Here is a 72,089-nt window from a genome sequence, read left to right as displayed (position 1 = left end):
TCTCAGTCCGGTCTGGATTCGGGGTGTTCGTTTTGTTTTTTTGCCAAGACACTTACCTGGACTACGTCGCGCTGGGACAGGTGAGTATGGTTTCCTTCCACAGCTTCCCAAATGGATTTCGTCGGATCCGGACGGCGACAGCGACGGTCGACATGGAGGAAGAAGACGACACAGGACCAGAAGACGCCGACACAGGACATCAGGGCTACCTACAGAAAGAAGATAGGTAAGTATTAGTATGTGTGGGCTTTGTATGTAATAAAGTTTTATTTTTAAAGTGTATCAGTGTGTTTTGTGCACTATTTTTTTAACTGTAGAACTACAAGTGCCAGCGGGCCCTTTAATGCCCAGCAGGCTGGGACTTGTGGTTCTCCAAGTCCCAGCTTGCTGGGGAGGCTTGCTGGCACTTGTAGTGCCACAGTAAAAAACAATAGTTTAACCTTATTTTTACACCATTTATCAGCTCGATGCCCACCGCCCAGGGGCATCGAGGACAGTACCAGGCTGCAGCCTGGTCAGGTAAGTCCTGGAGGGGGGGACCCCTTTATTGGGGGGGTCCCCACTCCCCCAGGGCCCCTGGCCAGGCTGACTGGTCGGTAGGGTTAATGCTTTGGCCGGGGGGACTTGTATAAAAAGTCTCCCCCCGGCTGTGGCATTACCCTGCCGGCTGGTTGTGCCTGGGACTGGTTCTTGAAATACGGGGGACCCCTAGTCATTTTGTCCCCCGTATTTTGGGAACCAGCCCCGGACCTGGAGCCTGGGGCTGGTTGTTAAAAATCGGGGAGCCCCTATTTGTCGGGTTCCCTGATTTTTAATTACCGGCCCCGGCTCCTTCAGCCTGGTGCTGGTTACAGCTGTGGGGGGGACCCCACGCCGTTTTTTTTTTTTTATTTATTTATTTTTCTATTTTTTTACACTGCAGCCTGCACGGATCTGACTGATCCGTGCAGGCTAAAATGCAAATAGAACAGGAAAATGGTGTTCTATTTTCCTGTCGTATTTGCGTGGGTGTTTCACACCACTAAGCAGCCGTATTGTCAGTACGGCTGCTTAGTAAATCAGAAACCACCATTCTTTTGAATGGTGATTTCTGTCGTATCCTATCGATGGTGTAGACATTCGTATTTGTAAATACAAATACGAATGTTCCATCTTTAGGACTACGAATTGTTGTATTTTTGGGATTGTAAATCCCAAAAATACAAATTCGTAAAAAAAAGGTGTATTTCTGCCTACGAATACACCTTTTTTCTACGAATCCATTTTGGTAAATGTCCCCCTAAGTATCTGAGGGTGCCAAAACCTAAAATAATAGTACTGTGTTATCAACTACCTTGGTTGTCATTATCTAGAATAAATACTCTAGTAAACAAAATACATAATTGCCTGATAGGTGTGGGAGCAAAGCTTCCATCCATTCATTATGACAGGAAAAGTAGAAATTATGGGGGAAATTTACCAAAATGGATTCTTAGAAAAAAGGTGTATTCGTAGGGAGAAATACACCTTTTTTTTACGAATTTGTATTTTCGGGATTTTCTATCCCCAAAATACAACAATTTGTAGTCCTAGGGATGGAACATTCGTATTTGTATTTACAAATACGAATGTCTACACCATCGTTAGGATACGACAGAAATCACCATTCAAAAGAATGGTGGTTCCTGATTTACTAAGCAGCCGTATAGAAAATACGGCTGCTTTTGTCCACGAAAATACGGCAGAAAAATAGAACACCATTTTCCTGTCGTATTCTCGTTTTAGCCTGCACGGATCAGTCAGATCCCTGCAGGCTGCGGTGTAAAAATAAATAAAATAAAATAAATAAATAAAAAAACGGCGTGGGGTCCCCGAAACAGCCGAAAGCAGCACCAGGCTGACAGAGCCTGGAGCCGGTAATTAAAAATCAGGGAACCCGACAAATAGGGGTTCCCTGATTTTTAACAACCAACCCCAGGCTCCTGCTCTGGGGCTGGTTCCCAAAATACGGGGGACAAAATGAGTAGGGGTCCCCCGTATTTTAAGAACCAGCCCCAGGCAAAACCAGCCAGCAGGGTAATGCCACAGCCGGGGGGAGACTTTTTATGCAAGTCCCCCCGGCCAAAGCATTCATCCCTACCGACTAGTCAGCCTGGCCAGGGGCCCTGGGGGAGTGGGGACCCCCCCAATAAAGGGGTCCCCCCCCCTCCAGGACTTACCTGACCAGGCTGAAGCCTGGTACTGTCCCCGATGCCCCTGGGCGGTGGGCATCGGGCTGATTCAAGTGTAAAAAAAGATTAAACTATTGTTTTTTACTGTGGCACTACAAGTGCCAGCAAGCCTCCCCAGCAAGCTGGGACTTGGAGAACCACAAGTACCAGCCTGCTGGGCATTAAAGGGCCCGCTGGCACTTGTAGTTCCACAGTTAAAAAAATAGTACACAAAACACACTGACACAAATTTTAAATAAAAGTTTAATACACACATCACACACACACTGATACTTACCTATCTTGATCCCGTCGGTAGGTCGCTGGCTCCGGTGTCGGCGGCTCCGGTGTCGGCGGCTCCGGGGTCGGCGTCCTGTCTGCAGAAAATCCATGGTGGACCTGTGGAAGGAAATCCTACTCACCAGGTCCTCCATGGATGGTCTTGTGTCTTCTGTCTTCTTTTCTAGGGCTTATTTCTTTATCTTCTTTCTTCTTCTTTACGCTGCCGGCTCCCGGGACTTTCAGAGCTTCAGAGATGTTTCCTCCTCGACGTCTGGACTAAGAATGAATTCTAGCCAATCAGGAGCCGACTTTACTGGCTCCTGATTGGCCGCTAGGCGGCTCCTGATTGGCTAGAATTCATTCTTAGTCCAGACGTCGAGGAGGAACATCTCTGAAGCTCTGAAAGTCCCGAGAGCCCGGCAGCGTAAAGAAGAAGAAAGAAGAAAGAAGATAAAGAAATAAGCCCTGGAAAAGAAGACAGAAGAAACAAGACCATCCATGGAGGACCTGGTGAGTAGGATTTACTTCCACAGGTCCACCATGGATTTTCTTCAGACAGGACGCCGACCCCGGAGCCGTCGACACCGGAGCCGCCGACACCGGAGCCAGCGACCTACCGACGGGATCAAGATAGGCAAGTATCAGTGTGTGTGTGATGTGTGTATTAAACTTTTATTTAAAATTTGTGTCAGTGTGTTTTGTGTACTATTTTTTTAACTGTGGAACTACAAGTGCCAGCGGGCCCTTTAATGCCCAGCAGGCTGGGACTTGTGGTTCTCCAAGTCCCAGCTTGCTGGCACTTGTAATGCCACAGTAAAAAACAATAGTTTAATCTTTTTTTTTGCACTTGAATCAGCCCGATGCCCACCGCCCAGGGGCATCGGGGACAGTACCAGGCTTCAGCCTGGTCAGGTAAGTCCTGGAGGGGGGGGACCCCTTTATTGGGGGGGTCCCCACTCCCCCAGGGCCCCTGGCCAGGCTGACTAGTCGGTAGGGATGAATGCTTTGGCCGGGGGGACTTGCATATAAAGTCTCCCCCCGGCTGTGGCCCTGCTAGCTGGTTTTGCCTGGGGCTGGTTCTTAAAATACGGGGGACCCCTACTCATTTTGTCCCCCGTATTTTGGGAACCAGCCCCAGAGCAGGAGCCTGGGGCTGGTTGTTAAAAATCGGGGAACCCCTATTTGTCGGGTTCCCTGATTTTTAATTACCGGCCCGGCTCCTTCAGCCTGGTGCTGGTTACAGCTGTGGGGGGCACCCCACGCTGGTTTTTAAAAAAAATGTATTTAATCTTTCTATTTTTTTTACACCTTGCAGCCTGCACGGATCTGACTGATCCGTGCAGACTGCCTGTACGAATTCGTATTAGCGGCCGTATATATGGAGGGTTACAAAGCAGTCGTATATGACTGCTTTGTACATTCCCCTCCGGAACACGACTTTGCATACGACTGAAACAGTCGTATGCAGTCGTAGGGGAAATACCAATACGAAAAACTAGGTTTTTCATATTGGTAAATTTCCCCCTATATTTGAAAGGTCACATACCTACCTCTAAATACAAAAATGTTATTATAAATGTATTTTTTCACCAATGTAGGGGGTGGGTGCTACTAACATAAATATATAACTTATCATAGGGATGGTCAGAAGACCAAGAGCGGCATCCCGATGCTCAGGATCACAACATCTTTTACGTATGTATGCTATCCGCCCTAACCCTCCATACCTTCAGCCTAATCCTAGCCCTACAACTCCGAATTCTAACCATACCCATACTCCCCCCCCCCAAACAGCCTAACCCAACGGTACCCCCTTAGTGGCTTACTCTACGCATGTTTTTTAATTACCTAACACTAATTCTCCTCCCACCGCAGCCATACCCTAACTCCCTACAACCTAACCCTAATGCTCCCCCTAACAATGAAGAAAATGCTTGGCCGAAATGTTATAATGCAGATACCTTGGCAAAGGCCCAGAACAGGGACTGAAATGTTGTCTTAAACGGTGATACTATGGAAAATATGTGAAAGTGAGGTTCCACAGATGAGTTACTTATATACATCAATAGTGACCTGCGGTGAGGTCAAGGGTTAGGGAGGTAGTCTCACTATTGCAGCCAGGAGCCAGTGAGCCACACACGCTGTGAGGCATGCCTCACTTGGCTCACATTCTTTGCAATGTTATTGGTGGCCCCAATGTGGCCCCATCCCACCATAAAGGCACTAACTATCTACAGTATATGCACGCATCCCATTATATTTTAAAATCCAAATCCAGTCACAGTGATTTGGCAAATCCAAATTGAAATCCAAAGCTGGACGATAAATCAGAGTGAAATCCAGCAAAAATGGTAAGCGCTAATATATATAGGGATGAGCGAGTTTGGATCTTCAAGATCCAAGCCCTCCGCCAATTCCCGATCCAAGGCGGTATCCGAATACATATCGGGTTTTCCCCGCCAGATCCATGATCGAGGCAAAATGTCATAATCATGCAACCAATGTGAACCATCTTCTCTCCAGCATTGGAGGGTAGAGGACAGACCTCTGGCTGTCTGTCTTTAGGTGGTGTGGGGTGGGTGCTCTCTTGGAGTGCTGTATTGGGGTGCAGTCTTGGGCTGTACAATGTGCTGCTATCCTCCAGTCTGGGTCTCTGCTGTGTGTAGGGGTCTTGTGCTGTGCTGTACACAGTGCTGCTGTCCTCCAGTTTTGGCCTGTGCTGTGTATAGGCAGAGCCGGCCCTAGGCAGTGGCGGAACTCCCGGAGGCAATGGAGTCATCTGCCGCCGGGCGACAGCCTCAAAGGGGGCACTGTCTCCATTGCCTTCTGTTGTTCCGCTCAGTAATGCTTTATTTAGAAGTGCTTCCCGCAGCCAGGCGGTACTATTCTATGCAGCAGCGGGGCCCGGGCCAGTACCGTTATTATATTCAGCAGCCACGGCCGCAGCACCCCCGTTCAGTCTCCCTTCCCTGTCACCTGGCTGCTCACTGCTCTGCGGAAGTCGCCTCGCTGACATCCGCCCACAGCCTGAGAGCAAGTGAGAGCCAGGCCAGCAAACAGTGACGAGGAGCCAGGAGTCCGGCGTGAGAGTAGCCACTGTCTCCACTCCACACACAGCCAGTGCGGGTGAGACTGCAGTGTAGTCTGAAGAAGCTTTGAACCGGGAGCCGGGTGGAAGACGCTGCAGCAGCAGCCTGTGTGGGTGAGAGACAGTCCCGGGATTCCGCTTCCAGCGCAAGTGACGGCAGCATACTCGGCTACATAGCCGGGCCACGCTGTAAATAAATACAAATATGTACATGTGAGCAGATTTATAAATCTGTAAGCTGCTTTGACAGAATAGTTTTTGCCCAGACAGTGCGCATTTCTAACTGTAGTGTGTTTTAGATATTTGCTTCACATATGCTTACCTGCATCTTTTATGTCAGGTTCTTAAAACTTTTTTCACTGCTCATATGTACATGTTTGTTTTTGTTTACAGCGTTGCCACGGCTATGTGCGGGGGGGGGGGGGGCAACAACATGTATCTTGCCTCCGGGCAATTGGGATGAACTTACGCCACTGGCCCTAGGCATAGGCATACTAGGCCATTGCCTAGGGCATTGGCCTGTGCCTAGGGGCGGCAGCCTCCTTTACCATTCATGATCATTGAGGGCCGAGAGCGCATTGCGCATATCTCCTTCCCTCACTGTGTCCCTGTGACAGAGCTCGTGGGCCAGCTCCTGATTGGCTGCCAGCCCATGAGCCAATCAGATCTCATAGGCGGCCCACGAGATATGATTGGCTGACTTCCCAGTCACAGGGATACAGTAAGGGGAAGAAGATACTCACAATGCACTGAGCGCTATCCTCTTCTCTACTCTCCTCCCCTCTCCTCTTCTCTCCTCTGAAGGGAAGTGGCAGCAGGGTCAGCGGCGGTGGGGGAGACAGACAGCAGGACTGGGGTGAGGGCAGGAGAGGCACGTGCTGCGCCCCCCCCCCCCCCCCCCAACAACAGGTGGGTGTTGCTGACTGCTTCTGGGATCTGTGCTGCTGAGTTATGTGTGCTTTGCTGAGTTATGTGTGCTTTGCTGGGTGATGGATGCTGGGTTATAAGTGAAGCTGGCGGCAGTGCTATTGGGCACCAGCCAAAATTTTGCCTAGGGCATCAAATTGCCCAGTGTGTGTAGGGGTGTTGTGCTGCGCTGTACAGGGAGCTGCTGTCCTCCTGTGCTGTACTGGGATGCTGTCCTGTGTGCTGTAAAAATAAAGGGACACTGTCCTGTGTGATGAATATATAAAGGGGTGCTGCTCTGTGCGCTGAGTAAATAAAGGGACGCTGTCCTTTGTGCTGTAAAAATAAAGTGGCGCTGCCCTGTCCTGAAAAAAATAAAGTGGCGCTGCCCTGTGTGGTGAATAAATAAAGGGGTGCTGTCCTGTGCTCTGTAAAAATAAATGGTCGCTGCCCTGTGTTCTGAGTAAATGGAACACTTTCCTGTGTGCGCCGTAGAAATAATAATACAGGATTGCTGTCCTGTGTGCTGTTCTTGTAATGGGGCGCTGCCCTGAGTGCTGTAAAAATAAAGTGGTGCTGCCCTATGTACTAAGCAAATAAATGAGTGGTGTCTTTTGCTGTAAAGGGGTGCTGGTCTGTGCTGTAAAGGGGTGCTCCTGTCATGTTCTATTAGTTGTGCTTCTGTCCTGTGCTGTTATGGGAGCATTACATCTGGGCAAACTCCAAAACATCCCATGTTTTGGTCACACAACTAATTTGGTGTTTGCAGTATTTTTTATTTAAATGACAGGGCCATGCAGGAGATACTGTTGGTGGCATGAAAAAATTCAGGCCACTTTCGACATTCAGCGACTGCATGTTGAAGACTGGAGCACCCTGCCATCACCTGAACCATGAAGTAGTAACGAGGTGGTATTCTACCCTCTACTGTACATGCTTAAGAGGATGGAGGAGCAGCAAAACGACATTCAAGTGTACACAGCCACCTATGACATAGGAGGGGGAATGCACCTGAGAAGGATCTCCATGTTGTACAAGGTTCTCCAACCCTTTGAACTTTCCACACATGAAGTCGTGACTGCCAGATTAAATCAGGTCATGCCATTCATCAGACTTTTGTAGAAGCAGCTGGAGAGAGAAGTAAGTGAAGGAGGAGCTAAAACAGAGCGATTCTGCTAAGTATGTGGGATTTGTAGATGTGCCCTTCATTCCCTTTGCCATTATTCAAGGGTGATCACTCTGTTGAAATCAGAACACTACATTTAGGTCACCGTGCTTGATCTTAGGTTTAAGGCCTACATTATTTCTCGCTTTCCGGCGGACACAAATCTGCAGAGGTGCATAGACCTGCTAGTTAGAAAATTATTAGATGAAGCGGAACATGATCTGACAACAGCTCCTCCTTAAATTCTTGCACAACTGGGGCTGCGAGGAAAAACTGCCTTTACATAGGAGTACCGCTGGTGTTGATGCAGGGCTGTCAGGAGCAAGTTTGGACATCTGGCTCGGACTGAAGGAGCTGTCTACAATTACTGACATGTTTACTGTCACTGCATATGATGATGTCACCATTGAAAGAAAGGTGGAGGATTACATCAGTGATAGCATCCAAGTAGGCATGTCAGACAGTCCATATCTATATATGGGCAATTTGGAGGCCCTTGTACACAGGGCCGTCTTTTCGTATGGGCTTAATGGGCACTTGCCCAGGGCCCAAGGTGTATAAGCTGAGGATGATAGCTGAGGATCCCCTTTTTCCAGGGATACCAGAATTTTGGAAATCGGCCCTGGGAAACTGGAGATATCCAACTTCAAAGCAGCAGTCCACATTTGACCTGTTAATATTCCCAGTAATATTTCTCAGGTTCTCTCTGACTTAGTGTTTTTCTGAGAGTATATTCCAAAAGTTAGAACTCTCCCCTTTCTGCCAACATAAGTGGCTTGTGTCTATCATGCCCAGAACCAGAGATATCAGCCATGTTAGTGTTCTCCCTCCCACCACCTGTGCAGTAAAGGAGTAATTAGCAGAAGTTACTGCTCCAGGTCCTACATGTTGAGTGGAATATAGAGCCCCCAATGCCACCCGTGGGACATCAAAGCTGCTGCTGATAGCACCCCCACCCTTAGGAGGGGAGAATGGGTAAGCGCCCCAGTGCATTGCTTTGCCCAGGAGCCCACACTGCTGTTAAGATGGCCCTGCTTGTACTAACTGATTTTATATTACCTAAGATGTCCCTCATCCAGTGTGTACTTTGAAAGAGATATCATTGCAACCGGGAACCTTGTCAGCTATCGGCGTATAAGGTTACTTCCACACAATGTGGAGAAAATGATGTCCATCAAAATGAATTATAAATTCCTCCAGAAAGAATAGCAATTGCCTCCAAAAAGGGACCTGTGATGGTGAATTCTAGCAGGAACTAATTAATACTCTGTGAGGATGTACACACTAAAGGGGTGAGGAATCAGAGGATGAGGAGGACATCTTGCCTCTGTAGAGCCAGTTTGTGCAAGAAGAGATAGATTACTTGCTTATTTTTTTATTCAACATTTTTGTTAATCAAGTGTGCTTGTCCTATTTATACAACATAGAGGTAGGTAGGAGAGCCCAAGGAAAATTCCATCTTGCACCTCTTTGGGTTGTACCACCCACTTGTGTCACAGCTTAGTCATCAAACTACATCGGTGTTTTGTCCCTAGAGTAATATTAACCTCAATAACATTAATTTCCAGCCCTTTCCAGACAATTTTGTCCACTTTAGACCTTACAATATTGTTTTTAGGGCAAAAGGTGGCACCGAGGTAGCTGGATAACTATGCTAAGCTACACAAGTGTGCGGCACAAACACGTGGCTCATCTAGGAGTGGCACTGCAGCAGCAGACAGGATAACAGTTTGAAAAACTAGTCCCCAATAAGACCCCTATCTGGCTTGATCGTGTTTACGATGTGCAGCTGAGGAGCAGTGGGCATTTCGTGCAGCACTGACTTGTTCTGCAAGTGTGTAACTGTTTTTATCAGTTTAATACCCAAAAAGCCGCCTAAAAAAAATAAACTAGGCCCCAAAAAGCACATAATGGCAAAAGAGGTGCAAGATGGAATTGCCACTAAGCCCATGCACAATAATAGAAGCAATGATCCAAAAAAATAGTGCATCATTCATATAATAATTTAATTTCATAACGAAAAGTCATATAATAATCTCATTGCTCAGCTCTGTGAGTAGCAGACAGGATGGCAGTTTGAAAAAGTAGGCCTCAAAAAGCACATAATGGCAAAAAAAGAGGTGCAAGATGGAATTGTCCCTGGAACTGCCCACCCACCCTTAGGTTGTAATAGGACATTGCGCACTTGACAAACCATTCATTTCAGCCAGTGGGACTGCCATACCTGTGACTGAAATGACTGGTTCGTTTGGGCCCCCACAATAACAGAAGCAATGCTCAAAATAGCGCATCATTTAATAAGAAGAATCTCAAGAAAAAGAAGAGGTGCAAGATGGAATTGTCCCTGGGCCCGCAGCCGCCCACCCACTGTTAGGTTTTAATAGGACATTGCGCACATGACAAACCAGTTATTTCAGCCAAAGGGACTGCCAAACCTCTGACTGAAACGCAAGAAAAGATACCTAGGTATTTGTAAGGGGCACCAATATGTGTATGCTCTGTCAAGCTGCAACCCGAAAAAGGGATGTCACACCCTTACAGAGAAAAGAGAAATGTTGGGTGGTTGCGCTAAGCAATTAAATTCAATAATACATGGATTAAAACATGGGTATTTATTACAATAAAAAGAGAAAAAATAAATAAAAAATTAATTAAAAATATACAATTTTCACAAGATAATGTTAGTGCACACTTATTTAGCCTACGGCTTTAAGAATAGCATTAAAGAGTATAATTGCATACTAATAGAAACTACAAGAGATTGGTTCTGCTCTATTCTGTAAGTGGGGATGAAAGTCCCAAAAAGGTCACCTCAATTCAGCTGTGTCTTGTCCTCTTTTGGGCCCAAAAGGAAATTGTACCTTAGTGATGGGTTGGCAGTGGAATCGGATTGGTGTGCCACTGTATTATCTCCGTGATGGTTTTAAATCGGAGTCTCCCCAAAGGTGGTTATGGATGTGGGGTCCTGGTTCGGCAGTATTAGAGAGGTGGCGTTCCTCCACAAAGATGTTGTTGCCCGTCCTAGGGTCCCGCACTCCAGAGGTTTTTTTTTTTTGGGTAATCCCAATGGGGATAGAGTTTTGAAATCTCTGCTGGTCGACACAGACTGAGGGTGACGGTTGAGTTGGAAAGCAGCTGAATGGGTGTACCAAATTTCCAACGCGTTTCGCTGCCCCTGCAGCTTTTTCAAGGTGTTTGCTAGGTACAGAGTCTGGGTATAAATACCCTCAGTGATTGGGGAATTGTGCACATCTGTGTTAATTCAATTAAATTATTGGTTTCACAAAACATATTAAAAATTAAGGCAGCATGAGTAGGAGACAGCTCTAGACATTTAGATAATTACAAAGTTAAAAAACGAGTATTCCAAGCAGTATAAAACTCACTTTTTGTCTAATATTGAAATGAGGTATTGTAGTGGCGTTTCCGGACTTCCGGTGACGCACTTCCGGCTCAGGTGGAACGCAGGTGACCCGCATAATTGCGTTCTGATATTTAAGAAAACGGAGTGTTACACACTCATTTGCAGCTGATTGTTGTATGCTGCGGCGTCTGTGGCTTGTGTGTATTTCTTCTGTGCCACATTAGCGCAATTGCTATTTCTCTGTGTATTAGCACAGGGTAAAGCTCCGTAGTTACTTCCTGGGTCACGTGACCAAGAAGGAAATATGTACAACCCTGCGTTCCATTGAGCAGGAAGCTCTGCTCATTCTCTAATGTTTTGTAATGACTGAAACGACTGGTTTGTTTGAGCCCCCACAATAAGGTACAGACTGACTGATGTCATCATTCGCCATCCTTATCTTCACTCTCATCAGTCTGTACATCGTTGGAGTCCTCATCATCAGACAAAATCAGTTCATCACTGCTGGAATCCTCCACGAGCAATATCTGTGTTTTGCAATGTAATTGGTGGGAAAGGTCTTCCTTGTGAAAGTTGTAGTTCATTTTTATGAACATCATTTTTTCACCATTGGAAAGACAAAAGGAAATGTCTTTGGCGCTAGGGACTATAGTGGTGTATTGTGTCACCCTGCAGCCACCACGCTGGAGGATTGCCGACCTCCAATTGTTAGCACAAAAAAAGAAGAAAGAAGCGTGGGGCGCTCAAAAGGTACACAACTCCCAGAATTAGATCCCATCCACTCAGGAGATGCCTCATATATGCACTAAGCTTCAAAAGTAATAAAATGGAGAGTGATAAACAACCAACCAACCAATCAGCTTGTACCTGACATTTTTTAAACACAGTCTGTGACATGGCAGAAGCTGATTGGCCTGCTGTTTATCACTAGGAATGTGTGCCTATTCCCTGTTCCGAAAGCCCTAATAACAATATACAGTAGAACTGTGGTATGAAAGGCCCACAGGGGAATATTGTATTAGGGAGCCATTCTTGTGACCAGATACAGAGGGGGTGTATCCAGTCACCAGAGAGGGTTAGACAACCATTACAGACAGGGAAGGCGACAGGGGGGGTCAAGGGGGACACATGTACTGGGCCCCAAGCTTGTGAGGGGCCCAAGGTTCTGAGGGGCTCAGGGTCTGTAAGCCTGGTTGTGTCAGTGCAGTGCCTAGCAATGGTTTAAAAAGCACCTGCCTGGATTCCTGGGTACTTGACTGGATCCCCCCCCCCCGGTATTAGTAAATATTAATTCTATTTCTTTTGTAACAATAAAAAAACACATTTAATATGCAGTGTACTAACAATGTTTTTCTCAAGGGGGCGGGGTATTGGGCCCCCTAGATATATCAGTGTACTAGGCCCTAAGATTTCTGTTGCCAGTCCTGATTACAGAGGATATTGCATGCTGAGAACATGGATACTAAAGTGCATGGTCTGAGACTATTTATACATTTATATATTCAGCAGCCAAATCTGATATTTCATGCAGTAATCTACCAGATTATGCACATTAGTGAATACACCATAGTCCTGGGAATGCAGTAAAAATAAAAATAAAAATAAAGGGTACTTCTTTACTTTCACGGCGCCAGCATGGCGCCGCGCGTACTTCCGGGTTACGCTCGCCACAAACTAAGTAAAATAAACGAAGTTAACGCCATGCCAACATGGATAGTTCATACCTCCACTATCCATGTTGGCATGGAGTTGATTTTAATTAGCGTGGCGAGCGTAGCGAGCCACCGAGCCCGCAGCGTGGGCGAGCGAAGCGAGCCCCGTAAGGGGACTCTGACGCGCGGCGCCATGCTGGCACCGTGAAAGTAAAGAAGTACCAAATAAAGTAATAATATTATAATATTAATAAGTTGCAATATGCTATTATTTTAGATGTTACTTTCACACAATACATTAGATCTGTTAACCCAACCACTGATTTTGATTGGTAGGCAGGACATATCTTGGGGTAGTTTCTATAGAAACAAGCAAAGCACCCTTGTTCACCGCTCTACCAGGTAACTGACCCTCTGGACAATCAGGATCCCGACAGTCAGTATACTGACATTAGAATCCTGATTGCCGGTGCCCCAACAGGGGGGCGAGTGCAAAAAAGCCCCTTGCGGGCTCGGTGGCTCGCTTCGCTCACCACAGATTCTGTTCTCCCTATGTGGGGGTTGTGGATCCCCAGAAGGGAGAATATCCCTTGTAAGTTGGGATCCCCCTGTCGGAGCACCGGCAGTCGGGATTCCGATGTCGGTATAATGACTGCCTGGATCCCAATTGTTGGGCAGCCATCCGGCAGAATCTGATTCTGTAAATCTGTAAAATTATATAATTAAGCTGGCTACATGGTAAAATGGCTATCTGAAGATAAAGTTACAAATGCCAAATAATAGGAAATACCAGCTAAGGAAGTTCAATGAGGAAATGCATCTCTGTAAGGACGGCCCATAGAATGTGATGAATAAACCAGAGAATAATCCTGAGCAGTGGGATGAAAGAAACCCATCGTCTAAAGCAGTAGACAGGTTACAGGTGGGGAATTATTTACAGATTTAAGAAATAAAACACATGAAAATGTTTGTAGAAAAATTCTGCATAAAATGTCACATCCAAATAGTGAACTGTACCTGCTATGCAAATGAGGCAGCGTGAGCCTTCATAAGCGCCAGGAGATGCCAGAGCACACAGATGCCATGCTGCAGACTGGACAGCAGCTGAGAAGAATCGGAGAGACATCAAAGACACCAATATCCAAGCTCTATGCACACATGGAATTTTAAATAAGGCCACTGCAGCTAAAACAGAATCATAACTCACTATATCAAAGATCAATTGATGAATATAATCATATGAGAAGAAAATAACTCCTAAAGATGGTGGAAATATAGAAGCCACATCATATTTCAAAGTATGTTTTAATTATAAACTAAACTAGGCCATTCAGAGAAAGTCTATTTTATTTGAAAAACGGAGCAGGCCGTTACTGTCAGGAAAACTAGCTAATTGTGACAGCATACCCTCCGACATGACCCATTCCATTAGGTATAAAATGCTCTGTTCCTGGACTTCCCTGCCAGTCGCAGTTACAGAGGTTGGACTCCAGCACAATCCAAAATTCAAAGAGGTGGGTCACATCCACTGTCAGTGAATCCAGGACAGTGATGCTTGGGGTGGCATTAGGTGTGGCTCCCCTTTTTGAATATTGGACTGTGCTGCAGCCTCACATCTGCAACTGCCACTGGCAGGGAAGTCCAGGAACAGAGCATTTTGTACCTAATGGAATGGGCCATGTTGGAGGGTATGTGAAAGTGAAGAGCGCCCCTGCTCAGACTCCATATTGGTTCTCCAGTGAGGCTACATTTCCAGACCAGTGGCAAATGCAGGATTTCTAGAGGGGGATTTCCAGATACAGTCCACAATCTCCCACACTGCAGTTTATTGGAGCACTATGTACCATTGCTAGTTTTGTTATCATAATGTGAGCCACATACCAAGAGAAGTGGGGTTTCTAGGCAACTGGGAACACTCCCCCCCCCCTTCTCTGCATTTGCCGATGAAGTTGGACACTGATTTAGAAAGCAGACATGCGCTGCACCATCCTGTCCCTGTGCCAAAGCATCCCACTGTATAACAGCAATAAACAACTCCACTGCATAAGTACCTGGGCTTTTCATAGTGAAAAAGCATCCTTTGGTGAGAGCAGGAACTCTGCCACTTTATCACACAAATTTCCAACACCAATAACAGGAGCTGATCACCAAACACTGCTTGAGGTGTGACAACTTAAGTCACGTGACCGAAGGGAAAAGGGTTTTCCATTAAGTAATATGTGATTTGAATGGACAAAATGTTCCTCGCAAATAGGTAAAGTGGAGCTGTGAAATTAGTTCTGAAAAAAAGACAAAAACATAAGAGAAGATTGTCCCATGCATGGGTTCAAACACAGACAAGCTAAAGTTGTCTCGCAATAGTAGAACATTTATATTTGCAGGCAGGTTCTGGCACTCAAGGTGTGGTCAATGGTGGTTGGGTTGTGTGGCCATAACTGCCTCAGTATCTTCTACACTGGTATAAATGTGTCCACCACGCAGACTGGTCCAGGCTTGGTTAACCTGTACCATCACCTCTCAGCATTCCTGTTGGTATGTTCCTGTGTCACACAAAACATGGCTAATAGATTAGCTATATATTTATGGCATTTAAATGTACAGGATTACTAAGCTATGTAGAGGGAAAAAAACACACATTTATTGACTTGGATCCATAGTGATGTTATCGGTTCAACTGGCACAGGAACTCCATATAGAAAAACATCATTCTTAGGAAGCTAAGAAACTGGTAGTAGCAGCTTACTTCCAAGTGGAGTACAGTAAGCAGGGCTAAATGATAAGTGGGGTGTCCTACTGCTGGGAGTGTCGCAATGTAGTGCATTGTAGCAGAGTTGTGTACCTGATGTACAGTACTACAATGCAACACTGCCAGTAAGAGGGTGTGATTGCACAGGGGCCACTGCTGGCCGAGTTGCAGCACTCTGCTGTGACACTGCAGGTAAGAGGGTGGGATTGCGCAGGGGCCACTGCTGGCCGTGTTGCAGCACTCTGCTGTGACACCGCCAGTAAGTGAATAAGGGTGGTGGCAACTAGTTCCTGCACAATTTCGGAGCTTTGAGGCCCCCACAAGCCTTAATCCAGCTCTGACCGTATGGTGAAAATTCACTAAAGCTTCTAAAAATCAAGAGGTGATGTTGCCCACAGCAATTCTGTCTATCATTTCTCTGTTGCAACCTAGAAAATGCTAGTAAGATTCTGATTGGTTGCCATGGCAACATCATTTTTAGAAGCTTTAGTAAATGTACCCCTAAGGGTGCGCAGATGTAAATTAAGCATGTCACTTTCAGAAACATCTTATCTTAGGCTAAGCATAGCCTTTAAATCCATTTCTTACCAAACCTAAATTTCGCCCGACAAGATGGTGACATTTCAAGCATGAATCATGAAAGTGCGAAAAATCACTTTTATCCGATTTTCACACTAAATGATGCAGTCGCAGTTTGTGTGATAGCGGATTGTGGTGATAACAACAATGTGGCATTAGGGGGGACAACACAATTTGTGGGACTGTGATGTCACACGTAGGGGGCTACCTTAGCGATGCAATTGCATTACATTCTGTGATCGCATTTACAGTAGTCAACAGTTGGAATTCCAATGGATCGCAGTGTTTTTACCGCAATCCTAAACCTTACCTCACTCTCCTGCAACCTTAACCTTTCCCACCATCGTAGCCGAGCCCTAAGCCTCTACCTAGTGCCTAACCCTAGCAGAAGAGGCAGTTCTTCCCTTATGTCAGGATTCTGACTGCATTCCATACACGTTACACTCTTCAGTGTTTACTGACAGAAGACAATTTAAATATGCATTAATAATTGCCCAATAGAATAAACAATGCAGTCCGCTTAACAATAGTATAAACTGTTGGAAGGACACATAATAGTTTGTTTATTTATGCAATGGAAAACACTCTTCTAAGATCAATTTCATGTAACATTATAAAGAGCAACACAGATCTCGGATTAAACCTTCTGACAGGGAACAGAGTATCTGGCAACTCATTTGTAGCATATTGCTCCATACGGACTCATAAAAGTTTCAATTTAAAGTTTATCTGCTGTGATGCCAAACACTTTTCTGGCGAATATACTTACAGGCATAGCTAAGATAAACAGCTTATAAAGGCAGCAAACAGAAGAAGAACTCCATTTTTTTCAGGTGTGGATTTAAAGGTCCATTCTGTCTAGGTCATACACATAACACAGTGAAAATTTGATGTCACTGCCAACACTTGTCAACATGGACCCACATAATTGTAGTGCGTACAGGCATGGTACCCCACTGCATCAGCACACTTTACCATTCCCATTCGGAGTCCATGTCGATGTTAAGGTATGATAAAAACTTAAAAATATGAAAGAAAAAATATAAAAAAGCTCACAACAACCTTTTTGAGTGCTGACCTTTTGTCAATGTCGACCTAGTGCATTTTGACCTAGTGCATCAACCTAAACACTGTAGACCTATCCCTTTTTTTCATCACAGCAGCCTATATTGGAGAATTTTCATGTTCATTAAAAATGCATGGAGAGTGAAAATAAGGACTGGTAGCAGAAGTAGTACTCTCCTGTTCTTGGCTGTTAACCCCCATCCCAGTTGCCACTTTCCTCTTTTTACTGGGAGCGTGAAGATTGATTAACTCATCATAGCCAGGTGTCACACTTCAGTTCCAGCATAATGCTGACATGTTGGAAGGTGCAGTAGCCTTAAGCAGGGGCGGATTGGCCCCCGGGAAGCCGGGCCATTTCCCGGTGGGCCGGCCCAAAACTCATTAAAACCGGGCAGGCCGCGCTCCCCTCCTGCGGCCAAAATGGCCGCGCTCCCATCCTGTGGCCGCGCTCCCCTCCTGGCCGCAGGAGGGCGCAAAGCACCTCCCATGGGCCTTCAAGTGGGGTGGCAGCGAGCTCCCAGACGCCGTTCCCCCTCCGCTCGGCTGCAGAAGCTCCGCCCCCTCCACTCGGCATCTGTAGCCAGCAGAAAGCAGCAGGTGAGCCCCCCCTGCATTACATACAACGCCGCCACCCACCTATTTACATACACTGTCGCACCCCTCCCCCCCAGGCTGCTGCAAGATTTTTCCCGGGCTGGATTCAAGTCCCAATCCGCCCCTGGCCTTAAGTATTGCATGGCTGATTCTCATTAATATGAGATGCCATTGTTCATGCTCTATGGCTCCTAGTTTTGCATAATGATAGTGCCATACCTGTCAACCGTTTATTCAAGAAGGTTGATATGTGAGAGAGAGAGAGAGAGAGAGAGAGAGAGAGAGAGAGAGAGAGAGAGAGAGAGAGAGAGAGAGAAAGAGAGAGAGAGAGAGAGAAAGAGAGAACGAGAGGGGGATAAAAAGATATATGTATCAAGCTTCAAAAAGTGATAAAGTGGAGAGTGATAACCAGCCAATCAGCTCCTACCTGTAATTTTTAAATCCCAGCCTGTAACATATCAGTCAATTTTTTTAAATTTGATATACCTGGCCCAAAAAGAATGAGAGAAAGAGAAAGAGAGATAGAGAGAAAGAGAGAGAGAGAAAGAGATAGAGAGAGAGAAAGTGAATATAGAACACAGACATATTAATTATTAGGGATGTGCACCGGCCACTTTTTGTTTTGGGTTTTGGGTTCTGATTACCTTGAGGTTTTGGGTTCTAATGGGTTTTGCCAAAACACCTCCTAAGTGTTTTGTGTTTGATTTCGGGTTCTGATTTTTTTGTTAAAAAAGCATAAAAACTGCTAAAATCGCAGAATTTGGTTTTTGTTTTTTTTGCTCCTACGCTATATTAACCTCAATAGCATTCATTTCCACTCATTTTCAGTCTATTCTGAACACCTCACACCTCACAATATTGTTTTTAGGGCAAAAGGGTTGCACCGAGGTAGCTGGATAACTATGCTAAGCCACACAAGAGTGCATGGCTCGTGTAAGAGTGGCACTGCAATGGTAGATACGGCAGTACTAGGCACCAGACAGGTAGATACAGCAGTACTAGGCACCAGACAGGTAGATAAGACAGTACTAGGCACAAGACAGGTAGATACGTCAGCAATAATAGTATTGTGCACCAGCAGAATTTATAATAATTAATTTTATTATTAGGTACTGCTTGGCAGTGGCACTCAGTGGCACACGTCAGTGCACCAGCAGCATGGAATTATTTTTTACAGTCCCACGCAGCACAAGTATTATTTTTTAATTAAATTATATATAGCAGCCTAGTATGTACTAGGTAGGTAAACTAGGTAGGCAGTAGCACTGCCAGTGGCAACAGTGGACTGAGTAACTAAATAATACTGGCAGATTCAGTGCAGGCAGCACCAGTGGACTATATATATAATATCATTAATTATTCATATAATATATATTACAGCACAGCACCAGAGGTAGGCCCCAGCACAGAGGAGACAGTAGTACTACAAGTATGCAGTTAGTCTGTCCTCCTTGCTAGGTAGAGCCCACCCTAAGCAGAGGGGAGAACAGAGTGCACAGCAGCACTGAGGGAGACAGCCCCAGTGAATAAAATAATTACAGCACAGCACACCAGAGGTAGACTGCACAGAGGAGACAGTAGTACTACAAGTACAAAAAAAAATATTGTGTTCAAGGTCAAGCTCAAGTTTAAGCCCCAGCAGCAGCACCAACACACTCTCTCCCAACCCACTACTAGACTGGAGTGAAGATGGCGGGCACAGCAGCCGCTATTTAAAGCCTCGCGAAATCCGGCGCCGGGAGATGACGTTCTGACCACGCGGACGGACCAGAGTCAGGCGGGAATCTCCGAGCGCTGCTCGGAACCAGGCTCGGAATGATGACTTCCGTGGGGGCTCGGATCTCTGAAATCCGAGTCTGCACATCTCTATTAATTATAGAACAGTGCCCCCCTCCCGCATTCTGTCTACTTCCAAGAGAAGTGGGAAGAATGAGGAGATAAAGGGCCAGATGCATCAAGGCTCAGAAAGTGATAAAATGCTGAATAATAAAGAATCAGCTCCTACCTTAGTGTAAGTAACCTATTATTTTACAAATATACATTATTTGTATAGTGACATAACAACTACGGCTATTGGGAATTATAGTGTTCTAGATGCAATCATTTTATAAAGTAATCGGTTTGGTAATGTCAATCATTTTTTGGGGGATAAGTAATCTTCAAACAAAAGTGATCTTATATAAAATAAATAACAAACACTGACTTAGCTTTAATGAGTTATTTGTAATGACAGTCACTTGTTACATATCAGAGAACAGAAAAACAGGATGTTAAATAATACACAGGAAATTTACACAAATTATGTAAATTGTTATGATGTTGAAAATAACCCTTGGTCCAGATATGTTCCTGGGAGATTGATGGTTTACTAGTTCATAATAAAAATGAAGAAACCTAAATAAAGCAAATGGGGGCTTATGAGGAGTTAGGTGGGATTCGCATCAGAATTTTACAATGCTCCCTGGCAAAAGGCGCATTTGCTTATAGTGCAGAACTGGCTTGATACCCTGATGTATCCAGATGGTAGCATACAGTATGCGTGTCAAGAGACCAGTAGTACATTGTACAGTATAAGGGCCTAGAGTGTGGCTTCACAGTGATAGTAGTAACTACTAAAAGTTCAGTCTATACTATAGTACATATCTGGAAGTCTTATCATTCACTGATTAGGCTGCAATTTACCATGTAAAAGTAATTAGCACAAGACACAAAGACAGAATTAAAATATTACATTTAAATTCCATTTACAAATTCATAGTCTACCCCTTTAAGAGATATAAAAGCAACTTTATTGCTGTGCACTTATTACAAAAAAAGCACTGTATTAATGTGACTACAGCAGCCAATTACTATAGGATTTATATAAGTGGGAGGGATTCAGACACATTCAGCCAATCAGCACTGCACTAGGGGTTGAGCACCTAATGCTATTGATTTGCCTCCAAACAGGCACATATGCCTCTGCATTTACTCTACTTTGGGCACACTTGTCTTCTTCAAGCCCCATTCTGATTTCCTAAGTACAAATTGCATTGTGCAAGGACATGTAAAAATTGTTGGTGCGTATGTGCAGTTGGAAAAGGGCTCAAAGTTCATTTATGTCCAACTGTACATAACTCATTTTGTAGATGTTGTCTTTTGGTTATCAGTAGTATATAAACATGAAAACAAGATCACTCACAGAAACATACATACACCCATATCTACGAAAAGACGCACAAGCATACATGCAGTTACAACAGGAAACAAACAGACTTGGTGATACAAGGATGGGAAGTCTCAATGCTAATTTCCTGACACACGTTTCTTCACATCAATTCTGTTCTTGGCCTTCACTTCCCTTTGGAGAATTCTCATCTGTAGCTTCTCCAGACTCCTAGAGAAATACATCATGTGGAAACAGTAATGTTATCACACAGGATACAAATAAAACAAAAGCTTAAAATGATCATTAAGCAATCACAGTATCTTTGTGTCCTAGCATTGTACAGATGGAGCAGCCTCATCTAGCCATCTCTGGATAGCCATGGGGAGCCACGCTGAGCCAAGGGCTTGAGACACAAGTGACGTCACTAGTGGGCGTGAGATGCGGAAGTGTCGCGTTCGCGCCTTACCCGTACATCCACCAGCCAGCAAATGAAAAGGAGGCTTGAGATGCAAGGGACGTCATCAGTGGGCGCGAGATGCGGAAGTGTCCCTCTCACGCTATTAACCAAGATATGTGGGCCTACTTAAAGGCGTTAAGCTCATCTATTGATCATACTGTCTCTGAGGAAGCCGCTGATTGTCTACCAGGTGGAGAAACGCATTAGTCCCTGTTCTCTGGTAACAGTTTTTCCTACTTGGCGATTTGACTGTGGACGGACCCTGATATGGTGAAGTGGGAGTGCTAACCCATCAAGTAACCGGGAGCCAGGAGCCTTCTATCTCATCTTGTCCATCTACCAATGTCTACTATTCTCTGGATAACCCCCCCCCCCCCCCCCCCTGGGGTTATAGGATCAAGCATTGCCTCAAGAATGTGGTATTTATACCTCTTTAAACTGCTTGCACATACGAACTGTGCTCTCTTGCTAAAAACTACTCTAATACATCTCTACAATTGCTTGCATTTAAAAAGACTGTGCTTTTTTGCTATCATCTACAAACTAAGGAACTCCCCTTTCCCTGATTACTAACAAGCCTCATTAATATTCAAAGTTGCACAAGAGATAAGCATCTTCTAACAAGTTTACTAACCTCATTTGAGATAATCTATTAACAAATCTCTCAACAGTATACCTGGATAAGCTCGGTCTCTTATTTTTATTGGTTATAAACTTTTTGATTATGTGTATGTTTTCTGTCAGCGTTAGATTTTAATGCCTATAAATATTGATCTATAGGGGGAAATTTACTAAAGGAAATTTGTAAAAAATAGGTGTATTTGTGTCCAGAAATACACTTATTTTTGACATTTACTATCCCGAAAATACGGCAATTCGTATTCGTATTGATAGCACATCAATACGAATACGAATTGCCGTATTTTGGGGTTAGTAAATGTAAAACATAAGTGTATTTCTGGATACAAATACACCTATTTTTTTACAAATTTCCTTTAGTAAATTTCCCCCATAGATTAGGTATTTTGCATGTGCTTGATTTTATTTTATACATTGGTTTATATATGTTTTTTAAGTCATATTAATTTTATTAAAAAATAGTAATTCCTTTATAGCGCAGTGTGCATTGTGTTCTTTTCTGTTTTTCATCTGAATGTGGGTTGGGAGCCACATCTCACTGCAGCTTTAAGAGGAATTATCTAATGCATTATTTACACACATTGATTTTTCTAGCACACAGCCTTCTATCTTTTTTCATGCTGAGCCCAAGGCCTATTGTTCTCAGCTGCAATGCAATACATAGAACAATACAGTAGGGCTATATTGTTCATGAGCCAATGTGAATCGCCCCCCTAAGTGGGATTGTTAGATACATTAAAACTCAATGTTTTGTTTTATAACCAGGTCATTTATAAAAAACTGTTCCATGTTTTGGGTTTTGCGAATGGATCTGCATTGCTATTTGAACTCATTTTATGAGGAAGCCACTGACACCTTAAAAAAAGGCGGAGAAACGCGTCATTTGATTTATCATACTGAGCAACCATCTTCTTTGCAGCACAGGGGATCTCCTTCATGCCTGCACCTTCTTTAATAGCAAGAACTGTCACCTTACTGCCGATACAATAAGAGGGCTGCCGGCAGGCAATGGGATGTGTTTCCCCTATATTTTACCTTTACTTCTTATTCTGTCTAGCCAGACAGGGGACAAGATAACTTTATTTTCTTTCACCAAGTGGACCTAACATCAGCTATCCACTCCCTAACAGGACCAAACAGATTTCTGGACATCTATGTTCCCCTACACAGGTTCCTTTAACTACTAAACCAGTTGGAGCATTAATTACCACAGCAATTAGCAGCTCACTTAAGAATATGAATTCAATAGAAATATTATCTGTTGTGGCTATTTTAATTTCATTGTGAATTGTTTGCATCACTGGCCAATGAATTGCAGCAGTTTAATACATTTTATTGATTTTTTTATATACATTGTTTCTAGCACGGTATTGTATATACTTTCGGTACTATTTTCTTTATTTCTGAGCATTTACCTATCTAATTGCATTTATACGCAGCTGGGTGTATATTCTAAATCCAAATAATTGAAATTGAATTAAATAATTGAAATGAATAGGATCATTTTGTTGATTGGACCAAGTGTATTTCTGTTCCTTGTACCTATTTGGGATGCATTTGCAATTTTGCAAGGCCGGCAAATTTTTGATCATAGACAACTACCGTATATACTCGAGTATAAGTCGACCCGAATATAAGCCGAGGCACCTAATTTTACAACAAAAAACTGGGAAAACTTATTGACTCAAGTGGGACCCTCACTCGAGTATAAGCCGAGGGGGGCTTTTTCAGCAAAATGGTCTGAAAAAGTAGGCTTATACTCGAGTATATATGGTACTCTTTTCCATAGTGCTCAACAGGGCTTTCCTACTGTGGGAAAAGCATGGGTGGACTTATTTTGCAAGTTTGCTGTAGGGTGAGCTCCCTGCAGCTCCAAACTTCATTGGGAACCAGGTACAATATTAATCTAAAAATGTTCATGGGCTTTAAGATATCAAAATAGGATCTGTCCATGATAGAATATGGGGAATATGTATGAAATCGTATAGAGGAGAAGTGGAGAAGTTGCCAACTATCTAGCTACTATTCATCAAGCACATTTTCTAAAATGATAGGGGGAAGCTGACAGAGGGTAGGGCCCGGGCAACTCTATCCCCGCAGCACGCAAGGCCGCCAGCACCCCCTTTTACTAACAGCTGAGCCCGGCCCCCTTCCCCCACTTAACTGCAGCGGGCCGCGGGTCATCCGCAGCCCTCCTGCTATCTTTAATAGTGAGAGGCTGCTGCCTAGGGAAAGACCCCCCCACCTTGCGACAGGCCCCTCAAAGTGACGTACTGACGTCATCTCACCGCGGTGCCAGTCGGAGGAGGATGAGGAGCCATCCCGAATATCAGAGAAGGGAGAGCTGCATGTGGCCCTCTGTCTTCCCGCCTGTCTGTGTGTGATGGTAATTCATGATTTTAATACTCACAGCAGGGAGAGGGGGGTGGGGCTGCCTGCAAACACTTGTAAAGTCCCAAACACACTGCATGATATTGGTCACAATGTCTATCAGAAAGGGCTCACTGACATTGTGAACAATATCGTCCAGTGTGTACACTGTGCATCTTTAACAGTGCTCACACAGGCACCTCGATAACGACCCCCTCCCTCGTCCAGCATATTAGGATGAGGGAGTACATTGTGAACAATGGCCATGATCGTTGTTCTGCTGCCGCTGTCTACCCACTCGTATGCGGCATGGACAAGAGTGTATGCACTTGCTGATGCCGCCTAATCTCCCCCCCCCCTGACGGGATCGCTGTAGCATGTATGGCCCTTAATGCTGGGAGACCCTGCCTATTTTGTCAGTCCTGGGCCCCACAGTTTCTGATGGCAGCCCTGCTTCCCAAGCAGTTTTTAATACTTTATATAGTTTATTTTATCCATTGTTTTCCTACAGTAGCATTATTCTGCTGACATATAAGTATCTTGTACCTGTATCCCAAATTCAAAGTTGAATTTTCTTTTCAGACCAAAGCCATTATTTTATCTTATCATGAGGTTAAGTTTTTGTACATTAATGTTCCAACCACAGCCAGAGTGGCCATTTTTCATGCCTGACAAATGCAAGATGGCTTGACTCTGTAGCTCCGCCCACCTGCGATCTGCTTGGCTGGCTTACTGTGACAGGGTGTAGCATGTGTTAGTAAATGATTCTTACCTGCACATTACTTTCCTCTCCTGTGCCTGGCAGGGACTTCTGTGTGGTATGGAATGCCTAAGAATGAACATAATGAAATATGTAAAGCACATGATATTATTTATATTACCTAGGGGCCATGTCCAAAGTTTTGAAGGCCACACAATGCCCTCTTCCACCATACATGTTAATCTTATTACTCATGCTGTATAAAAGATTTCATAAAAATACAACCTCTAACCTCTAAAATAAAGGATATCACATTTTAGTGGAATAGTGTTATTAAGCTGTTTTGATGTGTGCACTGATAATGCTTACAGGTAATTCCTCACTACATCTTGAAATGTATCCAATTGTACAGTATAACTAAAGTTGCTAAAAATCAGTTCAACAAATTGCATAGAGTGTTCTAAGAACTGACGCATACACCCTAACAGTCCTGAATTTTATAGGACAGTGCTGTATTTTTGTGTCAAACAGGCAGGACTATATTAGAACACAGCAGCTCATGAGTAGCAATCAGAGCCGGCCTTAGGCATTTTGGAATGCCTAGGGGCATCAGCCACTTCTGCTGATTAAAATGATATGTAGCATGCCTATATTCTGTGTGTGAGTGAGGCTGCATATGAAATAGCGTATTCATGGAAATCACTGTAACATAGCATTCCGTATGCATGTACAATTACAGTCGCACACAGAATAGAGGCATGCCGCATATCATTTTAATCATTGGAAGCTCCTTGTGTGTGCTGGTCATAACAATGCAAATAAGATGAATTTTCATCAAAAAAGGCACCCAACGTTAGCAGAACTGGCCAGGAGCTGCATGGCTTATTGAGTCAAGATGTATGAGGAAACATCTGTATCCAAGCAGAGGCAGAAGTCACAGTGTTAGCGGCTGTGCGAGTGCTGTCTGTGGGTGGGTTGCTTGTGCAATAATGTTCGGCATATGTGTAAGGGGCATTATGTGTGTCATGTATAAATGCATTAATAATGTGCAACATATGTGTAGTAGGCATTATGTGTGTCATGTGTATAAATGCATTAATAATGTGCAACATATGTGTAGTGGGCATTATGTGTGTCATTATGTGTATGAAGGGCTTTAATAAAGGTTGGCATAATGTGTAAGGGGCATTATGGTTATAAGGACATTAATACTGTGTGTCATGTGTAAGGGGCATTACTGTGTGGTATTATCAGGGGTACAGAGAGAAAGGGGTAGGGGGTACAAATTACGCAGGCCAAAGTCTAATGGAAGGGCCCAGTGGGGGCCCTGGGCCCCCTCTCCTTAAGTGACAGCAGCAGCTGCAGCTCTTCTCCTCTGCCCAGCACACACTGCTTTGTGCTGGGTTGCAGTGTGGCCATGGAGGTGCTTAAAATACAATATTTTATCAGGATTTTTTTCTAAGGGTATAATGTGAATAATGTGAGGAGTAATGTATATAAGGTAAAGTGGTACTACTGTGTGATGTAATGTGAATAAGGGACATCATCGTATGATATAATGTGAATAAAGTTGCACTACTGTGTGGCATAATTTGAACTGGGGGTACTATTGTGTGGCCATGCCCCTTCCCAGCAAGAACATACCCCTGTTTGGGCTGAGCACCAAATGTGTGCACTGTTTCTATTAAAAATATTGCGGGTAGGAGCACCAAAATGATTACTGCTATGATGAGGGTTAATGGTGCTGGGAAAGGGGAGCAGGGTCAGAGGCGGAACTAGTGGCGGTGCTAGGGGGCACCAGACAAAATCTTGCCTAGGGTGTCCTTTATGCTAGGGCCGGCTCTGGTAGCAATCTGCAACCATCCACTTCCACATTTTGTACGCCAGTTGTACAGTGGGGATGCAGTTAAAATCCCGGCGGTCGGGATCCCGGCATTCAGAATCCCGACGCCAGAATCCCGACCGCCGAAATCCCGACACATTCTCCCTCCGTGGGTGTCCACGACACCCCTGGAGGGAGAATAAATTAGTGTGCCGAGCGTAGCGAGGCACCGGGCCCGCTGCGTGGCGAGCGCAGCGAGCCCGCAAGGGGGGGCGATCCACGTCCCCCCCTTGTCGGGATTTTGGCTGTCGGGATTCCGGCGTCGGGATTCTGAACGCCGGGATCCCGACCGCTGGGATTCAGTACTGAATCCGTATAGTGACCTTAACACTAGTCTTAACGTACGCTACCGCTCAAAAGTTTGGGGTCTCCCAGACAATTTTGTATCTTACATGAAAACTGACTTTTATTTATGGAATGAGTTGCAAAATTATTATAACATATAGTCAACATTGGCAAATTAAGAAATAATGATTTTTATTTGAAATAATAATTTTGTCCTTCAATCTTTGCTTTCGTCAAAGAATGCTCCTTTTGCAGCAATTACAGCATTGTAGACCTTTGGCATTCCTGCTGTTAATTTGTTGAGGTAATCTAAAGAAATTTCACCCCACACTTCCTGAAGCACATCCCAAAAGTTGGATTGGCTTGATGGGCACTTCTTGTTGTGCTCCTACAACAGCTCAATGGGGTTGAGATATGGTGACTGCGCTGTCCACTCCAGCTGCCTGCTTCTTCCCTACCTAGTTCTTGCATAAATTGGAGGTGTGCTTTGGGTTATTGAGGAATCCTGTTGGAGGAGGAATCAAATGCTGTCCACAAGGTATGGAATGGCATTGCAAAATGGAGTGATTGCCTTCCTTATTAAAAATCCTTTTTATCTTGTACAAATCACCCACTTTACCAGCACCAAAGCAGCCCCAGACCATCACATTACCTCCACCATGCTTGACAGATTGCATCAGGCCATCTTCCAGCATTATTCCTTGCATTTAACAAATGTTCTTCTGTGAGATCCAAACACCTCAAACTTCGATTCGTCTGTCGATAACACATTTTTCCCACTCTTTCTCTGTCCATGCCTTTTACTGCCCAGTCTCAGATATGGCTTTCTTTGCTACTCTGCCTAGAAGGTAGCATCCGGAGTCGCCTCTTCACTGTAGACATTGACACTGGCATTTTGCGTGTACCATTTATTGAAGCTGCCAGTTGAGGACCTGTGAGGCATCTATTTCTTAAACTAGAGACTCTAATGTCTTCTTGCTAAGTTGTGCATCAGGGCCTCCCACTTCTCTTCATACTCTGGTAAGAGCCTGTTTGTGCTGTTTTCTGAAGGGAATAGTATGCACCGTTTTATAAACATTTCTTGACAATTTCTAACATGGAATAGTCCTAATTGTGAAGAACAAGAATAGACTGTCGAGTTTGACATGAAAGTTCTCTTTTTTTAGCCATTTTGAGAGTATAATAAAATCCACAAATGTGATGTTCCAGATACTCAACTAGATCAAAGGATGGCCAAGTATATAGCTTCTTTAACGAGCAAACCCATTTTCAGCTGTGCTAACATATTTGCACAAGGGTTTTCAACAGTTTCTTAATCACCCATTAGTTCTCTAACACGAATGGCAACAAAAAATACCATAAGAACAATGGAGTGATGGCTGCTGGAAATAGGCCTCTATACACCAACATTCCTTTAAAAACAGATGTTTGCAGCTAGCATAGTCATTTACCACATTAACAATGTATGAAGTGTATTTCTGATTATGTTATATTCATTAAAAAAAACCTGTACATTTGTAAGTGACCCCAAACTTTTTTAAATGGTAGTGTACAAGTACACTAAGCAGCTGCCCAAGGTCCAGGGCTTAAAGTGGTCATGCAGAGGTGGGGGAACTCATTTCTCTATGTCACCCAATTAACCCCCCCTCCCCTAGGCAGAGACAGGGCCAGTGGTAGAGTTTTTTGCACCCCCCTGCAAACTAGAATGCTTTTATGTGAGAATTACTGTTCAGGGCCAATGTGGAGGTTAAAATGTTCCACCTCACAATTAGAGGTGGTGGAACTCAGTTCTACCCCGTTCCCCCTCACTTTAACCCCTGAGGTCCCACAATTCTAGCAGCCTTTTAGCAGGGATGGGTGGTGGGTACACATTCAAAGCAATGAGGCAGCATTCTCTACCTGCATCCCAGCCTGCAGCCAAATAATGAATGGACCATGCCTGAAGTATGGTGTCCTTGTTGACATGTTTTGACATAGACACCAAAACCCGTAAGAAACTCATTCCGACCTTATTCATGTCAATGACGACAATAAGCTTGTGTCAATGTTGACCTTGGGTATGTTGACCGTTTCAAGGTGTCGATCTAGTCACTGTTGACCTTTTATACATTGACTACCATTTATACTATAACCACTGAAATGCTGGTAAGGCTGCTAAGACTGCCCTGTCACAGGTTATTTCCCTAGGATTTGGGAAATATGCCCAATATTAATTTATAGTAATAAGTTGGACTGTATCCATACAAGCTGCGATGGCATTTAATTGTAACATGCCTATATTATACATTTAGGAGTCTATTTTGAAAAATATCAGAAATGTGAAAATAACATTTTATTTTATTATATTTATTTATTTGTGGAGAAAAAAAGTGATATTTTCACCTTTTTTGCTTGCTGTATCTCTTCTGTGGATTTTGAGCGCCCCTTCACAGCATGCTTCTGCGGAGATGAAGCCTGTGTAGAAAATTAAATGTTATATGCATGAAACAGCATGCACACATTGGTCTAAAATCTAGGTTACGTTGATAAATGCTGTTAAGTGCTGTTATGTATTTTAGCCTGTATGTTAAATACACTTCATAGCCTGTGTGATGTTTATGCCAAACGATCCAGGGTCCCTTCCAGCAGTCAGTTAGCAATCACCCAGAAAGAAAATCCTGCCAACTCTCCTTGGATTTCTGTGTCTCATTTATTTGGACTCAGAGTCCTCGATGTCTTCAGCGGCTTCCCAGATATTAATGGAGTATTATTGCTGTTAAAATGTACTTTCCCATTGAAATTACATTTTTTTATGTCTAGTTTTCCCAAATGTAACCAGCAAACATCCCTTGTTTATCTGTTGTAAAACATTATTAAACTGAACTAATAAAAAATGTAATGTTTTATGTAACACAAGGAAATTAAGTGCTATTTGCAAAAACTTACCAAAACAAAAAAGGGTACTTGTGTATTAGCAGGGTGCCCGACTATGCTACGCTGACAACGTACCTTAGGCAACGTTGTCAGCGTAGCCAAGCCAGGCGCCCTGCTAATATGTTCCTTTATACTTACAGCGGCGGGGCTTGAGCTGTGGACTCGGCGGGCTGAAGGGCAGGCGGCGAGGCTTGAGCAGCGGGCAGGCGGAGGGGGAAGATACCGCCAGCACCCGGCGGACACCAACACCCGGCGGGTGGAGACGTGTCCTGGGGCAGCAGCAATGTACCTAATTCAGCGTACTGGGGGGCACTACACTAATTGTGTACATTGTTGCCACCGGGGACTGTCATGGAGGAAGCAAGTGCGGGGAGCCGAGTGCCGGAGGAGGGGAACGCTGGCACCGGGGACATCGTTGAGGGTAAGTATAATGCACTACACACACATACACAACACCCACTAACACAATCATATCCCCACTATCCACGTCATACCCCAGTGTCCACGTGGGCGTGGAGGTAATAAAGTGTGGCGAGCGCACACAAATACCAGAAAGTCCAGTGGCTTGATGGTCCGGTCCAGCCATACATAGAGAACAGGACTCTACCTACAGCTCTACCTCCTGATGCACTACTCTAACGTACAGTATACAGAGACTTGGGTGCATGCACACAGTACCAGGGCTGTCAGACCATCTATGGTTTAATTTAGGAAGATTATTAGTTTAGTTGTAGCATGTGATCCGTAATCCCTGTACAGATATATCTTGAGGAAACTTGGGGGGGGGGGGGGGGGGGATTTACTAAGGGAGCTATAGTTCAGACTGGATGTTATTAAGGGGAACCAATGAGACACTACCTGTATCTATTATCTTCTAGAAGGTGCTAAATAAATGAGAAGTATATTCTGATTGTTTGCCTATAGAAACATTCCTTGTGAAATAGAACTGCCATATAAGTAAATTCCCCCCTTGGAGTTGCCCCAGTAAACTCGGAAAATCATAGCAATAATTTGTGCCATGCGATGTTTTAGGAAGCAAGTACAACATGGGTTATTTATTCCTTATATGGATTCAAACTAGAATCTCACACTTTACCGCAGATCTGTCCTCATGAACAATATGCTTTCCTCAGGGTCACTGTGAATGCTGTTTGTCAGTAAGTAGTGGAGAGCGCACACTGCAGCTCTGCACACCGCGTCCTTCATATTCTGCATGTACAGCAGGAAGATGAGAAGAGGAACAATTATGCCTCTCTGGCAATCATTTACTTGTAATAGACTACAAGCTGATGTGAAAAATAGAAAGCCAGGATTATTCCAACTGAAAATGAGAAAACGATGAATTATTATACTCTTGAATATACTGTGTAATGTTTTTATTATTATATTTTGCTTAGAAAGCCCTAACATTTATTTTAATTACCTGAGAATTACTTGTTAGACAGAAAACCACCTACAATGATTGAACAGAATCCTGAAAAGCAGTTCCACAGCAATTTATACTGTATATGTACACACGTATTTATGGGGTGACTCTAATTTCCTTGGAATGGGTCAAATTTGGCCCCATCCGATGGTCGGGGGCCGTGCATGTGCATGGTCTTTTATGCGGATGTGCAGGTCCCCTTTGTGAATGGCTTTGACCAATTGCCAAGACGTTTGAAGGGATGGGGGTGGGCCTGTGACCGATGGTGGCGGGGTCAGTTGTCACCCATGGGAACGCACAGCATTTCACAGGTGTTCCCATAAATTAACTTTTGGGGTCTTTTCTTAGATGTAAGACCCCGCAATTGGAGGTAAGAAACAGACTAGGTCCCCCTGGTTCTAGTACCCTCGGCTGTGGGACCTGGATCGGGTACATTATAGTTACTGTGGGGCTGAGTTATTAGCATCTGCATCCTCAGATGTGGATGTGCTGTTACAATACTGTCAGTGTGATAATTGATTCCATCACACGGATTTATCAATTATAGCATGCTCCTAACTGTCATTTTCAAGCACCGCCTGTAAAGTGACAGAAGCTGTTAGGTACTTTGGTGTTTATGGGAATGATTCAGACCTGTTCGCAGTCTGGGGCAGGCAGGGGGCGTTCGCTGGGGTCCATCAACTTTATCTCTCTCCAATGCTTAGTAAATAGACCCTTAAGTACCAGACAACTGTCTCATAACGGACATTTTTCAAACCCAGCCCCTAACATGGTAGTTAGAAGCTGATTGGTTGGCAGGTTATTTATCTCCAAGGCTTAGTGCATCTCCCCCTGTGTTGCTTCCTGTGCAGGTACATATTACAAACATGCAAGACACAATCTGCAAAAAGGTCTGTGTTCAACTCTATACTGTATGTTTTACTAGGCATGTACAGTACAGTATATCTGACTGTACATTTCATAGTGACTGTTAAAAAAAATATTCCATATTTGTGTATACCATAATACTCAAGATAATGTAGTTTATTAAAATGTTCATGCAAATAAAAGCAATATGCTATATGAAGAAAAAATATTTATATAGTATTTACCATGGCACAGAGGGTCTGATTGCATGGGAGCAAATTCTAGCATTCAGATAAGCCGCCGCCCTGCTAGAGTGAAATCCTGCCTTGCAAATTAATGTTCTCACTGTGCTAATGGCATAGTTACCTACCCTCCTACATTCTGCAGGAGACTCCCTGAAACAGCAGCAATCTCCCTCTCTCCCTCATTAGTCTACAAATCTCCCTCATTTCACCTAGCCCACATTACACTGTCACATTTTCGGGGAAAAAAGGAATGAGAGACAGATACATTTACATTGAATAATCAGCGCCATTTCCCAGCACTTTACCAAGTATAGTAGCTCTTACTAACTGCTTTGGGGCTCATCTACATTTGTATATAAGTCATTTTAAAAGATTCCTCTCAGATGTAGCAGTACACACCCACGCTTCTAGGTGCCACGTTCACAATCTCTTTTCACAATCTCTCCATAATATGGAACTAGTCATGCCCTTTGGCCAGTTTCCACCCACAGACACCTACTTCCTGTCAATCACCTTGCGACCAGCATGTGTACAGAATTTCTTGCAGTATTTCATCCCAGGGCGGCCTCGCGTATGACTACTGAGATCCATGCGTGCCTACTGCGAACCGTACGCATGCGCAGTGTATTAATAATTGTCCGCCGTCGGAATTTGCTGCCGCACATTGAGGTCAGAATTGGGCCAAGAATGAGCAGCATATAGGGCAAGTGTTTACACTATTGCCATTTTCTACAGTATATGCAGCCCAACACTGGGAGTGTTCCAGTTTTAGAGTTTGAAGATAATTGAGCTGCCTGCATTATTATTCTGCTGCTCCGTATCTTAAAGAATAAATGAGCAAACACAGAAGTAGGGCTCCTGCTGCAATTCCATTCATGACAAATGAGCAATACTAATGACTGCAATTACCAGCTCAGCAACCAGGAAAGTGTATCATCTTCCATATTCCATCTGCCAAGCTTTCAGTGTATGATAAATGGCTTATTTTTTAAAAGATGAAACATATGAAAGGTGTACAGCCATCTCTTAGCCTATTAAACATATTGGTTAAACGTTACATTCCAAATCACCTCATACAACAATATAGAACATTACTTACCAGTGGCGTAACTAAAACTTTTGCGGGTCCGTGCGGCGCGGAGGTACCTGTATTAAAGGAGAGCCTGGAGGTCCCTGCGCCGCCTAGTATGATGCTGCCGGGGTCCCTGCGCCTACGGCGCTGAGTATGATGCTGCCGGGGTCCCTGCAGTGAAGTGGAAATAACGCGCTATCTCCGGAGATAGCGCGTTATTTCCACTTCACTGCAGGGACCCCGGCAGCATCATACTCAGCGCCGCAGGCGCAGGGACCTCCAGGCTCTCCCTTAAACAGGTACCTCCGCGCCGCACAGACCCCCCTGCCAGCTCCCGCTGCACCCACATGCAGTGGGGAGCTGGCGGAGATCCACCAGCGCCCGCAGCCCCCCGGCGCCTCCCCGCCACCGCGGGGGCTGCGGCCTAATTGTTACGCCACTGTTACTTACTTAATATGCGCAAATGTGCAGTAAGTAACCAATAATTGTCAATAGACCAGTAAATCCATCAACAGACCATTGCTGATTGGAAGCCACAGATTATTAAACCATTTAGTCCAGCAGATGTTGCAGATTACAGTTTGAAGGCCATCAATTTAAACACATGTATGGGCAAATGCAGTAGCCCCTGCATTGCAGGCACGTGAAAGTTTTGAGTGATTTAGACACTAGACTTAAAGCAGCAATAATTTAAAAAGCAAAACCAAAATGGATTTCTATTTTAAATGAATGCTACTTTAACTCTACTGCATACCTCCCAACTTGTCAAACGTGCAAAATGGAACTCTGAAATTGCCTGAAATTGGGGGAGTGGCCTAGCAGTAAGGGTGTGTGGCTTATGCTTGCGGAACCCCTGCAAGGCCACACCCCATTTTTGCCGCTGTGGGGGGCATGGCTAGCAGCTTTCAGAGCTGCTAGCCATGCTCCCAGCGCCTCTGTTTCTGGAAATAGACAGCAGAGCAGTGCCGGGCTGGCGTTCTCCCATCTGCCACCCCCCTACTACAACTGCCAGACACTGCAGTTGTAGTTTTGGGAAGATTTGCAAAACTACAACTGCTCTCTGTAACATGGTGGGGCCATCCAGCACTGGGCAAGTTCGCCCCGGGACCAACAATTTGTAATTACATCGCTGTTATGCAAGTGCTTCTCTATACAGCCAAGCACTTGCATGCTAATTGTAGCCCCCTAGCTGTGAAGTCACACAGCTGCCAAGGCTTGCTGTGCAAATGATCCTGACATGCCAGCATTGAATAGAATGTGCCCCTGCAATGCTGTGTAGACGCCCCCACAATATTGTGCCACTCCCCCTCCCCCTCAACCTTTAGACGGAGACCACAATTTAAGGGGTCATGCATGCAATGAATTAGGCCCATTATCCTAACTGTATGTGCATCAGTAAAACACATTGTTGACATACAGTTGGCACATGGGGGCAAAGGCAATTTGAGTGCAATTTGTGCAGTGCACATAGCCCTCTGGATCCAAGGGGCCCAAATACACACCCTGCAGCCGTTTAATTACTTACCTCTTATCAGTCCCAAGTTGGTGGAGTTGGACATGATTTGTCTTTGGGAACATGATGGGTGCCATGTTTTTGTAGACCTGCACATACGCAATACATTCGTCATCAGTAACATGGCAGGCACTATGTTTCCAGGGACCTACAGTGGTGCATACTGGAGTGGAACTGCATGGGGGTTTTAAAATTTGTATACCTTATGTTACCTCAGTGTCACATTTTGTTACTACAATAGCTGCTTCTCTATTAAGCAGTGAAAAGAGTGGATAAATGGACCAGTGGAAAATGTGCCCATAGCCACTAATTAGATTTTTCCTAAAGAATGCACTTCATAAAGGCTACCTCAAAGCTTATGGGATGCTATGGGAAACTTTTCCACTTATCTGTTTCTTTACCCTTTTCACTGCTTGATACATCAACCCATGGTTATGGAAGCTTTGTGGTGTATGCACATATACCCTCCACACCTGATTTTCTAGTTCTCGAACTGACTGACAGATGTATATAAAAACACACAGAATGTACAGTCATTAAATATTTAAAGCAAATTAGCTGAAGAATCAGCTGGAATTGAATTCCTTCATTAAAGCTCATTAGCCGTAGAATTATGCAGAGATGATGATTCCCTGTAAAAGATTACTGTAGGTAAAGCCTTTTTAGCATTCTGCCAATGTATAATACATGTGCGGATGTTGGCTCCTTTGTTACGGGAATAATAGCTGTGACCTATCTCACCTTTGGATCCATTTTCTAGCCGTCAGTCTCACAATGGAGGCAATTATGTGACCGGTTTGACTTTTCTTGTCCAGACGAGGACCTTTTCCTTTCAATAGGAAAAAAAAAACAGAATAAAAACAAAAACAAGATTTAATTGCAATGACACTATGAGGTGGATTCTATATATCATGCTAAATAACAGCAATGGAAATAAGGGGGTTATTTTGGTTCATTCTTTCTGACAAATTCCTTCTTAGATGGACAAAACCATGTGCACTGCAGGGGGGCAGATGTAAAATGTGCAGAGAGATTTCGATTTGGGTGATTTATTTTGTTTCTGTACAGGGTAAATACTGACTGCTTTATTCTACACTGCAATATAGATCTCACTTTGAAGTAACACCCCACCCAAATCTAACTCTCTCCACACAAGTTACATGTGCCCCACCTGCAGTGCACATGGTTTTGTCCATTTAAGAAGGAATTTGTCAGAAAGAGTGAACCAAAATAACCCCCTAAGTCATTATTAATAATAGTCTTGACCATTTAGAGACTGTGATCATTGACTTCTGTGCACTATTATTTAATTTATGCTATAATTTACACTTACAGAACTTAACAATTTTGTAACGAAAATACTAATGCATCTTACAAAACTAAAATTTCAGCTACATCCCTTTGTAATGTACATGGGCTGATGGTGTGGTGAGGGGAAGAAAGAGCGGGAGCTAGCGGTGTCTCCTGTCAGGCTGGCGGAGGATGTTGCTGATGACACGTGGGTGCACGATTCATCAACAACAAGTGCACACTGGATGATATTTATATCTTCAGAATCTGCAAATTCCTTAGGAATATTGTCTAATGTTTACATAACTAAAGCTTATTTCTGACCTAGTCACTTAAATCCTGTTACACTACACATTAGGGGCGGGATACACTAACGAGAAAATGCGGTAAAATCACCATTATTGCATGTTTACTGCATTTTCACATACACTAAAGCCTGTATGAGCAGCAGCGCTGTGGGGGTATCATCAGAAAAAGATGGCGATACCCTATAGAAGCCCCAGGGCCAGCACTGTCACTCAGATCCAGAAGTCCAGGGACGGCGCCGCATTGCAAAGGACAGCTCTTTTCGCAAGAGCTGTCGTTTGTTTTAATAATCGCATATGTCAGTGCATATGTAATTATTATGGATGCCTAAGCCAGCGGATGTCAGCTGAGTGGGGACACAAATGTTAGCAAATCCCACCCTAAGCCCTATAGGGTGCACTTAACACCTTCAGTGGCTGTCCCCGAAATTTTCCGGGCCAAGGTGCGGTGCCGCAGCAGGCAGTCCCGGAATATTTCCTGTCATGCCACAAATCTACAGGTGTGCGCCAGTGGTGCCTGCAGGTGTGCATCACTTCACCAGCGACCCCCACTAGGCCTCCCTCCCCACCTCCACTGTTGTGCAACCCCCCCCTCACCTTCGCTCCAGTGATCGCATGCCAGAGCTCGGCTCGGGGGACTCGGGATCGCTCGGGTGTTCGGGCGCCCGAGTCCTCCTAAGCCGCCCTGAACATCCCCGAGCCTGCCGCCTGCTGCCGGTCAGTGTGCTGTTATGATCGGCAGCTGCCGCAGAGGTCTTTCAGTGGTCAGCCTTTGTGTAGGACAAGAGACCAGTAACAGCATGTCTCGCAGTTATTTTGGGGACTCTATTCTATTTGACAAGTTCCCAGAATGTATTGTATAGTATTATTCACTGTACAATACACACAAACACACACACATACACACACAGTGTTTGGTGATGAAGCACAAAATTGGGCACAAAAATGAGTTCTTTCTATCTGTGGCCTCTACTGTTATGGCAGAAATGAATCCTGCAAGGTGTCATGGAGCTCAGAAACATCCACAGATGGGTATGCGGTCATTAGGTTATAGTCTATAGGTATTAGTGTATAGGTGGACAGTCAAAAGGTCGACCACTATTGGTCGACAGGTAAAAGGTTGACACATGAAAAAGTCGACATGCGTTGGGTCGCCGTGGTCAAAAGGTCGACATGAAAAAAGGTCATTATAGAAAAGTTTTTCATGATTAAAAAAAAACGACTTGTTCACACTTACTGTCCCCATGTTGACCTGTGTCGACATAGACACCAAAAACTGTGAAAAACTCACATTTAACTTTTTCCATATCAACCTTTTGACCACATCAACCTAATGCATGTCAAACTTTTTCATGTGTCGACCTTTTGCCTTTTGACCAAAAGTGGTCAACTTTCTGATGCTACACCTAGACACTATGGACCAAATGACCCATAACCCACAGATGTTGCACTTGTTCATTAGCCAGTAATGATTGACAAGTGGCTTAGAATTGAGCAACATACACACTAGGCGATATTGTAAGCAATATCGCTCGGAAAGGGGCATCTGAGTGATATTGTTCACAATGGGCGGTATTCAATGAGCCTGATTCGCCATGTTTTTATGGCGAATTTGTGCTGTTTGGCGAATTTTTGACAAAAACGGTGAATCACCCTATTCAATGAGCAGATGGCGAATACATTTCAAGGTTTTTTTCGCCATGATTCACCGAGTAGCAATCGCTATCTTTTTATGGTGAAGTGGAATGTGAACTTTTAAAATAAAGTGTTTTGTTTTTTACATTTGGTGTAAAAAAATCAGGAATTTTATTCTGAGGAGGGGCATGCTATTTTTATTCATGTGCTGTAAGCACATGAATATATATTTAATAAAAAATTTTTTTTTTTACACAGCAGCCAGCAGGGGGCGCCAGAGCCGAGCCGCTCATTAGATATTCATATATTCACTGCACCCGATCGTTATCGGGTGTCGTGAATATACCCGGTCCCCTGCTGGCACCCCCGGGGGGCAGCCTGTGCTGCCTGGCACCCGGGGAGCCCACCTCCCCCCCACATACATTCTGGGGCAGGCAGAGAGACTTCCATCTCCCTGCCTGCCACCGTCCTAAGGCTCCCTGCGGCATCGCCCCAGGAGCACAAATTCGCCAGTCAGGGGCAGTGAGCCCCTGACTCGTTGAATACCGGAGCCGTCGAGGCTCCGGAACATGGCGGGCAGTGGCGAATGTGCAGCGAATCCTAAACAGGATTCGCTGCACGTCGCCGGTATTCACATTGATAACCGCCCAATATGGTCTAGTGTGGACACTCAATATCGGATCCTGCGGTCCGTTAACAATGAGTGATACCTGCTGAATATATGCAGGTCAATTTGTCAATATAGCCAGATGACCTGCATGTTTAGCAGGTCCCGGCTGATACCATTCGATGTGTATGGGCAATATTGTCCGCCCATGGTTAACTATATCACCCACGGCCACGGCCGTGTAGTGTGTATGATGCTTAAGCCTCAATCCCGCGGATGTTTTTTATATGCGTATGAACACTTTGTCCATTTGTTATTAGCATTTGGAGATCATATCTCCCCAACCTGTCGTTATACAAAACCAGGGCAAGCTGTGTTCATAAAACCAGACAGCTATACTAATAAGAACAGCAGAAGGTATTTTTACAGTAAAAAAAAAGAAAGTTCATAATTCTAATAATCTCCACTGCATACCTCCCAACTGTCACGATTCCGTCGGGACAGTCCCGATTTTCGGGTCCTGTCCCGACGTCCCACCCGCGGCAGGCATTGTCCCGCTGCGGGGGGTGACAGTTGGGAGACCCCCCAATCTAGTAGAATAGACGCTGTGCGCATGCGCACAGCGTCTATTCTCGTATGAAAATGAGGTCGCGGCTAATTAGCATAAGCCGCGCCCTCATTTGCATACGCCCCGCCCCCTTTTCGGGCGCTCGCGCGGCTTCGCCGCGCGAGTGTCCCTACTTCCTCCGGCCAGAAGTTGGGAGGTATGCCACTGTGATCTTTCAGATCTGCTCAATGATCAAGTCACTCCCAGCTCATTGTGCTGTCAGAATAATTATGATTGCTGTTATTTTATAATCACATTGACTACACATTTATTACAAATAAACTATTTAAAATCCTATAAAGAGTTCATCAAATCAAAAGGACATTTTATTCCAAAGTGTCCTCCTCTGCAAACCTCTACAGAAAACCACAGGCTTGCACTGAGTTGTTACATTATTCATTACATCAAGCCATGGATGCGTACTTGTCTTACATGTCTGTGTTTTTTTAACCAAGACAGGGCTGTGGGCATGAAATTCAGATGTTTCCACAGAGAATTTATTCCTTAGCATTCATCAGCATCTCAGCTGTAACCTTGCTAGACTTCTGAATGTTAAATCTGGCAGCTGAATGCATCGTATATGCATGCAGATGGAGTGTGTTTAATTCTCACAGTGTGATATAGCATTATTTCTCCAGCATGTCATCAGATGCACTTCACTTACATAGGTATTAGCCTAATACACTTGTGTATTAGCAGGGCCGTTTTAGTGTCGTGCCATGTGATGCGATTTTCCTCGCTGCGCTCGCCACACTATATAAAATCAACTCCACGCCGACGTGGATAGTGGGGGTATGAAAAGGTCGGGAGGACGCGTTTCGCCGCCGCTCGCCGTGCTTCGGGGTGGCGTGGATAGTGGGGGGGGGGTTGCCTAAAACCTCATTGCATGTCATACAAGTGTATAGCTAATGTAATGGCATTGCACCCTATAATATCGCATATGATTGCATGCGATTTGTGGGAGATGTGATGTGATCCACCTGGGCCAAGAGAGCAGTGAATAAATTACATAGGAAAATCGCATTGCATCGCATTGCATGGCACTAAAACAGCTTATGCAATGCGATTTCCTACGCTAGCGTACGTATGCTAAATGGGGGGCCTGCTAATACACAAGTACCCTGACATATACCCCATGGGCCAGATTTTGAGGGAGAAGAAAGTATTCTTGAAATAGAAGATTTGTTTAGATCGTGCTTGGAAGAAAACACGACCACCAGAAGAAGCAATACCACACAACAAAACAGAGAGTCACAAACACCCAAACAAAAGAGGCAAGGGCGTACCTACCATAGGTGCAAGGGGTGCAGCTGCTATGGGGCCCATAGCTGAAGGGGGCCCATCTTTGCTGTCTAAGTATATGTTTTACATACATTTATCACCATCAGTTGCTAAATAGAGGGCCCTTACAAACTTTTGCTATGGTGCCCACGATTATCTAGGTACGCCTCTGAAAAGAGGCAAAAGAGGCGGAAGAAAAATAAAGAAACAGACATCTAAAGAAAACCATCTAGACATCCCCAGGGAAGAAGAGAAACAAACTATCTTCAACCTCAGCAAGAGGGAACTCAATCAAGACGAAATCAATTTATTGAAAAAAGGTCTAAAATTTGCACCACATTCAACATAAACAAATTTGACACATTCTTCGACACAGAAAAGTTTGTTCGAAAACTACAGTATGTATAAAGAAATTCTTTGAAAAAAATCCCACCAAAGAATCCACACAACCACCACAAGAATACCAACATACAGATCTAAAACCATCATCTACCTTCTACCCTGCATACATAAAGGGACCACACATACAGGAAGAACACTGAGACAATTGCCAGACAGAGGAAAAATTCAATACAATTTATCCAATGAAGAAAACAAAGCCTTGAAGATATTGAAGGAAGAAAAATCAATAATCATCAAACCAGCTGACAAGGGGGGAGGTTTGGTAATTCTGGACAAAGAACAATATGAGAAAGAAGCAAACTCCCTCCTAGCCGATGTAGACACATACAAGAAAATAAAATCTGACCTCACTCAAGATTTCAAAAACAAACTACAGATACCTCTAGATGAAGGACTATGGGAATCCTGACTAAAAATGAACATCACATCACATCACAGTCATACACCCTATCATACAAACCTTTTATCAACTACCAAAAATCCACAAGGATCTCCAAAACCCACCCGGACGTCCCATAATTTCAGGAATTGGATCACTAATGGCAAATTTATCAAGATATATTGATCAATTTATCCAACCAACAGTCAAACAACAGAAAAGCTATTTAAAAGACACTCTACATATTCTCCAAATTCTTAACGGAATTCAATGGAACCAGGAATACACACTATGCACTAGTGACGTCAAGTCACTATATACCTGTATACCTCATTCATGAGGATGCACTGCTGTAAGAAATTCACTAATATTCCAAAACAATATACCCAACCAATAAATCAACTTCATTATGGAACAAATAGAATTTATCTTAGAAAACAATTACTTGTGGTATGACGGAAAATTCTACATACAAACCAAAGGAACAGCAATGGGGACATCATTTGCACCCTCTTATGCAAATATCTTTGTCACAGAGTGGGAGGAGTCATGTATCTGGAACAATAATTGTGGATTGACACTTAAACATCAGCTATCAGCCACAATCAAATCCTCATTCTTTCATCTGAGGAACATAGCCAGAATCAAACAGTTAATCCCATCTGAAGATCTGCCAAAAGTCATACATGCATTTGTATCATCTCGTTTGGATTACTGCAATGCCCTTTACCTTGGTCTACCAGCAATCGAACTGCACCGATTACAGCTGGTACAAAACACAGCTGCCAGGCTGTTAACTAACCAGCCCCGTTCTAGCCACATTACTCCCATTCTCTACTCCCTTCACTAGCTGCCAATAAAAGGGTGAATCATTTTCAAGACCAATCTACTGAGTTTCAAAGCCCTACATGACCAAGGACCAAGGTACCTGAAGCAGCTTCTGATTCCATACTGTCCCACCCGATTACTGCGGTCTGTAGATTAAGGACTTTTAGCAGTACCTAGGATCTCCCGTAATTCATCTGGGGGTCGAGCTTTTAGCCATTCAGCCCTGACTTTATAGAACTCACTTCGCCGCACTGTTCGAGAGACCCCTACTCTAGAATGCTTCAAAAACAGACTCAAGACTTTTCTATTTACTCAAGCATTTCCTTCAGTCCCTTAAATATTGTTTATGAAAAGCTTTTCTGTACTGTATTACATTCATTCTATCTGTTAAGTACCTTGAGTAATATTGGAGAAAGAGCGCTATATAAATAAAATTATTATTATTATTATAATTATTATTAATTATTATAATCGATTTTTGGAGAACATTGTTTGTTGGCATAGATATATCAACAATCTATTCTTTATATGGAAGGGCACATCACCAGACCTCGACAAATTCATAGAACATATGAACGCTAACCAAAGCGGACTGGAATTCACCACAACAATAGACAAGCAGAAAGTAGCATTCTTAGATTTAGAGATCTACATAAAAGACAATAGCCTCATGACATACATCAAAGAAGTTGATGGCAACAACTTCCTACCGTATATAAGAAACAATCATAAAAATTGGAAGAAAAACATCCCTTGGGGCCAAGCAAGAAACCGCACAGAAGAAGACAGCTATAAAGAACAAAGTTCAGAATTGAACTCTAAATTTCTAAAGAAAGGATACCCTGAACAACAAATTGATGATGAACTCCACAAGGTACAAACGTTAGAAAGAACAAACCAACTACAATACAAGGACAGAAACCAAACAGAATCTGGAAACAACGTAACATTCATCATCACCCAATACAATTCGAACCATAGACAATTTGAACAGATCTTACAGAAACACTGGAATATACTCATGCTTGACACAGATCTAAAGAATATCTTACCACCAAAACCTAAAATCATTTACAAATGAGCAAAAACCCTGAGACAAGAACTGACAAGCAGCTACATACTGATAACAGAAGAAAAGAAAGAACAAACAAAAGGCTTTTTTCCATGCTTAAAATGTATAAGCTGCAAAAAAACTGGAACACAAAGCACAAAACAATTAATAACATTCCGCTCAAGCCAAAATTCAAAAGAATATAAAAAAAAAAAAAACTCCTGCGCAACTAAGGAAATGATCTATCTACCTGAATGCCCCTGTCTGGTCTGCAGTATGTGGGCCAAACAAAAAGATGCTTGAAGACCCATACAGAATATATAACATAAAAAAGGACTGCAGACACACAGCCTATCCCTACACTTTGCTGAATGCCACAATAAAGATCCAAGTCTACTGAAAATAAATGCAATCGAAAGAATCACACCAAATCGGAGAGGAGAACTCAAAAAAAGAGAATCCAAATGGATATGTATGAACTGAGGACCCTACAGCCCTCAGGACTGAACATAGACTTTGAACTATCCGTATTCTTAAAATAATAGAGAATTAACATATCATTAGAAAAACAGACGTTATTTAAAATACACATACCGCCCTCTTTTATTTTATTTTAAACAATATATTTATATAATTTTTTTATATATATATTTTTCTATTTTTACTTACAAAAAAAACCCCTCAAATATCTTAAAGAAACCAATACACAGAATAGTAACATGTGCATGCCGCCAAAAATGTGCTCAACTTCCGTTTTTTGAATAAAGTTTTTTAAAGAAAAAAATTCCTAATCAGTATAAAGGTATAATTGAAGACTCTGGAAGTAACCACCCATCCTTGACAAAGATGCTTTGAGCTTCGAAACGCGTTGAATGAAACAGGGGACAGAACAGAGAATGCCGCCATAAAGCCGACAACACGCTGAAGCCGCTGACCGGAAGCACCAACCCGAACTTCCGGTATCGAGCGAGGGAGCCAGTCGCGCTGACAAGAAAACTGCAAATGAAGGTAACAGTTAGGGACAGTTAGGGATTATACCTCCAAGCAGCAACACTGTCAGTGACAAAAAACCCCAATAACATCCCGGCCACAGAAACTCATCTAACCCCACCAAATACTCCACAAAGGAGCTGTAAACATTTCATGGTACTTGTGTATTATCACGGCGCCCCCGATTTCCATCGCAGGGCATTGTACGATGAAAAATAGCGTTGCATCGCATGCGTATACCTGTGAAGTAATGCGCGTCCCCTCGCGGAGCTCGCCACGCTTCGGGCTCGGTGGCAAGCTGCGCTCGCCACACTTTATAAAATCAACTCCACGCCAACGTGGATAGTGGGGGTATGAAAAGGTCGGAGGATGCGTACCGCCGCCCCTCGGGGGCTCGCTGCGCTCGCCATGCTTCGGGTTGGCGTTGATAGTGGGGGGCCGTTAACAATGTGGGGGCATTTTACATATTTATTACCCATCAGGGTGGGTATACAATTAAAAATTGGGTCTGGGGGTGCCATTTAACATGGGACTGAATGGGAAATCGTGTTGCATCGCATCGCATGCCATTGTAATGACATGCAATGTGACACAATTTTAAAATTGTATACTCAGCCCGGGAAAAGGCTGAAATCGGGTCCATCGCATGCCATCGCATACTTTAATTAGTGGTATGCGATGCGATGCGATGGGCGCCGTGATAATACACAAGTACCCATTTCATTCAAGGTGATATGTTTTTTTTTATATTTCTTTTCATAAATGTTAATGGCATGCTACATGTTGCATTTTATATTTTAAACTTTATACACACATATACAAGCGCTCATTTCTCTTTTTACTTGATGCAGCTGAGACGGCCTTTTTGCTACAGTAGCATCTTCTACTTTTTCTAATGCATACTTGCGTACTGTCCCGGATTGGCCAGTAGGCACCCGAAATTCAGCGGTCCTCTCGTCCCCTGAAAATGTAGGCAAGTCTCCCTAAGCCAGTCTAAACCCTTGTTAAACTGGGTACACACCCACAGATTTATCTGCCCAATCTGTCTGGGGTATGGGTCATTAAGTCGACCAAATTAAGGTCGACATACATTGGATCGACTACTGAAGGTCAACAGGCCTTAGATTAACACAGACAAAGGGTAGATTTGTTTAAGTTCTACAGGGTCAAAAGGACGACATTGGCAAGGTCGACATACGAAAGGTTATCATGGGTTCTGCTTTTTTGTCTCAAATGTCGACGTGGACACCATATTGGTATCGACCTAATGCATGTGTCAACCTTTTGACCCTCTCAACCTTTTGTCTGTGTCGACTTTCAGTGGTCGACCCAATGTATGTCTACCTTAATTGTGTGGAACTAACGACCGTGTCCCTATGTTCGGTGGGAACAAAAACCTGCTAATGTATGGGGAGCATAGGATGATCAACCATTTGCTCAAAATTTTTTGAAAAATAGATAAAAACAATTGTTCTGATAAATTTGTTAATTCAAATGGATTTAATCAATTTGTCTGAACGACCATTGTCTGTTTTCCAGTGTTTGGGAGCAAATGTTCGAATCTCATATGCTCTCATACTTTACCAAATTTTCTAAGAGTCATGTTTCATTATTAGCAGCAGGAGCCAGCGCTACGGGACCGTGACGGCATGGCAGGCAGGTACCGCAGACAGCAGCGGGTGGGCAGGTATGGGCATGTGGGAGGGGGGGCTGCCAAGGGGAGGGGGAGTGGGGGTGAATTTTTTTTAGCGGCGGGGGGGCGCATAATAAGTAGCTACGCCACTGACAAACAAAATTAGAGACCGTGTGGTGCTTAAAAATAGGCACTCCACTGGCAGCATTGTTGTCCCAGCTCCAACTGCCAACTGCCACCGAATGCTCTCACCGTGAGCACATCTGGTGCCGTGTGAGGATGGTAGTATTATAGGAGCGGCTACCTTGCTTCTGCTCTGGAGCACCAGATGTGCCCACGGTGAGAGCATTCAGGGCAGGGTTAGGGGGATGCAAGTGGGGTGGGGGCAACCGACAGGGAGCTCTGTTGGAACTAGGGGCGCGAGCGGGCCCCTTCCAATGGCTGGCGGGGCATGGCGGCTGGCGTGAGAGGGGCTCCATCTGTATAACACCTGCTCTGCCAGACATCCCCTATTACAAGGCAGTGCTATATGAGCTCAACACATAACCTATGTGAACATTAATTGATACCCCTTTTACACCGCCGAAAAATCCGGGTCAGCGGCGGGTCAGACCCGGATCATCGGCGGCGTAAATGGGGTATATCCGTGTCCATTTACACGGGTCCTCTACCCAGGTCCTGACCTGGGTAGAACCCGGATAGGACCCGTGTAAATGCCGGTGTAAATGGTCCCGCTGCGGGTCCAGGCACCCGCAGCGGGTCCACAGCGTGCAGCGCTGGGGAAGCTGTGCCCAGCTGCTGACTGTACATTCGCAGCAGGAACTTTGCGGCTGGGGGGGGAGGTACAGCAGCGGCGCACATCATCACCTCCGCTCTGACCTCAGGCTGACAGGTATCCCCCCCTCCCCTCAGCAGCCACAGGGACAGGTACCCCCCCTGCTTTCTTTCATAACATTATCATTTTTTGTGGTCTAGCAAACTCACAAGAAACTCCCAAACTCCTCCCAGCACCCAGGAACAGCACCCCCCATCTACCCCCACAAAAATGTTATTCCAGCAGTAGTAATTATATATATATATATATATATATATATATATATATATATATAATATTTAAGACAGGGATGACCCAGGTTCAGTGTAAATGGTGCAGACCCAGGTCCGACCCAGGTCAAAGTGCTGTGTAAATGGGGTATAAAGCAGGGTCAGACCCTGGAAACTCCAGCGTTCAAAGACCAGGGTCCGACCAGGGTTTTTGGTGTAAAAGGGGTATAACTCAGAACTTTGCAAATTATCACACTTATACCCCTTTTACACCAAAACGCCGGGTCTCACCCGGCTTTTTTAGACCCAGGTTCAAGCCGGGTGCGTCCCGGCGTTTTGGTGTAAAAGGGGTATAAGTGTGATAATTTGCAAAGTCCGCAGGTTGTACGGTCCGCAGGTTGTACGTTCCCCATTCATGTAAATGGGAGCCGGGTCATCCGACCCGGCGTTCCCATTTACACCGCCCTCTACCCAGGTCCTAGCCGTGTTCTACCCAGGTCAGGACCTGGGTAGAAGTCCCGTGTAAAGGGACACGGCGTTAGGGATTTACACCGCCGAAGATCCGGGTCTGACCCGCCGCTGACCCTGATTTTTCGACGGTGTAAAAGGGGTATAAAGGAGCCCATACACGCTCCGTTGTGTACGGCTCCGTTCTGTACTATGCGATGCGCTCTCCCGCGCATCACATAGTACGGTACAAAAAGTATGTGCTGCACATTTTTTTTGTTCTAGGTACACATCGTATCGGATCGCAGTGCATGCACACTGCATGCACTAGGGATGCGATCCAACACAATGTGTGCTGCTTCAGCACAGAACGGATCCGTTAAACGGACCGTGTATGGGGGGCTTAAGGCCTTTTTTCAGATCTGATCGCAGAGAGAGTTACATTTGTGTGAGTAATTTTGTTTCTGTGCAGGGTAAATACTGGCTGCATTATTTTTACACAGCAATTTAGATTTCAGTTTCAACACACCCCACCCAAATTTAACTCTCTCTGCACATGTTACATCTGCCCCACCTGCAGTGCACATGGTTTTGCCCATTTTCCAAACAAATTTGTACTGTAATCAGATCTGAATAAGGGCCTAATTGGTCTTTATTGGGGTTTCCCCCTGGCATATCCGTATCTCCTGCACCACATGTTGCATGGAGATAATCTTCACGGGACTTGAATGTTAAAAGCTATCTGTGGGCACCATACTGCTATTTTGACTTAATAATCCTATATCAATCAAGAGCAACTAATACTTCGCTACCAATATAACAAATTTTCATAAACTGGAACACCAATAAGCAAATGCTATTAAGCAAATGAAGTATGCATTTTAATTGATACCCCCGGGTGGTTATTTACTTTTATATTGATTTGTTGTGCCTTTTAGTACTGTATCTTACACATTTGTATCTAATCTTTTTATTTTATTTTTTTAATTGTTATTGTTATTTGGTTTTTACTTTATTTGGTACTTATATGTTAGTTGGGCGCCCACTAAGCTATTTGCTTAGTTTTACACGTCCCCTCGCGGGGCTCGCCTCGCTTCGGGCACGGTGGCTCGCTGCGCTCGCCACACTATGTAAAATCAACTCCATGCCGACATGTATAGTGGGGGTATGAGCGTACCCTTTAATTATTCATTTTCTTTTACCGTTATTGGTCATTTAATAAAGTAATTATTTTTACTGAGATTGTTTAATATGTATTTTTAAGCGCCACACGGTCGCTCTTTTTCACTTATTATAAATAAATGTATTGTTCTTTAACATGTAAAGGCATGTACTGTAAGTGCATAATCCTTAATCATGTTTATTGCTTAGTTTGTGGCTCGTAGCTAGCCATAAAGCTATGCCCCCAAAAGGTAGTCTTACAAGTGTATAAGTGTGCTCAAGATATGCTAAGGGCAATTATGTGTCAGTCACTGTGTCAGTCATTGTCATCAAACTGACCTACATGCACAATCCTTCCATCTCCATCGTCCTCATCCTTCTTGCAATCACTGTAAGGGTTCAGTGTATGCAGGGGCGTAGCTAAGGGTTCATGGGCCCTGGTGCGAAAGGTCAGCTTGGGGCCCCCCTACATACAACAAAATTAAAATCTCGGTCTGTTTATATTTTAATACATCAAGTATATTATGTTAATAATAGAACTAACATTTAAACAAAGGATAGTAGTTTATTTAAATAAAATATTAAAAGAACAAAGATGATAAAACTGGAGAGGCCCAGGTTACTGGAAGCTATGGTGTGCTAGGTATTAATCTACAAGGCCCAAAGGATTATATTATGATACTAGTGGCCATGATATCTAGATGTGGCACTACAAATCCCAGCACATCCTCTATCGGCAGAGCATGCCGATGCCCACATCGGCACAGCAAGCTGGCAGGGAAGGGATATCCCCAGCACGGCTGTCTGTAATCCCCATGGCATCTCCTTCCTATGAGTCACCCAGGATGAGCCCCCCACCTTCCCTCTCCCCACTGCTTTTTGGAGATCCCCCCACCCCTCCACTCCCCACCACCAGGGTTTCAGGTTTCCATGCTGCAGCTTCATAAAAATTGATCCTCTCCCCCTGCTTCATTATTGTTAATTTTCCCCCCTCCTCACTGCTTCCCAAAAAATATATGAAGCAGTGAGGAGAGGAACCATTTTTATGAAGCAGAATCGTGGGCAGCCATGGGGAGAATTTTTATAAAGCTGAACTGCTGGGGCAGTGTGGAGGCCTGAATGAGGAAGCTTTTTAAATCAGCGAGGAGCGGAGGGAGTAAAGGCATTTTTAATAATCAATGAAGCACAAGCTTAGAATCCAGTCTCCACGACCATCCACCAATAAATAAACCTCACCTGCTGCCGCTGCTTCCGCTCCCTGTGCTGCGCTGCCTGTCACTGTATAGTGCAGCTATTTCCTACTGTACTATACGCTGCAGTACAGTCACCACGGCACTCACCAACAAATGTCTCCCGCAGAGTCGCAGATGTTCCCGCTGGCTGTACTGCGCTGCCTGCCTCGCCCTGTGTAGCTGTTGTCGACAGCGCTCCCCACAGAGCCCCGCGGCGGCCGGCATTTAATTGGACAGCCGCGATGTCATGACGGGGTACGTCATGATGTCGCGCTTACAGAATCCACCGTCCCCGGTACTTTGGGACTTCTTGCGCATGCGCATTGTGCGTTTCTCGGTAGATCTTTAAAAAAAAACGGGAGGATCAGGCCAATTTCCGTGAGACGGGGAGAAATCATCAGCAAGCGGGAGACTGCCGCAAAATGCGGGAGGGTAGGCAACTATGGGTTACAGTGGCGGGGGTTGGGCCCCCCTGGCTCAGGGGCCCGGTCGCAGGTGCGACCGCTGCGACCCCTGTAGCTACGCCACTGAGTGTATGTCACCCTCATTCATAAGGCTGACAGTCAGGAAGGGGCAGTCACGTGTGGTTTATCTAATTGAGGTTCTGTTTAAAGTTTATAAAAAATATCTGAAAAATCATTATATCTAAGAACTATAGTCAAATTCACATACCTTCCAGCCTGACAAGCCCAAACTATTCTTGTGAATGATATAAAATACAGGGAGCAATATACAATTAACCAAATTATAGCACCTCACCCAGCACCTTTAATGTCCACTTCTCAAAGAACCCCCTCCCTTCATTTTACATTGGGCGACAGTGCCCACCTGTAAGTAGCCTCTACTGTGGGCAGCCATATTTGTTAGCGCCCCGCTGCTCAGCTAGATCGCTCCTCTCCTAACACAGACAGGGGGTTACCCATGTTACAGCATAGAGCGGCCAGGGAGCACTTTGTCCCTTGATCATAAAAATGTTAATAGCCCAGGAGTAAGGTGGCACCATGCCCCCTGTCCCAACCCACTGCAAATGCAATTTGCAGCAGTGTACCAATGCTGGCTTGCCATAATGTTTAAAATTGTGAAGCAGACATTGGGCCTTATTTTGGTTCATTCTTTCTGACAAAATCCTTCTTAGATGGACAAAACCATGTGCACTGCAGGGGGGCAGATGTAACATGTGCAGAGAGAATTAGATTTGGGTGGGGTTTTACTTCAAAGTGAGATCTATATTGCAGTGTAAAAATAAAGCAGTCAGTATTTTCCCTGCACAGAAACAAAATTACTCACCCAAATCTAATTCTCTATGCACATGTTACATCTGCCCCCCCTGCAGTGCACATGGTTTTGTCCATCTAAGAAGGATTTTGTCAGAAAGAATGAACCAAAATAAGGCCCATTGTAACAATATTGGAGATCACATTATTGACATGACATCGTGCAGGATTTGGCAACTTTGTGAATATCAATAATATACCGTAACTATATCTCTGCTGAAAGCTTGGAATCCCCATCCAATCTCAGGCCAGGAGACTGACAAATGAAAGGTTTGGGCATCCATATCACTGCATCTTCTTGGTCATTTTGCCTCTCTCTTCTTTTACTCCATTGGAATTGCAGTCATCTATCATTCTCCTTATCCTGTCTTCCAATTGTTTAATATATTTGCAGCATGGCTCCTCTGTTTTTATTCCCTCCCCTTCACTCAAATGTATAGTGATCTCAATATCCATACTGATAAATCACCCAACTCCGTCACTGTCAGACTTCTCTTCTTCTCACCATCTTCTGGCATCTACCAATGGGATTTCTGCTCCACCCACTTCCATAATCCTTCTTCAAACTTTGTACTATCTCCGGCTTCTACAATTAAACCTTCCCTTTCTTGCTCCTGGAACAACATGTTGCTCTCAACACCCGAATCACCTGAACACAACTCAATCTATTGGTCTTTGTGGCCCAGTTGGCTCCTGGCTCACTAGGAACCTCTCCGTCAGCTCCTTCTCTGGCCTACCTCCTGCTTCCCCTCCACTTCCCCCGCCTTTTTAGTGCCATAAGTCTCTGTCCTCCATTGTTTTAACTGCACATTTCTTACCTTACTGAACTAATCATATACTTTGGCCTCTGCTATAATGATACTGAAATCTACCTCTCCTTCCCAAATCTCTCCCATTCTCTCCTTTATCCTGTAACCAGCTGTATACAGTATCATCCATTATGTCTGAAGGCAAAAGCTCAACATGGCGAAAACAGCTTATTATATTGCCCGCACGCAGTTTAAAATCTTTTCACATCTGTCTTAATTTTTCTACGGCCTACTGTATGCTCTGCTTTGATATTATCCCTTTAATTTCCAACATCAATACTCTCTCCAAAGATGGTTCGTTTTAGGATTGGGACTTTACCAGGATTAAACCCTTCCTGACCTGAATGTCATCCAATCTCTCACCATCTCCTACCTTGATTATAGTAACATCCTCACTGCCTGGCTTCCCTCTCACTTGACTCTACACAATTGCAACCATCCCCAATGTCACAGATTGATTTTCTGCCACTATGCTGTTGCCACCAAGATCTGCTATATAACATTTTCGTGTTACAGAATCCACTTTAACCTATGTATGTATAGTCTCCCTCATCTACTGTGCAATGTCCTTAGTTATTATTACTCCCACCACTCTCAAACTCTAATTTCATATATCTCAACTCCCACAGGTTCTGTATGACACATCTTCTGTACAGTAGTATGCTTTTGAAAAGCCCAGTACATTGCCTTTTGGTTCCCTACATCTCTGTAATATAAGGTCTGATTAAGACCTGACCTCACAACTGTGAATTTGCAGAGCGCATGATTATCGATGAATTACGCATGCGCGTTAGAAGGATGAAGTCCTGCTACTAAAGCATTTCTATTCACAAGCCATTTGCTAGGGCATTGAAAGGAAGTAGGTGTCTGTGGGTGGGAACCAACCGTTTCAGGGGAGTGCCCAAGACTGGGAGTGTCAGGGAAAACGCAGGCATCAAGAAGCATTTTAGGAGTGATGTCAGCAGCAGGCCGGATATGCCTGTATTCCTCGCAGCCGCTGGGTAAGTCTCTGGCTACTCTGAGCCTGCAATGAGTGGCGCACCGTAGAAAAATCATTCGATGGTGATGGTGAGCCTCTTTTGAAGAATTTGGGACATACTCGCTAGACTGCAAAGTCTTCACACTGTGTACACATCCATTCGCACATTAATATGCAAGGTGGGATTTCACTAAAGCAGGGCGGCGTCTACCTGATTGCTGGCCGCTGCACATGCGGCCATGCGATCAGGTCTGAATTACCCCTATGATACTAAGCGGTTGTATGGTGCAGCAGATTTTTGTGACACATCTATATAAATAAAAGGCTAACTACTCCTCAGCTCTATGAGTTGAAGTACCACGAAATGCCGCTCAATGGACCAAATTACTCCATTTTGTAAAAGTGAAAGCAATTTTTGCAGGGACACTGATCTGTTCCAAACTTGCTGGATATGGAAAGTGGGAGCTGTGGAGACAGAGATTACAGGTAGGAGCAGATAGGGACTGGGGTTGGGGTGGAGAGCTTGTGTGCTAAAAACTGTCACCGCTCAAAATGAAAGTAAAAACAGTCACAGTTTAAAGTGAAAGTAAATCCCATTTTGACAGGCTTTTAACTAATTATAAGTAAATAGTAAAGAACAACTATCTTGCACGTGATAATTTCAAGAAGTAAAACATTTCTCAATCCAATACAGATTAGCCTTACCTAGGGTTTATATTAATTTGGGCTGCTCCTAATACACATGCTGCTTTTCTCTGTTTGGAGATTGATTTTATATAGGAAGAGTACACCAAAGCTCGTGCTTTTCCGCCATGCAGCTGGACATGTACTTTTTTTGGTGCCAATTTTTAGATGCCAGCACATGGACCCCAAATTAGTGTACCATGCTTGTGTCACTCGCCATGATTTGCGCAATATGCCTCAAGGTGCCCATACACGTTACAATTATTGTATACAATATTGTATACAATATCGCATCTCATCGCATCTCGGGTTTGTGATGAGAACAGATAAAATGAGATCTAGTACAAAAAGTATGTGCTGCACATACTTTTTGTACTAGATCTCATCTCATCTGATCTCATCTCAAAACAGAGATCGGATGAGATGCAATATTGTATACAATATTGTATACAATAATTGTAACGTGTATGGGCACCTTCAATCATGTCGTTTTCAACAGAACTTGGCAAAGTTTACCATTCTCAATCGGAACGGTAAAGTATGCCAAAGTTAAAAAAATTATAAACTTAATTTTGATATTTCCATTGCCATGTTGACCATTTTACCATGTCAACCTTTTGTCTACAGTATGTAGATTTTGTGCATGTCAACCACATGGTGTCCACCTATCATCCGGATCCCCATCTGGACATTGCGTGCTGCATCCCAAATCCCAGTCTGCTCAGATGTCGTGTAAAATCCCTTTGTGAAGTGGAAACGGATAATAACATTTTGTGTTATGTATTTATACCAATCACATATTGGGGGTTATTCTAGTTCATTCTTTCTGACAAAATCCTTCTTAGATGGACAAAACCATGTGCACTGCGGGTGGGGCAGATGTAACTTGTGCAGAGAGAATTAGATTTGGGTGGGGTTTTTCTTCAAAGTGAGATCTATATTGCAGTGTAAAATAAAGCAGTCAGTATTTTCCCTGCACAGAAACAAAATAACTCACCCAAATCTAATTCTATCTGCACATGTTACATCTGCCCCCCTGCAGTGCACATGGTTTTGTCCATCTAAGAAGGATTTTGTCAGAAAGAATGAACTAGAATAAACCCCATTGTGAGGACATAGTATATGGCTTGGACATGCCATGTTTTACATTTTAATCATTTTAAAAACCTGAACTCTCAGACACCTACAGCATTCTTACCTATACAGCACCACATGCTACTATACAAGCAATGCAAATACTGCACTACGGACCTGATTCAGGGATGCCACTAATACATTCACATCTGTGATCCTGTACACAGCTCATGTGCAAAAATATGCTAATGCTGTAAGTGCCTGGAAATACAATGAAAAGCCCACAATCAGCTTAGCAAATCCAAGTGACTGCTTATAAACAGTCGAATTCCCTTCAATAATTGACTTTGTGAGTAACCATATGGCCATTCAGAATGGGCGGGGGGGGGGGGGGGGGGGTCAGAGATGCTGGCACCATGTTTTCTGTATACAGGATCACAGTTGTAGGCAGAGAAAAGCCGACACACCCACCACTCCCGTTATCTCCCCCAAATGCTTCCTGACTGTCAATCACTTTGTGAAGAAATCTACTCTGTGAGCAGGGCCATCTTAACAGTAGTGTAGGTCCTGGGCAATCCAATGTACTGGGGCTCCTACCCACCCATCAATAGTAATTTTGCTTCAAAACAAATCAAAACATGCCCCTCCTGCAGTCCTGCACATACCTCCCAACCGTCCCGGATTCGGCGGGACATTCACGATTTACGGCCGATGTCCCGTCGTCCCGGTACTGCTTACCGCAGTCCCGGCTTCCCGAGACAGTTGGGAGATATAAACCACGCCCCCACGCTCTCTAGGACGTCACTGTGCCTCCAGCGTATGTGCGCAAGCTGCTGGGCGGTCACAGTGACGTCCTCTTCCTATCCAGCAGCTGCCATCTCTGCGCGTCTGAGTGGAGCATCCGAGCATGAAGTCCTGCAGAGCCAGCGAGCGGTAAGTACGGACAGACGGGCGGGCGGGGGGGGGGGGGGGGGTTGGTTGGTGTGTGTGTGTGGGGGAATTGCCAGTGCCTCCTAAGAAGCGACGAGGCTGAAGTTATATTACGACGAGCGGCGAAAACAGGGGCGTGGCCGGATTTCGCGTCACCCCGTGAGGCCACGCCCCATTTTCTCGAGGCCACGCCCCCTTTTCGGATAGCCATTCACCATCAGGCTGCAGGAAGAGATTGCTAATTGGCCACTCTGATATTCTCTTCTGCCTCCCAAGATTCTCAGGGGGCCGATCCGCACAGCCCAGTCTGCCTTTGCTCTAAGGCCACTAGAATTGGGAGTCCTTTGGGCTGCTGTCCATTAAGCCTATACACTAAGATAGCCCTGTGGCTAGGGTGCCTTGGCACTTGTGCAGTGCAAACATGACACATGCACAGTGGAACCATAATCAATCAACTCCATAAATATCGGCATGGTGTACAGTACATCTCTGAATCAAGCCCTATATCAGCCATCATAGCCCTGGGCACGTTACATCAGTCTGTTGGGGCATCTACAAGCACCACATCCCCTTTGGATCTTCCGTAATTCCTAATTTAAGCATTTACAGTTATGATTTTGGCAAAACCAGTTGTAGTTGATTGGCTAAATCCTACTGCTTTCATAATCTCTGTACCTGTAACAAAACTTCCTAAAGCACCTTTGGACTTGTCTCAAAATGTTTAGGTAAACTTACATAGATACATGCCTAGGTGCATAAGATACAATTATTTGCAAAGTAGTATCGACAATGTAGGGTTGTAGAGTTTGGAGCGCAGATTTGTTTATGGGTCTTCCATGATATTCAGAGGGGTGTACAGCCATTCCAAATCATATACAAGGTAACCATCAGACCTATCAGAGACCAGGTCTTATCCTATACTTTTAAACTCTGTAAACATTTGCTTAAAAGCGCATTTTCACGCTAAAGCAGATGATTTAAAAAAATAATAATATTATTTATTTCGGCCCTTCTGACCAGTAGCGTTAAAAAATCATTTATTGATGATGATGATGAGGCATGTCCCCACAAATCAGTAATGCCTCCCCGTCGTCTGCTGCATGACTATATCGTCAAGACATTCAGAAGTGGGGGCGGGTGCTGTCACTGATGATATTGTTTAATAATATTGTTTAGTGCGTACACACAATATCGTTCGCACAGGTCTAGTGTGTAGGGGGCTTTACTCTCAGCATGCATAAACAACACAACACACACACACACACACACACACACACGGTTATCTGTAATGAAGAATGCCCTGATATTTCCTCATTCTCATGATCATTGATTGAGGCACACTGGTGCAGAAGACTTCTTCTGGCTATAATTGGCGTGTGCTTTGTAAATGACGTAATATGAAATGCCATGTTCATATGAGCAAGTGATGCTACTAGGGATGGTACTACTCAGTAACCAAAGTGGGGGGAGGACTGTAATTAGCTCCTACACCTGGAGATTCATTCAATATGCCATCAAAATGTTGGGGCTTGGCCTTGATTTCTCAACCCCCTTAGAAATATCTAGGGCTAGAACATGTGCTGAGCATGAAAGCAAATCAGATTTTACACTGTACTGCAACAGCCTCTTTTACTCTGCAATTATAGTGAATTCTACAACAATGAAAATGAATCATTTTGAATCCTGAATTTACCTTCAGACACAAACCCACCTTTACTGTAGATAAAAGACATAATGAAGATTGCTATAGAATTCTTTACACTGAAGAACAAACTAGATTCTGGCTTTTCGCTCATTATGAAGGTACAGTAGTATGCTTTTACATACAGTGTAAAGCCAAACAAACTGCTTTACATTACATTAGCATGGACGTGTCGCTTAAAAAATAATCTCACTTTAAAAGTAGAATTAGACGGAACCTTCCAGAATATTAATGGAGGTTTTGTTCTTTGATTCTGACCAAGTACACATACAGCAGCAGCAGCAGCAGCAGCAGCAGCGCTATCACTTGTACTAATGGATTGGCTGCTTGTTCTACATAAAGACCAGATGCTTTCTGTGCTAATATATCACAAGGGGAACAGTCTGAGAGACTCAAACAGGGCTTTGCAGAAATGCAGTAATAGAAAATATGGATACACACATAAAAGAAACTAAGTCCGAATAAATATAATTACACATTTACCTTTCAATTCATTTACAGAGGTTTTTTATGAATAACATTGTATATCTCTGACTCAGCTCATTATTCAATCAGAATGATAGGAAAATGTAACTACAGATATCCACAGACAATACATTGTAATCCCAGCTCAGATGTAACAATGCTGTAGCAGGTTGTCTCTGTATCTGCACCGTATATCCTAGGTTAGAACCATATAGCATCCTTACCTGTCAGTGAGCTCTTCCTAAGGTTTCCTGGTGGTTCTGCATTCTTGTTGCAGATTCCTATGCACACAGCTAGCAGAGAGCACAGGCAGGTTCTCGGCTGTCACATGTGTACTCAAGCCAACCAACTGAATAGGCTTTACTATTATTAACACTTGCACTGCTGGCAGACCTCATTGCACACTGTCAGACAATGCATTTCAGTTTGGTTTTTAATAGGAAGACACTTTTATGGAACATGGAGTTGTGTTATCAGTAAATGCACGAAGCTGTTGGCAGTTCCATTTATGACACTTCCAGATGTGTGCCTGGCTAATTATTTATTATTTATTTATTTATTAACAGTTGGTACTTATGTAATATCTGGGCACCCGTTTTTCCAAACCTGGGCACCCGTTTTTCTTATGAGACCGCGTCCGCTCGCCACACTTCGGGCACGGTGGCTCGCTGCGCTCGCCACACTATATAAAATCATATCCATGCGTAGTTGGATAGTAGGGGTATGAAAAAATGGGGTGCATTTAACATGGGAGCCCAGATAATACATAAGTACCTAACAGTTTCTTATATAGCGCATACATATAATGCAGCACTTTACAGAGAATATTTGACCATTCACATCAGTCCCTGCCCCAGTGGAGCTTACAATCGATATTCCCTACCACATGTACACGCACACACAGACATTCTAGGGTTAATTTGTTGGGAGCCAATTAGCCTACCAGTATATTTTTGGGTTGTGGGAAACTATAGAAACTCCACACAGTTAGAGCCATGGTGGGAATCGAACCCATGACATCAGTGCTGTGAGGCAGTAATGCTAACCATTACACCATCCGTGCTGCCAAATGGCTAAGCACATGTTATCACATACATACCATCACCTATAATGTACTGGATTTTATAGCAGAGAATATAATTTCATAAAACCTCTACTAAAACCACAGTTTTATTATACATTATGTTCATAATTTACAGGAAACATTTCATAATAGCATATTGTTACAAGTAGTTAACCCAGTCAGTCCTTACCCATACTTCCCAACATTATCCATTGATCTATGATTGCAATCACCTGTGTTGAAATTCCTCTATTATAAATTAAATATTTCAACACAGGTGACACTGATTATTCACAGGGCCATCTTGACATATGGGCTCACTGTGCCCCAGCCCAGGGGCCATTGATTCTACGGGGCATTTGAGCTGAGGCATTTGCCCCAGGCCAGTGCCTCCAGAGTTTATTGGTACACTGTCTGACTGCTCTGATTGTGATGGACACAGAGTGACCGGCCAGCTGTCTTTACCTGACTCCTAGTTTCCAACCAAACAGCTAATGACTGTTATGCTGGGTACACACCAGGACGATACGGCCCAAAACTAGCCAATTAAGATACAATCTCAACCGATTGTATGTAAATCGGCCATGTTTTGGGCCATTTCGCTGCCCTTTTGATGTGACCCACCCCGATCCGATGTGCGGATAGGATCTGAGAAACGACCATTGAAATGGGTGCGGGTCGCGATCGGATCGCAATCACATCAGGGTTTTTTTTTGTGCCGGCTCCTTCAGCTCGTGAGCGGGTCGTACGTTCCTGGGACGACCTGCTCACGAGCAGGATCGTGCTGGTGTGTACCCAGCATTAGAATGCTGATTGGTGGATGGCTAGAGTTATTCACCAATCAGCCATTCACTGTATGCAAGCATGTGGAGAGGGGTATGGATCATTAGCTCACCAGCATGTTGGTCGACAGTCATTAGGTTGACATGTATTTAGGTCAACATGCAGGAAGGTTGACATGAGTCTAGGTCAACATGGAGAAGGTTGACAGGGTCATTAAGTTGACATGGTCAATAGGTTGACATGGGGGTAGGTTGACAGTCAAAAGGTCTACATGTTTACAAATGTCGACACAGGTGACATGGACACTGAAACGTAGCAACACGTGCCTCGCATGGCTCGCATGGTACATGGTATAGCATGTACACCCTTGATATACCTCTCCAGGTGTATGGGGCTGCAGTACAAATTACTTCAAAGCCAAAACCTGGCCACAGTTTCTGTATTCATAGTGTGGCAAAGCTGCATTTTGCCATGAATCAGCTTGACAAGTTCAACTACATCTGGGCTCTTGTTTATACTCTCAATAATAAATAGGCCCACAATTGTCAAAAGGCAACATGATGTAGTAGCTGCAATTCAGTTTTTGCAACTGAAGTTTATACCATGGGATCTCTTGGGTATGGGTAAACACAGGAACCAGACAGTAGCCTGGAACGCCAGACCGGACAGGCTCCATTCATCAATCTCTTTCATTCCAGAGCTTGTAGTGTCCGGTCCGGGGGGTGCATGTCCAGGGGTGTCCTGTCCGGTGGGGCTTCCTGTGACACCTGTAACCAGGAAGAGGAGGAGGGAGCGAATAAAGCCTCCCTGTATGGTCCAGGGATATAGTAAAAACTGGACATGAAACCCCCCGGACCAGAATGCAAAGTTTGATGTCTGGTGTGGCGTTTCATGGTCCGATCCGGTTCTGGTTTTTACTTAGTCCCTGATCTCTTTATTTGATCGTCATATTTATGTACGTTCTGAGAAGTCCTGAAGACTAACATCTTTTTTCGGTGTCCCCTGGACCATGGAAGAGTAAGTGATCTAAGCTATAAGGAGCAGAATATCACACAGTGCCCCCTGAGCCACAGCCCAATTGACAGAATTGGCCATTTGGGGCAGAGGGTGGCAACATTCCAGAAAACAGGTGCTTCATCCTCATTTATTAGGCGTGGGGAGGTCAGAGTCTGCGTCCTTGGATGACCTTCCCTCTACTATCCTGACTCCTAAGGTCTTGCAGAACACTGCCAAGGGAATAGTCCACAGTGTAAAATTTCAACACTGCCACATATCTTAATTAAGTCTTTATTCATATTTTAGCATTACTCAATTTATTTAAAGATCTGGGTCTGTTACAATGTATCTGTTGAAGGCTCTTGCTCATATGCCTCACACAGCAATGAAATAGATATTTAAACCATTCTGCCAGCTCTAGGAAATATCCAGCTGGCTCCTTATCAAAATCACTGCAGACACTTTGTCATCTTCACGTCCGACTTTCCCAGTGTCATTACTGCTGTCTCTATACTTGTCATGTGACCTGCTGGCTGACAAGCTCATAGAACATAAACAGGCAATGGCATGAAGAAATGTGTTAAAGTGCTCTTACACAATATAGTTTATATTATAAAAATATGTATAGAAGTAAAGTAAGATATACAGTATGCTCTCATAACATAGCAGTTGAATTTAATTTGTTCCCATGTTTAATTGTAATTTACAAGTGCCATTCACATTTATTAATAACCTTGGGGGTAATTCAGCGATGGACACAGTGCAGTAGCAGCTGCAATGGTTGCCACTGCCGCTATTGCTAAATTATGATGCTGACACAAGAGCCATCCTTTATTATGAGATACCTCCAGCATGCTTGTGCAATCATTTGCCGTGTTCAAGGATCGCTTGCATGAACATCTGCTGTCTGAGTTACGGCATCTGTATGATAGCATACCTCCCAACTGTCCCGCTTATCGGGGGAACGTCACGTTTTTTTTGGGACATTCCAGTGTCTATTCTTGCAAGCAGAGGGGCTGGGGGCACAGTCAGCAGCTCTCTGAGCTGCTGGGCATGCAACCAAAGCGTCAAATTGGGGGCGTGGCCTAACGGCCAGGGCCGGCGCCACCACTAGGCAGCTTTAGACATTTGCCTAGGGCACCTGTAAGTTGCTGTGGGCGGTGGAAGTGCCGCAGGTACCCCATAGACCGATTGGACCCTCCTGCTGCATATAGCCCAACAACTCTTTAAAAATCTCAATGGCTGCCGCATTATCATATTGTCTCGATATTGCTGCATACAAAGAAGCAGTCAAAATTGGATTTTCAGAACTCTCTAATTAGGCCTACGTCTTTGGCATGACTCTTCAAATGGCTCAGCAGCACCCCACTCCCCACACTGTCTACTCTATACACCTCATGTCTCTTACAAAAGCCTACTCTCCAGCCAAAGCAGGGATTGACAGACCTGTCTATAAGCTCCTCAGCTATCATGTTCTGGGCATATGTAATAGGGTCAAAGTTTGTCATAGGTCACAGTTTGGTGAATAAACACTCTACTTCTCTGTTTCTGACTAAACCTGGCTCTACAGTGTCTCAGCCCTTGTTCACATCAATCATCCTCAAGTACCTCCCAGATAGAGCAAATCTCCAATTTTAGTCCCAGTTTGTATATATAACTCCTGTGATCTCCAGGACACTGTTGTTGCATATATTACTGTTGCGGAGAATGGGGTCATTTTAAAATGCAACCAGTTTGGTATACAGATGTAAAGTATGGCACTGAGATTAATGATGGGTACTAATAAGCCATTCTGGGACTTGTTACTGCCAAAGAGGCATGGACAAGTAATCAAGATGATGCAGCCACAACATATGTAATGGTGTCCCATTTTTATATGACAGTATAGAATCCACAATATGTCATACCCCACACACTTAGTAATGCCCCCTGTACAGCGTAAAATTACATATGGTGGCATCGTTCAAATAAAGTTGCATCTTTGCCGCTTGTGCTTTTGACATAAAAGGTGTCCAACGGTACATGATATTGCCACAATGTCTCAGAGCATTAGGTATTTGGCATTCTTTTGCTATGTAGTTGTGTGTGATCTGTTATATTCTGGTGTTCGGCTATTCAGACTAAGTAATTGCAGCTTCTTTTATAAAGGGTCTGTTTACTGAAGAAGTATTGTTTGTTGGTTTATATCAGGGTCGCATACCTACCAGGGGTGTAGCCGACGGAGCACAAGCTCCGGGCGCCGGAAGATCAGAGGGCGTCGGAGCCGCGCCTGCACTGCCAGCTCACCTGCTCGCGGCTCCTCGCTGTGCCGTATGACGAGTTTTCCCCCGCTACTATTTTCAATTCATGTCTCCCACTGGACTGCAAGCGCCTATTGGCTAACAGTCCAGCAGGAGACTTGAATTGAAAATATCGACGGGGAGTCAGGCTCAGCGGGGAGCCAGGCACAGCGGGGAGCCGGGAGCTGGCTGCTGCACAATTCAGTCCCCCTTGGCAACGAGAAATTTTAGTCTCCCTTGGCAACCAGCAATTTCAATCTCCCTTTGGCATCGAGCATGAAGCCCCTGGAATCGAGCATGAAGTTCCTAGCAATGAGCATGTAGGTATGTGGCACTTATGTGTCAAATGTGTAATTAGCATTATGGTTTGTTATATAGTATGTAATGGGCATGTGTGGCCTTATGTGTATGGCATTACAGCATGTGGCATTATGTGTAATTGGTATTTCAAAGTTCGCTAAAATGTGCAACGAGCATTACAGTATGTGGTATAATGTTAGGCTGCGCCCCCTTTTCACCACGCAAGAGCCCAGCCTACTACAAATTGGGGGGACACACACAAAATATACCCTTGCTCCGGGCACCGTGGCCCCTAGCTACACCACTGATACCTACTGTTGGGTAGGGGCCACCCTTAATGTTGGAGGAAAAAGTTTAAAAAATGTTATTTAGTGGCAATTTCTTAAGAGACATTTACTTGTTAAATTTTGGACAGAATCTTGGCTGTGTATTATTTGTATGATGTTTCCATCTTTTTATGGATTGTAAGGTGGAAATACCCTGCTCAAAAGGGAGTATGCTGGGGGACATACCGCGCGGAGTTTAGCCCTTTCAGTGGAAATCCCGAGAATTTTCCAGGCTATGCTTCAGTGCCCTGACTTGCAAGCCCGGAAAATTCTTGGGATTGCCAATGTTTAGCGACGGGAAGCGCTGCTGAGTTGATCACTGAACTGAGACAGCTTCTGTGCTGCCCGACTCTCTCCGCAGCGCCTCCTCCTCACCCCCCCAGCTGTTGTGTTACAGCCTGCAGTGCCGGGTACTGACACGACGGGTTGCCGGGGGCAGAGGCGTGTCGACGGGGCAGGGCCAGGCAGAGACTGACATAGTGCTCAGCAGTGCTGCCCGGCCCTGGGAGACACGCTGTCTCCCGGGGCTGGGCAGCGCTGCTGAGCCCTCCCCCTAAAAAACTAGCCCAGTGGGGAGCGCTCCCTTAAAAAAACACTGAAGGGGTTAATATGGGGTTGCTTCTCCCTGTGGGCTGGGTCAGGGAGGGGTTTTTCATTATAGGATTTTTTTTTAGGTATGACACTGATCCCCTCAAGGGAATAGGTTAAAATTGGCTACATTATTACAGACCTCAAAAGAGGCTAATCATGTATCTTCTTTCAAGTTCATCTCATGGAATGTGGATGGCCTCAATACCCCTAGAAAGAGAAAAAGGGTTACTGCACATTTGAAAAGAGCAAAGGGTCAATTTTATTTTCCCAGGAGTCACATTGGAGAGCTGGAGATGATTCAACCCTGAGGGATAATTGGATACAGGAATGTATTTCTGCCCCTTTTAGATCTAGGTCAAGGGGAATGGCAATACTTTTAAGTCGTGATTTACATGATATTTTATCATATCAATATCTATCTATGTTTTTAGATATTGTTATCTCATGGGTAAATGTTTATGCCCACAATAGTTTTTTTCTGAGATTTCACAATTTTTGACATATAGGTATACATCGAATCTTATAGTAGGGGGGAATTTTAATTCAGTGGATGATCCTAATAAAGAAACCCCACCCCCCCCAGGTAACCTTTCTCCAATGTGGAACATAGTGAATAGATTTAAATCTTTAAATGGCTTGTTGGAGATTGTTAAATCCCTGTGATAGATCATATACTCATCTATCACCGGTACACAGAACACTGTCAAGAATCGACTATATTCTAATAGAGGGCTCTATGCTTTCACAAATTCTGGAGTCGTCTCTGGGGGACATTGTGGTATCGGATCATGCTCCTATCAGTATATCATATCGATAGCCTATCCCTTACTTAGACCCTCCTTAATTGCCTGGCGGTTCCCAACATATTTGTCACAATCGGAAGACTTTAAACTATATTTGTCTCAGAAATGGAATGAATCTCTTGATGATAATATTCTTTTAGATAATTTGACATTATTTTGGAAAACGTCTAAGGTAGTGATGAGGGGGCATATTATTAGTTATATTTCAAATAAATGTAAAAAAGAAAGAGCTAAAGTTAGCATTTTCCAGGAGGCATCGGCCTCCGCCTTTAAACAATATGTGGATTTTCCAACAGAAGATAACTTTATCTTCTATAAGCAGGCCAGACTTCTTCTGAAGACTTACTTGTTGTCCCAATCTAAACATAAATTGGATTATATGAAAAATTTTTTTTTTTTAATGGGGAAAGAAGCCAGGTAAATTGCTAGCCAATATGTCCAAATTAGGCCAAAAACTGAATTCTATTTCTATGATCAAAAACCCCACAACATGTATTATATACTCAATCTTCTGATATCTTAACTAATTTTCAATCGTATTACGAGAGTCTATATAGTTCATTCCCAATATCTGATCAATTATTTTGAATAAAGCAAACCTACCCAAGTTAACGGAGGATCAGATGGGTATACTAGTTAAGGATATATCTATGGAGGAACTACAAGATAAAATCTCAGGCCTGGTAGCCAATAAGGCTCCGGACCAGCATGGGTATACTAGCGAATATTTTAAAATAGTTAAACGTGATCGTTGTCCAATTTTACTTAATTTATATCATTTAATCCATAGACAATCTCCTTGTTACCCAACATAAATTATTTTTCCAGATTTGCTAACCCCCAATCAGCTTGGTTTTGTTAAGAATAGACATTTGGCATAAGAACGGCAATAGAAGCCACAATTTTTTCATCACAAAATTTTAATAAATCTAATATGCTATTAAGTTTAGATACTCATAAAGCCTTCGATAGTATATTATAGCAGCATTTATTTGAGATACTGCAACATCAAACTTTCGGACAGGACTTAATTGGGTTGATCTGATACTTTTATGACTCCCAGAGATGACTTTCTTAGGAAATGGTCAATGAGGTCCGAGTTTAGAATGGACAGAGGCACTAGGCTAAGATGTCCTCTGTCCCCAATGCTATTTAAATTAACCCTCAATCCCCTATTGCAGTTAGTTCAACAGGACGATGATATCCATTGGGAATAGGATTGGATCTCAGGAAATTAAGGCCACTGCATTTGCGGGTGACATTTTGATGTACATGTCGGAATCTAAAACGTCAACATCCCATCTTATGTCGTTAATACAAAATTTTGGAGACATCTCTGGGTTCAAAACTAACCGAATAAATCAGTTTCTCTGTATCTAAGACCAGGAGCTTATCGTCCTTTTGGGTAAGCAGGTGTCCCCTTTGCTTGGTCTAGGGGCAGCCTAAAAAACCCTTGTTACTCTATAAAAATAATATATCGACAGCTATTCAAATCCTGCTAAAAGATTTAAGTGGATGGGATCGTCTCCATCTCTCATATACGGGCAGGACCAGTCTTCCCAAAATGGTATCCTTTCTGAGATTATCATATTTATTTCAGTCCCATCCTTTATTGTTTATCAAGGAAGATACTAAATTAATTAAGTCCACATTTGTTACATTTATCTGGAATAAAAAAGACATAGAACAGGCTACAACAACCAGTGTCTAATATGGGTATCAATTTCCCAAATCGAGCACTTTCTAACCATGCAGCACTGGTTACATAATACTAGTATCTACACTGATTCTGTATTGGAGGGAAATTTTTTTGCAAGTCTTAAATTCAACTTATTTTCTTCACATGCATGATCAAGAGATATCAAGGAAAATGCAAGACAATCCCTTACTGTGGTCTACCTGCAAAATATGTCATATTTTGAGACATAAGAAAGGGTTAAATGCTCACACATCTTTATTCCTTACATGCATACATAACCCAGACTTTCAACATGGTAAAGCAGGGAATCTCTTTCACCAATGGTCTGCTAGTGGGCTTAATTCTATTGGATGTATGGTTGATGGATCTACCAAAAAAGCCCTTACATACCAACAGGGAATTGAGAAATGTGAGTTTTTGGCAGCATATCCTTTTGCTTTCTATCAAGCACAACATTATGTACACCAGGTCATTAGAAATTTTGCAGATCAGGCACAGTACATTTAATAGGCGTTTATCTACCTTCCCATCTGAAAGTAAGGCAATATCTAGACAATATAAAGGGTTAAGAGACATAATTGAATATGAAAACATCAGGACAGGTCTACCTCAATGGGTAAAACTCTTCTTAGACTTAAAAGTGAAATCCTTGTTGAAAAACTTGCATAGATCTTATTTTACAGAAAACTATTTTCATCGACGCACCCAAGTTATATCGTAAGTTTCCAATAAGAATATAAGGGCTGCCTATCACACACTGCTTCCAGTTGGCATGAAAACCACAGAAATACTACAACAAAGACGTGATGGCGCCACAGGATGACTTCTTACACTATAAAACCTTCTAGGGTTATCTACAATAATAAAAAGTTCCAAAAGTCCTTGAAAATATTTATTTTCATAAAAGGTTCTTAAAAGATAATAACATTTTCACTTTACAGTCGATGCTTTGTTATGATGTTTGCGACACTTGTTTACAGAGCTGGATTATTTTCACAAAGGAGGAAACCGAACGCGTTTCGTCAACATGTGACTTAATCAGGGGTTGTTCAGTTCTGACATTGTAACAAATCAATCAAAGTGCTTTTTTCACAAGTCATAAATGGGAATTCCATGTGATTTTTTCAACAGTTTCTTTAGGTCTGTGACGTAGTAATCAATGTCTAATGCAGTGGTTCCCAAACTGTGTGCCTAGGCACCCTTGGGTGCCTCAGGACACTTGCAGGGGTGCCTTGGGTTGGTGGATCAGGATCAATTCATATTATTTATGGTCAATGTACCAGGCAAAACCAGTGTTGGTGACTGCCAATCATAATATATGTGGACAAACAGAAGCAAATCCTGTCCCTCACCAGTAATTGTGACATATGAACACAATGCACTTAATTTAATATATTTTTTTCTGAATTTCTCGATAAGAAGCATTAAGCCTAGGGGTGCCTTGAAAATATTTTGATGCTCTAGGGCGCCGTGATTCAAAAAAGTTTGGGAACCCCTGGTCTAATGGACAAAAAAGAGGCTTCGTGTGATGACCAAGAATTCACACACGGCTAACCATGTTCAGGCAGAAAAGTTATTGGGGCAATTATAAATTATAGTTATTGGGGAAACGTTTTAAATGTTGATAACCTGGTTAGTGCATTTCATGAACCAATCCAGTACTTATCTTGTGTTGCCTGCTCTACACTGGAATGAGCTCTACACTCACTGCCTGACCTTGCATTGCCCTCAAACGGGCACTGAAAACCCACCTGTTTATCAAAGCGTAACCACATAACCTTTTCAGCAAGTCTCTCACCCTACCCTCCTGCCTCTGACATATCTACCTCCTATACCCCTTAGCTTGCAAACTCCTATGGTCCTCCTCTCTCCTGTTCTCACAGCCTTGTTCTCTAGCATATCAGTTACAGCCTTCACCTATGCACTGGCTGTGAGAGACCAGAATGCCCTATGCTTGCCGCAGTTTGATCTTATTCAGAAGCTTTAATAATCCTACCAGTCATGCAGTCACTATTGGAAAAGGTTCCTTCACTGATTTCTACTTCGCTCACCTTGTTTCCCAACTGTATTGTGTACTTAGAACTATGGTGCTAATATTTACCTGTGTTTTGTTTAACGGTGCGTACCCACTTGGCAAGAAATTGATTTCAAGAAAGTGTCTATGTATTAATGTATCTGTACACTATTTAATCTGCTTCCACAGGGTCTACTTTGATTCTGAAAGTTATATAAATTATTTGCAGCTGAGAGCTGTGATTTGGTTACAGATATCTAGAGATATAAGTTATTTCTACTTTTACAGCTCCAGTAAGAGCCGTGTAGAAATTGAATACAATGGTTATGTAAAATGTTTATTTATATGCTACCAAAAGAGGTCACAATACTGCTCAACAATGGGTACAAACTCGAAAGCACCTATAATAATCTCTATATACAGTAACTAACAGTAAGCTAACTGAAAGAATATTCTGAAATATTGAACAAATATATATTTTATTTAATAAAACCCATTTGGGATGGTGAGTTTGTATTTTCTCTTCTTTTTAAGAAATATTGACGATTAAATTTAAAAAAAACATTTCTAACCTTACAATTCCCCATTTAAAAAGAAATACCGTATATACTTGAGTATAAGATGACGTTTTCAGCACATTTTTTATACTGAAAAAAAAACAACCCTCGGCTTATACTCGAGCTATGGTCCAACTTACTTGTTCTCCGATGCAGTGAGGGTGTTTTCCGGTCTCTCCCGCTCATCTACGGCCGCCTGCAACCTCTCTTAGTGGTCCAATGACTGCTGAAATCACCGCTCTTCTTTACTCCTGCACGCTGGCAGCTTCTGTGTGCAACCTACTGATGTCTCAATTAATGTAATTTTATTGGTATCTATTTGGTTTTTTAAATTTACCAGTAACTGCTGCATTTCCCACCCTAGGCTTATACTCGAGTCAATAAGTTTTCCCAAATTATTGTGGTAAAATTAGGTGCCTTGACTTGTATTTAGGTCGGCTTATACCTGAGTATATATGGTAAATAGCAGCAGCTGACTAACATGAATAAACTCCACCCACTCCCCTTAAAGAACCACCAACCTGCTATTGTATTGGCTATATTCAATGACAGGGATATTTAACAACATGGAATAGGGGCAAAGGCAGAAAAGCAAAAAGTAAGCAAGAAGAGTGGGGGGAGGGGCAAGGAGGAGAGGCAGAATAGGGGGAATATTAGCCATAAATAATAATCATATCCTGACTGTATCTAGGGGGGATGGCAGCAGGAATCTCCAATACCTGCTGCAATCCCTCCTGCCCCACTCACAGCCACATCCCCCATAGGTGTCTCGGTACAGCACTATTTTTAACAGTCTGTACTGGCAAATATAGATTGTACCGAATGTACCTCTTTTTTCCCCATTGCAGCGGTCAGTCACTCACTGTGCGCATAATCATTCCACCTGGCTCCCGGGCTCTGCTCCATGTCAGCTGCCTGGTACGCAGGCTCTCCCCCTCACTTGTTCCCAGGAGTGCATTGTGGGCTGGTCCCGTGCGTCATGATGTCACGTGCCGGCACGCGCACCCTGCGCACTCAGGGAAAAGGGCATCGTCTCAGCCCTCAGTCTCCGCATGTGCAGACTGAGAAACTGTGGATGCCTATCTGCCTGAGGGCTGAGAGGGGTGCGGTGGCCAGCCCCTTCATGCGTGATGGGGGGATCATCATCTTCGCATAGGGATGGAGCCTGTCACTTCAGCACATCAGACTTGAGCACTGTACAGTGCAGCAAGTAGGTGTCTCAGGCTGCACTTTGAATAATCTCCTCACTTGACTCTTATCCATCGTGTGACATGCATCATGTACACCTGCTGCCTGCAGCTCATGTCACATGGTGGCTTGGTGGTCTGCTGGCATATTAAATAAGTATATTTATATAAATATACTTATTTAATATGCCAGCAGACCACCAAGCCACCATGTGACATGAGCTGCAGCAGGTGCTGGGCCGGGGGCAGGGTGCCTGGGGACATGACCATGCCCACTTTACCCAAGGTCACGCCCATGTTTCCCATGGCCACGCCCCTTTGTAAATGGGGGTTGCAATGCTTCCTGAAGTACCAGTATCAGGCAGCATCACATCAGGTCCCGATACTGACATTCTGAGAGGGCAGTAGCACATTGTAGCCTATGGGCTACTTCCTGCACTGCTGGTGGGGCAGCGAGGTCAGCACTGACATGCAAGGGTGATAAACGTCCAGCCAATCAACTCCTTACTGACTTTTTTCAAACACAGCCTCTAACATGGCAGTTAGGAGGTGATTGGCTGGACGTTTATCTCTCTTTATCACCCTTGCATTTATCTTTTGTTAAGGCTTAATACATCTGCCCCATTGTGCCAAGCATAGCAAGGCACCATGCTCAAAGCATCACGAGCACAGCGATCGATGCGAGTGGATGTGGTGCACTTTAAACTGTGTCCATGTAGACAGTGTCGACATTCAGGTAAAAAAACTGTGAAAAACCCCATGACGACCTTTCGACTGTTGACCTTGTCCATGTCGACCTAATGCTTGTGACGACCTAATGACCCTGTCGATGCTTGAACCTGCATGTAAAGTGCTTGATGTAACGCTTTGTACCTTACTTTAAGGAACATTTTTATTTTTCTCACACAGTACTAATCTGTTTTAGTTCGGCACCAATTCCTTTTTTATCTGTTGGGACCACAGATATATTTTTAGCTTATAAATCTTTTAGGAGCAACAGAAAAATGTTGGCTCGTTGGTTTTATCATGTTTACAGCAATTACATTTTGGAATATCTCCTAGAATTAGAGTAGAATGAAGACAAAATAACACTCAATCAAGTGGAAATAAAGATAAAGCTGCCAGAAAGTTTGTTACTTGCTCAAGAAACTACACATTTTGGACCAAAAACAACTGAAAAAAGAGTCAGAATAAACAAAATCAGAAATTTGTGACCATTTTAATGCCTTTACCTCCATTTTTTTTTTATCTTTCCACATCCTTTATTTCCTACTCAGAAACAGCAATATACATTGGCAGACATTCAATCCTTTCAGACTTAAAATACTTAATTACATTTATAAATACAGATAACCTTTTATTTGTGCGAGACAGTGAAAGAAGGAATAACACAAATGTACTTAATAATAACTTTATAATGTGTTGTTTGCTTTCAGGTAATAGTGAGAACAGTAGACGTAGCTTTCTTTATGGAACATTTGTAAGGGGAGATGTATCAAATGTTCTTAATCCTTTGATTGACAATATCTCTGTGAGAGAGGTGAGAGATGTGCAAA

The 72,089-nt window shown here is 43.7% G+C and overlaps 1 long non-coding RNA gene across 1 annotated transcript; it reads right to left on the bottom strand.

The window, feature by feature from the left end:
- Window positions 1-19,815: 19,815 nt before the first annotated feature.
- LOC146074214 (uncharacterized) lies at window positions 19,816-58,311 on the bottom strand. Its single transcript, XR_014473387.1, has 5 exons — window positions 58,160-58,311; window positions 35,868-35,955; window positions 29,494-29,565; window positions 25,017-25,073; window positions 19,816-21,006 (listed from the first exon to the last, which is right to left on the bottom strand). It is a non-coding gene; the product is annotated as an uncharacterized LOC146074214 (long non-coding RNA).
- Between the last annotated feature and the right edge of the window lie 13,778 nt (window positions 58,312-72,089).

Source organism: Crinia signifera, chromosome 4, assembly GCF_055691185.1.
Source record: "Crinia signifera chromosome 4, ASM5569118v1, whole genome shotgun sequence".
NCBI lineage: Eukaryota > Metazoa > Chordata > Amphibia > Anura > Myobatrachidae > Crinia > Crinia signifera.
This window is presented reverse-complemented; position numbering and strand designations above follow the sequence as displayed.